The 60,948-nt window shown below is 46.1% G+C and overlaps 1 protein-coding gene across 3 annotated transcripts; it reads right to left on the bottom strand.

Annotated features, from left to right (window-relative positions):
* Positions 1 to 3,336: 3,336 nt before the first annotated feature.
* Positions 3,337 to 30,999, bottom strand: TMEM25 (transmembrane protein 25). Of its 3 annotated transcripts, none has more exons than XM_088444498.1 (9): positions 30,935 to 30,999; positions 29,855 to 29,980; positions 25,922 to 26,155; positions 20,680 to 20,919; positions 20,425 to 20,553; positions 19,674 to 19,701; positions 13,296 to 13,396; positions 12,514 to 12,582; positions 3,337 to 3,629 (listed from the first exon to the last, which is right to left on the bottom strand). In XM_088444498.1, exons 2-9 carry the CDS (start codon positions 29,898 to 29,900, stop codon positions 3,556 to 3,558), a joined length of 921 nt encoding a protein of 306 aa, XP_088300624.1. In that variant the 5' UTR covers positions 29,901 to 29,980; positions 30,935 to 30,999; the 3' UTR covers positions 3,337 to 3,555. The 3 variants fall into 3 exon arrangements, with proteins under 3 accessions (XP_088300624.1, XP_088300626.1, XP_088300625.1); XM_088444500.1 differs by having other exon boundaries at positions 20,680 to 20,856; XM_088444499.1 differs by lacking the exon at positions 30,935 to 30,999 and adding an exon at positions 30,273 to 30,361.
* Positions 31,000 to 60,948: the final 29,949 nt, after the last annotated feature.

Below are 60,948 nucleotides of genomic sequence, written 5' to 3'. Positions count from 1 at the left end.
TGTCAATGTCCCAATATTTATGCACCTGACTGTATGTTACAGTGCAGCACCCGGCTTCTGTCACTGAGGGGGAGTCATCACTTTGGTGTCAATAAACAGACGTCAAACTATATAAATATCAGCGATTTTAAAAATCCTCAGAACGATACATTTACTCTTTAACTCTCGCTATATATTATCATGTGGGAAGGACCAAGCATAATTGGTTTTGGTATGGGATGGTGACAAATCAATACCTTGTAACCAGAATCCATTTAATACAGTACATTAAATTTAACATTAATTCTGAAATGTAAAAATACACCAATTTTTAAGATTTCACTATGTGGAGAAAAGAGAGAAGAGAGAAACCAAATAATGGAAAAATATATAATCTGTTGATGCAACAGGCACATCTACTTCAATATTCTAAATTTCTACAAAATAACTGCACAAAAGTCCTGATTCAGAGATGCACGCTATTGCACAACCATTGGGACTTTGGCCCTCATTCAGAGCCGTACGCTCTGAGCATAGCGCACGCTCTGAATGAGGGCCGTCCTCCATAATTATGGAGCGTCCTCCTGGACGCTCGTATAGCTGTGGGTCACCACCCACAGCCTATACGAGAGTGCAGTTTGATGGCCGCGATGGTCTTGACCATCGCCACTGCGAGCCGGAGCCTGCGGTTGAGTTTTTCAACCGCAAGGCCCGGAGTGATTTTGGCTCTATCAGAGCCAAAATCACTCCCACTGACATCACTAGTGATGTCAGTGGGCCGGCTTCTGACGGTAGGCGTTCCCTCGGGAACGCCCCCGTCTGGGAGGCACGCCCCTGGCACGCCCACCAAAGGGGGCGTGCTGTCAATCAACATCGACAGCACGCCCCCTTTGATCAGACACAACGAGTGAAGGAAAGTCCTTCGCTCGTCGCGTCTGGCGCATGCGCACGACGGAGCTCCCGCCGTCGTGCGCATGCGCAGTGCACAACATCGACCCACTTGCTAGCGGACAGCCGCTTGCGAGTGGGTCTGAATCAGGCCCTTTGTCCGCAGTGGCTGTGCAATAATATGCTAATGCTGCAAAAGGTGTATTGTGTAAAATAGTCGCCTCCTGCCGGCTCATGTGATCTGCAGCTGCGTCCAGAGACGCAGCATCGGAGCGCTCTGCGTGAACATTGGTCATCTGGCTCATGCAGGCCAGCGTTTCCACACAGCTGAAACCAGTGAAGCAGCCTACAAGGACGCAGCCACTGGCTTCAGCATGCCCAGAAAATGATGACGACATTATCCCGTTTTCTGGAACGCTGCCTGATGCAACCCCTGCTCTGTCCCCAAACAGCCGCAGCCTGTCAGTCAGGCTGCAGCATCCGGGCACTGAGAGCTCGCAGAAGGAGATCTGCACATGGGCAGTACAGATCCTGTACATACGTAGATCTTCAAACATTGGAGTTGTACACAAATCATGAGGCTGGTGGGCCCCACTAGGGGGAAGTTGGGTTAGAGTTAAGCACTAGGGTGAGGGTTAAGGAGAGAATACTCACCACACCCGGTGCTCCGCCAGATGTCTGCACAGGAACTGCGGCACGCAGAAGCCACCACTGGAGACGCCGTTGCTGCCAGGAGTAGGAAAATCACTGCTAGACCACCAGGGACGGTCTGTCAACATTCTATTATCTAGCAGTGTCCAATGCTGACCTTATATACCACACCCTTTTAATGAGTTGCTCTATTTAAGAAATGCTGATCTACATTATGCTCTTGAAGTGTAAGAAATGGAAGTTATACCAGCGAGTGAATACTGTAACAGACCCAGCTTGTAGCTTATTTGGTATTCAGCCATGAACAGTAGAGTTTGTCAGCTGATTGGGATGCTTTATTAATTAGGAATTTTGCTGCAGGTTTTTCTCGCCTCTATGTAAGTGATGATATTGTTTTTAACATTTATTAATTAATTTTACTTACCAGAATTACTTTACTTTGCGTTCTAGATCATGGTTGTTCTTCTGAGATTTTCTATGTCGGTACCAAGTTGCATTGGCTTGTACTGTGATTGAGTGGTGTTACTTTCTGGATTTTCTTTTTAATTTTCCCTTTGAATTTATGTCATTTATATAATGTTAGATACTGCTTATAGGCCTCGCTAACATATTGTATCAGTCTTCATCCCATTACATCACTTTCTCTCTCCAATGTCATACGGTCAGTATTATCTACTTGTGATGACCATTTCAAAATACAACAGATTGGGACTTGAGGCAAAGTGACAGGAGTTTAAATGGACGTGTCTTCAGAGAGCAAGTGCATGGAGGACAGCCAACCCCTAAGGGTGCTCTTTTGCTGTACAGCGGATAAAGATAAATATTGCATTTACTCTCCATCCTGCCCTCTCAATTCTACCAATGACCAACTCATTTTATCACTGGTTTCCAGTCTCGTCTTCAGCATTACTTCTAGGCTGCTCCTCACCTCTGGAATGTATTCCTATGCTCTATTACACTTTCCTTCAGACTCCCAGCTTTCAAATGGGCCCTTAAAACTAAGGAGCTCATTCAGCCCCGCTCGCAAGATGCGTTCGCTCGCAGGCAAAATGGGGCCGGATATTTATATTAAGCGATCACACTGCGTCGTGTAAGGACGCCCTCTATGTCTTAGCGAGCTACGGCAATGAGCGCTCGCTAGTGTTTAAAGACGCCCCTTTCCACTCACAAAATACGTAATCTCTGGGACTTGTAGGATTAATCGGTAACATTGAGAGCCATCGGAGCTGCTCGCAGCCCCTGAGGTTGCCTTTCCCCGCCGCAAGCACTGCGATCAGTGCGGCCTGAAATACATGCAGGTCATGTGTACATTGACGCTACGTTGCTAATTATGCACGCCCTTTAAACTGCGTTTTGGCGGCCTGACACGCCTGCGTTCGCTCATCCAGTCCCCCGTTCACTAGCACCTTCCCCTGTTACCACCCACAAAGGGCACTATCTGTCACTCAGAGCAGCGATCCGATAGTGGCTTACGAGCAACCAAAATTAGATCGCAACGATTGGCTTGTGCACGCGCCCTGCGAATTATATGCATGCGCAGGTGGGCAAAAATCGCTCAGAGCGAGCGAGCGCAACTTAGCGACCGTGTCTGAATCAGGTCCTAAGTGTTTTCACTCTAGCCTTCCATTCCTCCCCCCAACTCTGAAGCCTCTGCCCTTCCCTACTCTGCCCTATTCTCCCTTTTGTGACCACACACATCCGCTCTTGGGTACAAGCTCTTAGATAATTGCACATTATAATTATGCATTTATTGTATGTAAAGTTGTGGAATCAGTTTCTATATATGCTACTTGCTGGTTCTTCTATCCCTTTGTGCAGTGCTTGGGATCCCTTTGTCCGATGCTACGGAACCCTTGTAGCCTCTTATAAATAAAATATAATAATAAAATTAGCTATAATTAAGTAAAGACTATTTTGATGTTACTGTGCCTTTAACATTGACTAACAGATGCAATGCATTGTTCAGTTATTTGCCAAAGACCCAACATAGGAGAGTTTAGCTACTTGATGAATACATTCTGCTAATGGCACAGGCGGTCACAGCCAGATCTCATCGCTGCTCACACTCGATGCTCTATAGATGTAGCCCACAAGTGGAAATCGATCAAGCCCTGGAGAAAAAAAAGACACTGGTGTCAGAGTATTAAAGCTAAAACTTATAGTATACTATTCATATATTGGGGCCGATTCACAGTTGGGAGCAATGCGAAAAAAACAAAACAAAACTCAAAACGATGCTCCAGACACCTAACCAAAGTGTTCAGCAGATCAACCAACTTCTTTCCAACTTGTGTTGTCACAGAAGTAGGCAGACAGTGTCTTGTGCATGTTTTAAATAAATATTTGTAAACTGAGGGCTTTTGTAATAAATGATTAAAATAAAAATGTGTGCCCAATACACCCCCAATTCCGGAGCTTGGTGCATATCGTGATCGCGGTCAAGCCTCAGAAAACAGCATTTTCAGAGGTTTGACCACATTTTTAGTGTTGATGCATCATGCCCTAAATGTTTGCTCTCCCATTTGCTATAAATGTCTGTTATTATTTCACTTGATATCAGCTGCATTTCCTGACCTCCACTGAATGCCTGACCTTCACTGAACACTGCTAATGGAGATCAGTGTAACAGAGCCAATAAGAAGGCTTGGAACACCTCCAATGCCCAAAACAATTACTCATGCATTCCCTGAAGTATAAAAGACAGAAGCAGCACTATGGGATGATCTATACTCCTCTATTACTGTCTTTTTTTTTTAGTTACAATTTAAACCTTTTAGTGCCATCAACATGGAATTTACAATGATGGGTGTCCTACAATTATAAGGAGGTTATTGTCCTAAAACCTACAGTGGCTAAATACTGATGGGCTGGGTTCTGCAGATCACAGTGCACCATGCAGAATAATAGTACCTGGTCATCACAACAAACAACAGAATCTCTGTGATCTACTGCAAGAAAGATATGTATTGGGTCTACTGTAGTAACAACCATTATATTCAAATAGCACCCCCAATGGTTGACGCATGTGTTATATTTATACTGTATGTTCTAAGCTATGGACATGAAAGCCTATAGTGATGGCTGTACCTAGGGGTGAGAGAGCCTGAAGGTGGTGTTTTCTATATACAACGCATATGTTGGGATTAAGAAAAAGCAATTGTTAAATTGTTTAGTGAAATGTGGAAATGCAACAGAAGGATTACTTTAGCACTACTATTTTTGTATCTGATTTACATATATGTGTTGGTAGTAACCCCAGGTCAGAAGAAAGCTCCACAATGTACAACACAGTGCAAATGGTCAGGCATTCTCTTACAGTGTACTGGCTTAGCTTAGATAGTGATTCTCTACCTACATTATTATTGTTGTTATTATTATTATTATTATTATTATTGTTATCTTTTATTTATATGGTGGCACAAGGATTATGTAGTGACATACATATAAATACAACATACCTTATGATTACATAGTACAAGGTGAATCATTTAGAGGGTTACAAACAGTTTCATAAATTAACACATATACATAATTACACCATGGAAGTTACATAATTATGTAGCACAAAAGAAGAGAGGGTCCTGTTTTCTAGAGCTTATGGTCTAAAGTGGAAATGGATGGACACAAAGAAGGAGAGGGGAGCAGGGCAATGGGATGCAGATGTGAGAGAGTGAGGAGCAGGACTGGTAGGCTGGAGTGAGGCAGGGAGAAAGTCTGATTGCACATGGGAGGGCATTCCAGAAGCTGGGCATAGCGTGGAAGAAATCCTGAATGTGGGAGTGGGAAGAGCTGATCATGGAGGGGGTCGTCATTGGCAGAGTGGAGTTGCCGGGAGGGAATGTGTGTGGAGATGAGCTTGTAGGGGATGGAAGGAAAGTGGTTGAGCGATTTGAAGATACGTAAAAGGAAATAGAATTTTATGCTATAGGATAGGAAGCAAGTGCAGGGACTGACAGACAGTGGCAACAGAGGTGTTAGTGGGGTAAGCCAGAGAGGATTAATTTAAAATAATGAAAGCAGGAGATGATAAGAGCATGGATTATAGTTTTAGTGGCTTCCAGAGTAAGAAAGAGCCTGATCCTGGAAATATTATGGAAAATACGGCAGCACTGGGAGAGACTGACGGATCGCGGCCATTTTTCTCTGCGAAAAAGGTGAGTGTCAGCTGTGCCGCAACTAGGCATAGGCACGGAGGAGAACCATCTCCTGGGAGAGTCATGTGTATGCTGAGGGGAAACCTATTTCAGACGGATCTCTTGCACCCGGCATGGAGTATGTTTCATTGTGAATAATAATGTTGATGGGTGCTCTAGCACATAGGGGGCTGGGGGCAGTGTAGTGGTAGAAATCCGTAAGACTGATAATATAGTACGTGGCCGGCATATGGAAGTTGGCAGAGTTGCATATGACTCAGAATCAAGCCCTGAATGCAGGGAACAAATGAGAGGGTGGACTCAACAAAGATAGAGGACTTGGGAGGAGTAGGAGATAAAGGTATTTCAACTGATTGGAGAGGAGGCTGGGAAGTGGGGCAAGACAATGTACAATCCGACCAAAACCAGGAGGTTTTAGTCGCATTGTTCACAAAGTTGGGTAATGGATGATAGCAGGCAAGGACCAGCGATGAGCGTGCACACTGTGTCCTTGCTGTCCCCGATTGTCTACTGAACATGCCCGTCAACCTGACGACGCTCGTCAGGTTCGGCATGGTCAGGGATAGGAGGTCGGGCTCCTTCACTGAATGACGTTCAGTGCGGTGCCCACACCTCGGCAACCTGAAGGTCTGAACACTAGTCATTCAGACTTTCAGGTCGCCTAATGGATAGGCACCTTTAGGGATGTTAAACTTTAAGAAGCTCTGGGTCACCCAAGAGGACATGGCCGACATCTTGGTTGAGGGCAATGTCCATGGAGTGGAAAAGCTGGAGACCGGATTGGAATGGATCAAGGAGGGAATGGATCAAGAGGAAGGAGATAAAGCATTTATATATGACCAGCTGAAGGGGCTTGGAGGCATAGGGGAGGAGAGAAATAGGGTGGTAGAATCAAGGGAGGGTTTCTAGAGAATAGGGGAGGCAAAGGCATGTTTCTAGGAAGGTATCAAAGAGGAGTAAGAATGGGGAAGTACAGGATAAGTGTAAAGGAGGCTGGCACATGCCTTCTTGTAGGGAGTAGGTAGAATTGTATGCGGAATGGGGAAAAGAGGGCTAAGTATTGGGGGTACGATACTGACTAAATTGTGCGGCTAATATAAAAAATTAGACTGTTTACTGGCCTTAGGCTGTATGTGGTTGAATTACTACATATCTGAGTGCATGGCTACATATGATTGGCAAAGGATTGGTGGGCATGGCTGTTTATAGTGGGATTAAGCTGATAGTCATCTGGCTGGTCTGCTGACCACATAAAGTAACAATATCTATTTACATACTATGTACACTGTATTGAAATTACTAATTTAGTAAATAAACGCTTTTATTGTAACTTGATTTCCTCTGGTATCCAGTTAGCCCCAATATTTTTTCGGGGGTGAAAAAACGGGTTTTTTTTGCCGATAATCCCTGTTCTTTGCCGAATTTTTTTCACCCTATCCTATTTGCTTCAGTTGAACAAATAGGATCCATGATAAGTTCACAGAGCTATGTGTTTTCGTCACTGCGCTGGCGAAAAAAGACTTTTTCCCACTGCAAAGCATCTTTTCTTTATATAAGAAAGAAAAAGTACTTACACAAAAAACAAATGTAATTTAGAGATGAGCGGGTTCGGTTTTCAGAGATCCGAACCCACCCAAATTTTGTAGATCCAAGTCTGATCCAACGCGACATTGTATCATTGATGTAACCACAAGATTAACATCAATTAATCTTGCGGCTACGATGTAGCGGTTCCCACAATAGACGTCTATGGGGATTTCTCACCATAGACGTCTATGGGACACACAGGCTGGCCGCATTCAGCTAATCAGGGAGCTGCTCCGACGGAGATGCTCCCTGATTGGCTGGCGGCCCCTTCAGTGACGGGGCACACGTGTGCCCCGGTCATTTACGCGGAGCAAAGGTATGTGTACACACATACCTTTGCTCGGTCCGTATGGTTCGGTTTTTTTGCGTTTTTTTATTTTAACCCCTGGATTGCCTACCTGGAGAAGAGGACATGATCGACGCATAGGAGAGGTGAGTATGGATTTTGTTTTTCAGGTACACCCCTATGGATTACTTCGGATACTAGGTGAGTATGTGTGAGTGTGAGTGTGCATGTATGTTTAATTAAAATTATACTTTCACGGTGTATGTTTTTTTATTTACGTATTTCTTTAGTTGTGGAACTACAAGTGCCAGCGGGCCCGTAATGCCCCGCATGCTGGTATTTGTGGTTCTCCAAATACCAGCATGCAGGGGAGGCTTGCTGGTACTTGTGGTTCTACAAATAAAGACAATATAGAAAATGTAATTTTACACTTTACACTATCAACCCGGCACCCACCGCCCTAGGGTGCCGGGGATAGCCCCGGGCTATCAGTCTAGGCCTGGGGTGCCCTGGAGAGGGGTACCCCTTTATTGGGGGGGTACCCAACTCCCCAGGTATCCCCGGCCTGGACTGACTAGCGGTCAGGGGTAATGCTTTGGCCGGGGAAACCGGTGAAAGGTTTTCCCTGGCTGTGGCATTATCCCCCCGCTAGACAGAGTTCGGTGCTGGTTCTGGAATTTTCAGGGGACCCCTACTCGTTTTGTCCCCTGATTTTCCAGAACCAGGACCAGCTCAACAAAGCCCTGTGCTGGTTCTTAATATACAGGGGCCCCCTACGCATTTTGGCCCCTGTATTTTTAGAACCAGAACAGGCTTTATAAAGCCCGGGGCTGGTTATTCTTTTGGGGAGGGGGTGCACTTTTCTTTTTTTTTTTTTTTACACACACACACAGAAGCCATCACGGATCTCACTGATCTGTGATGGCTTCTCTAAAACTCGCACCTTTTAATGCTAAAAGATGTCAGTTTACATAGTCCTAAACTCACCTGCACTCGCAAATGCAGTAGCCTCGAGCTGAAAAGTTCGCAGGCTATTGAATTTGCGAGTTTCAGTACAAACTCGCACTTTTTAAAAGTGCGAGAAAGTGCGAGTTTGTACAGTTACTAAAACTGACACCCTATTACATTTGGCCCATTGTCTTTTTTTTTCAAATAATTGTCTGTGTGTCTGTGCGTGTTATGCTTTGCCGAACAAGATCTAGCAAGTTGGCAACGCAACCTAGTGCTGCCCGACTCCAGTCATCATCAATCTGTGCTCTGGGCCCAAGTTGTGGACCGGCAAAAAAAAAAACAACAGTGTATTTTTTTATAAAAAAAATTTCTGTGTGCGCACGACTGCACGTGTGTGAATTTTGTAACCGCACCTTGGCTACACTATTGGTGCTTGTGACACTGCTTCAAGACCACAGAAAATATGGAGGGCTGTCACATGACAGGAGAGCAAGGCCAAGAACCACATGTTGTAGCTGCCGCCAGCAGTGCAAGGCCATCATCTTCCTCGCCCTCTATGAAGGCCCATGCCCCAGGGCTTAAGTCACGCCATCGATATGGTAAAGCTACTTTTACTAAAGTTAAGAAAAAAAAATTGAAAGGGAATTTGCCTTTAGATAAATAAAAAATTGGCAATATGCCATTCACTCCACGAAGTGGCAAGGAAAGGATAAGGCCTTGGCCTTTCTTTATGAAGACTGCTGGTTCTGATTCTGATAGCCCTTCGGAAAAATCAACTGTGTGCCCTGAGAAATCGAAATCACAAATCCCAGAGGAGAGTGCAAGTGTGTCCGTGGTTGCCATGTGTGAGCCAGACCTAAATACTACTGTACTGGAGGATCCTCCAAGTTCCAACATTTGTGTGCCCTCTGTAAATGTGGGGAAGGGCAGTCAACATCTTGCAGACGTAGTCAGTGAGGCTGCTTCTGTGGAACTGCACATGGAGGAGGAGGATATTTTGGTAGTTGAAGGTGCTAAGGATGATGAAGATGTTGGTGATGAGGATGTTGATGCCGAGGATGTCCTTTGTGTAAGTAAGGCAACAGCTGTTGCCCATGGATTGAAAAAGCCAAAGCCCACTGTTGTCATGCTGGGACAAAAGACAAAAAATCCACTTCTCACATGTGGAATTATTTCCACCCCAATCCGGACTACAGTTGTCAAGCCATATGTGACCGTTGCAAAGCAAGAGTGAGTAGAGGGAGGGACCTAAACCACCTAGGAACCTCCTCCTTGTTACGTCACTTGGAGCGCATTCATCAAATATCAAAGTGTATTTCGCCAAGTTCCAAAACTCAAAAGTAACAAGTCCAGTGTCACCGACCTGGTCCCTCTCTGTGGGATCCAAGCACCTTCGATCTCCAACACCTGCATCATCATCCACATCCTCATTCGTGATCGGAAGTAATTTAAAAAACAATTGACTATTAAATAGTCCTTTGATAGAGGAAGTAAGTATTACAGCTGTCACACAGTTTCACAGCGGATCACTGACGCCATGATGGCTGTGCTAGTATTAGATTGTGAAATAATAAAAAATGACAATGATAGTGTGGAGGAAGTGCAAAAGGAGGATGAGGGGGAAATTTGTGTCCTATCTGACGCTAATGTGGATGTTGATGATAAGGATGTGGTTAGCGTAAATCAACCACCAGTGGCAGCAGTTCTTGCTAATGATAAAAAGAAAGCCAGAAAAGCAACGTCTTGGGTGTGGAATTATTTTAATCTACATTCTGATAACAGTTGTGAAGGCATCTGTTCCATTTGTAAAGCCAAAGTTACCAGAGGAAGGGATGTTAACCATCTAGGCACCTCCTCCCTGTTACGTAATTTGCAGCGAGTTCAATTTGTTTAATAAAATTATAATTTGTAATAACAAGCAGTCCAATATCAGCTACCAGCAGTTTGGACCAGCACATGCAATCTCCACCACCAACACCCTCATCATCAGCCTCCTCCTTAATAATTGAAGGTAATCCTTCCAAAAAATGTTTTGTGGGGGCCCAAACAAACCAAGGAGTTCAGCCACGAAAGTGTCAGTTCTAGTGGCTTGGGGGCCCATCAAAGTTAATTTGAGGTAAATTCCCCGAAAACGCCTGTTTTAGGGGGTTTACCTCAAATACTAAGTATCCCCCGGATGTATGAAGGAGGGACCGCAGCAGGTATCTCCGATACCTGCTGTGATCCCTCCATTGACGCCGGCAGCCACCTCCCCCATAGGTTTCTATGGGGATGCGATGCTGCCAAATGCATCAATATTGGGAATGCAAAGCATTCCCGATATTGGTCCCAGCAGCTAGCGCCATCTGAAGATAGTGTTAGCCGCTGTAGTCTATGGGGACTTACCGCATGTCAGCCTGTGGAGGGATCTCCCAGATCCCTCCGCCGGCAATGGGCGCCGCTCATGTGCAGTCCACGGGACTGCGCATGCGCAGCAGCCCCGCATGCACTCCGGCCACATGGCAGGAAAGGGCTCCTTGCGGAGCCCGTCTCCCTGCATGTGCCGGTACATACATTCAGCCGGTATGATCGCATTTTACAATGCGATCATGGGCGGTACTGGATGCCCTGATCGCATTGCAAAATGCGATCATCAATAAATGGTCCCCTTGGTTTGTTAAACTGTGCATGTCCTTTTTAATATCCCACATAAGAGTGGGTGGGAGGGACAATTCCATCTTGCGCCTCTTTCCTTTACATTTGGCACAATTTGGGGCATTGCCGACTGACATTATTATAGTTTATTAAACTGCCATCCTGTCAGCCACTGCTGTGTGGCAATGTTTCATAGATGTCTGATATTTTTTTAAACTGCCGTGCGTTTGTGCCACTGCTCTGTTGCTTACTTTAGCCAGCCAGCTCGCTGCAACCTTTGGCCTGTATTGGTGAAAAATAGTCAAATCAATATTGTGAGCTGTGAGGTGGTTAAAAATGCCTAGAAATGCCTGAAAATTATTGTTATTAAGGTTAATAATAATGTAGGAACAAAAACTGGCCCAAATTATGTGGTTTTAGCTGTTTATATAATTTTTTGGAAAAAATACAGATCCAAAACCAAAACCTAAAAACAAAACACCAAGGAAAAAAAATCCAAAACCAGATTCAGATCCAAAACCTGGGGAGATCCAGATCCAAAACCAAAACACGGGGGTCGGCGCACATCTCTAATGTACTTACAATAAGGGCCTTGAAGTAGGCTGACTGTAATTAAAACAACATAATTTTAATGTGTTTGTGAGGGTACTATAATAAATATTCATCGTTTATATTTTTAACAAGATGGCAACACCCTTTCTTATCCATGTATGTATGTAGTTTTGTCCATTGTACTGTTGCATAAATATGTTTGTGAACTGTAATATGCCTCTTGGCTGTTGCATCTATATTACTGGGTTCCTGCAAGTGAGCTGAATACAGGGAAGATCTATGGGCAGGCCCTGGTAGGTGAGAAAGACATAGATGAAGGACACAGCTGACCAAGAATAACTATTCCTTTTGGACTGGTCCAAGACTGTATCTATGTGTATATCAAAGCCTGAGCAGACTTTAACATTCTTTGTGGACAAACCAAACACAGGAGAACATTGAGCTCAGTCTCTACCACATGGCAGAGGGTGGCTCGGAAGCTGGTATTGTATTGCACACCTGGGACAAAGACACTGGTGAGATATAGGAGTATGTAATTTGCAGTGTTATGTCACATTTTACTATTATTGTGCGCATTGTGTTTATATATAATAAAAGGGTGTGAATTTGACCCACTAGTTGTCTAGGTGATGTATTTAACCCATGTGTAATTTACCCAGAGTGCTAGGGCTAAGCATAACACTAACTGACTGGTGGACCAGTAACTGGCAGGGTGAAAAGAGTTACACATTATCCACACAAGATTTCAGTAAACTTTTGATTTGTTGTTTTATTATATGTTCAACATTTATTTATAGTAATGTATATGTATATACTTGATATTTTACTTACCTGTATCATTCAACCCCCCACACGGCACAGACACGTCCTCTTGTGTGTTGTATTCTGAGTCACCTGGCCCTGTGTTAGATACAAAAGAAATAAAATAAGCACAGAGGGCCTGAATCAGCATTGCGCGTACGAAGGACCCAGTCTGCGAATGTGCACAACAGGTCCTGCGTGATCGCATGCAGACCCTTCTATGCCTCTGCCTGATTAACAGGCAGAGGTAATTTAAGGGGCGGTGTGGGGGCGGGGGCGGCAGGCGTTCCCGGAAACGGGAGCGTGTTGGCCCTGTTTTCCAGAAGTGGCAAAGCCAGGGACTGCGTCTACAGATGCAGTTTCCAAGCCTCGCAAGCCTAAGTAAGCCTCAGCTTACTCAGCTGGCCGGCGGCCCGGCGCTGTCCACCATCGCAACGATCCTCAGTCGCAGTGCTGGGAGCGCAAATGCAGCAGAGGGTGTCATATACCTCCTGCTACATTTGCGTATTAGCAAGGACAGAATTGTTAAGCTGCCTGCGTGCATACATCATATCTATAGCCTGCGTGCATACATCATATCTATAGCCTGCGTGCAGCTTTGCAATTCCGTCCAAAACTGAATCACCCCCAGTGTTAACCAGTGTTTTTCAATGCACTCTTTCTACCATTAGGCCAATGTCAGAACCATTTGTGATATTCATATTCAATGGTTTATTGGTGAGAGAGCACTAAGAAACATTATTATATAACAGATACATCCAGAAGGGTGGAATAAGTGGAATGAATCATGAAGTAAAGAAACAATTATCTACCTCTTGCCTGTGGTCGGAGGTCATTGAGTTGCAGATTAGATGGCAGGGACATGTGCTCCCGGGGCAGACTGCTGTTATTCAGTTTCATGTTATTGGAGATGCTGTGGACATAGATAAAGACACCTGGAGATTCTAAAACATACATTGCTGCAAATATATAAGGGCACAAAGTGTAAAGGTGCCCATCCACTAGCAGATATGAAATCGACTGCACGATTACGACATTGTAATCGTGCAGTCGTTTGTCAGTCTGTGATGAGCCTGCACTGAACGAGCAGGCTCATCAATCTTCTGTAAACATGCTCAATCTGATGTTATCGTCAGGTTGTCCAATATGTTTGCACGATGATAGATGTCTAAACGACCAGCGGGCACGCCCATCACTGGTCGTTTTAGACATTTTTGCAAAGGATTTGCAAACGATTGAACGATAACGATCGTTCAATCGCTCAACTTAATCGTCTAGTGGATGGGCACCTTAAAAGGCACGATGCCTTAAGCACAACAGCATCATATCATACATCTACTAAGCTAACATCTTTATTTCTACTGATAACACAATAAAATCGCTTCCCCACACCACATCTGTATCCAAATGATGTTACATAGATCTAAGAAACCTCTATAGATTATACACACAGTACAATGCATGAGACACTGCAAACACCATAATACCTGCATTTCTAATCAGCCAGTCCTAGCATTGTCTCATGATTCTTCACATAATCCAATATAACATACTTCTATTAGCAAACACTGAGTGGCCAAATTATTATGACCACCAAGTGATTTTATGCAACGTAGCTATTCTGCAGATAATGCTGACATAGGATGTCTGACTCTGTACAAGAATGGAAAGGTGAAGGTATGCAGAGACTAATGAAGTGCATCACTTATGAAATAATGGTAAACAATTAGATCTGACAGACTTTCAACGTGGAATGATTGTTGGTGCTCGCAGCAGCAGCGGGGTGAACATTATCAAAACGGCTGCACTGGTGAATTGTTTGACGGCGGCCCGTATTAAAGTTAATGTGCACACAGAGTGGACAAGCAGACAAAAAACTGGGTCTGTGGTTGTAAACACCTCCTGGATGCTGGCGCGGAACGAAGAGAGGTTCGGAGTGTGGGCAGGTTTGTTCACTCCCACAGAGAGGCAGCAGTGCATCAGATTACAGGCAAACTGAATAAGGGAACAATTCAGATGGGATATAGTCAAGATTTTGACAATGACCATGTTGACATTCATAATATCGATACCACAATGTCAGGTTATTCTGTCGATATTGTTGAAATGTTGACAGGCAGTGTGTCAACATTGTCAGAATGTCAACAGATGAAATATCGCCATCGTCAGAATGTCAACATTAGGGCTAGGCTGTGGGAGGAGGTTAGGCTGCGATGAGTAGGGTGGCGGGTACGGGAGGTTAGGCTGCGGGAGGAGGTTAGGCTGTGGGAGAAAGTTAGGCTGCTGGAGGAGGTTAGGCTGAGGAAGAAGTTAGGCTGCGGGAGGAGGTTAGGCTGTGGGAAGAAGTTAGGCTGTGGGAGGAGGTTAGGCTGCGACGAGTAGGGTGGCGGGTACGGGAGAAAGTTAGGCTGCGGGAGAATCATAGGCTGCTGGACGAGGTTAGGCTGCGGGAGGTTAGGTTGCGGGAGAAGGTTTGGCTGTGGCAAGAGGTTAATTTGCGGGAAGGAGTTAGGCTGCGGGAGTAGGTTAGTCTGCGGCAAGTAGGGTGGCGGGTACGGGAGGTTAGGATGTGGGAGAAGGTTAGGCTGCAGGAGTGTCAAGTCCAGACACTGGGTATCCTCAGTTAGAGGTCTAAGAGACGGGGGGTTAGGGTGAGCAGGATGCAGCAAATGGGGTGGCTGTATATATGTCTTCCTCATAGGCCAAGCTAAGGTGTTGGCGAGACATGACCTGAGACGCGGAGTCTAACCCACCTGGTGGTCTTCACCAGTGACTCCTCCAATTGGGATTTGGGTTTTGCCGCACCAAGTGAGCAGGTCACAGCCCTCAGGCCAGGTACCTGGGAATACCAAGGAGATCAACACTGAAGAAGAGACTAGAAAGCTTCACTGGAGAAGAACACTGAAGAATGGATTCTGCAAATGTGATTTGGTGATTAAGAGGAGGAGATGCGTACACTGGCTGGCACTGTAAATAGTACTGGAGATTGTACGCAGTTTTGTACTGTGGGTAATATGGAGGATCTGTACACAGGTATGCACCGTGGGTAGTACGGAGGATCTGGACGCAGGTGTGCATCTTTGGGCAGTACAGAGGATCCAGATTGCAGGTTTGCGCAATGAGCAGTACAGAGGCGCTGTATGCTCTGTAGAATATACTGGAGACTCTTCTTTGAATTTCAGTTCACTGATAGAGGATACTAGAGAATGTCACAGGGAATCAGTACACCGACTGTAGGAATCACTAGAGAAAATCACTGGAGATCCAGGCGCAGATTTCCTTTGAGAGAGAATACAGGAGTCAATCACTAGGAACGAGCACTGGGGGTCATTCAGACCCGCTCGTGAGCGGCAGTACGCTCGCAAGCGGGTCGATGTTCCCCCACTGCGCATGCGCACGACGGAGGGAGCTCCGTCGCATGCATGCGCGAGACCCGGCGAGCGACGGGCTCTCCATCGCTCCAGGTCTCACAACAAAGTGGGCGTGCTGTCGATGTTGATTGACAGCACGCCCCCTTTGGTGGGCGTGCCTGCCAGACGGAGGCGTTCCCATGGGAACGCCTACCGTCTCAAGCCGGCCCCACTGACATCACTAGTGATGTCAGTGGGAGTGATTTTGCCTCTGATAGAGCCAAAATCATTCCAGGGCTTGCGGCAGCGAGACCCTACCGCAGGGTCTCCGTCGCAAGCCAGATGGTCGCGATGGTCAAGACCATCGCGACCATCATCATGGACGCTCGCTATAGCTGTGGGTGGTAACCCACAGCTATGCGAGCGCTCATGAGGACGCTCCAAAAAAAGGTAGGAGGGCCCTGATTCAGAGCGAGCGCTCTGGTCAGAGCGTTCAGCTCTGAATCAGGCCCACAGTCAGGAGCCTGGGACGCTGTCACAGCAAACAGTCACTGTAGTAGCGAAGTTGTACAGGTAACTTCCTGTTCCTGGAGTCCAGCTATATACCCTTAGGTAGTTGATCATTGGAGAAAGGAATCAGCTAAGTGACCACTGGACTACCATTGGGGGAAGGTCCAAACAGTTGATATAGACAACATGGCTGCGCCCATGACCGCAGCCACGAGAAACTCCGCAATTGAGCATCGCATAGAAGTCTTAGCAGAACCCAGGAAGAATAGTCAGCGCACCACCCACCGCTGCACCTGGCGTCTGACCGTCTGAAAGATCAGGGGAAGCCAGTGCCGCGGTGAGTTGTGGCCGATCCCAGGCTGCATCCTGACAGGGAGGTGGTTGTGCTGCGGGAGGAGGTTAGGCGAGTAGTGAGGCGGGGAGGGATACACATGTTAGAGGAGAAATACTCACCCGAATGCCGGAGGATCGGAGCTCTGACCCCTGGAAGTCACAGTCAAATGACCGCCGCGACCTGGAAGGGCCACCAGGGACGACATGTTGACATTCTAACATGTCAACATTTCATCTTTGTTTATATAAAGAATGTAGACAACGTTGATATAATTACCATATGGACATTCTCATGTCGACATGACGAATGTCGACATATCATACCCAACCATTCAGTTGGCCTCTCATTGAACAATATGCTGCACATTTCATTGATTGCCTCTGCCAGATTGAAGAGTGGCGACTATGCAAGAAGTGTCCATGTGTTTGTGCTGTTGTCTCTATATCCTCACCCTACCATCTGCATGGTGTAATTGAAAATGTGACTTGTCAGACCACATGACGGATTTCCAATCATTTACATGTCCAATTCCTGTGTTCCTGAGCAAACTGGAGGCATTTCCCCCGTTTGCAGCTGATATCAATGGCGTACGGACAGGCCTTCTGCTTCTGTAGCCCATATTATGTAATGTGCGGCATACTGTTGTTGAGAGGTCATCTCAATCTGTCCCTGATTCAGATTATCTGTAATTTGATGCACTGTTGCCCATTTGTGGGACTGAACAAGTTTTCCCACTCGCCGTTCCGCTGCAGCATCTAGTAGACGTATACGACCATAGGCCTTGCGCTCAGATCCGTGTTTATGTTGGCTGGACGACTCTGTGTGCACAACCGCCGCCATCAAACAATTGACTAGTGAAGTCCGTCAGATTGCGTTGTTTACTCATTATTTCATCAGTGATACACTTCATTAGTCTCTGCATACCTTCGCCTTTCTGTTCTCCTATTCAGGCATCCTAGGTCAGCATGATCTGCAGAATAGCTACCTTACATAAAATTACCTGGTAGTCATTATAAAGCTGTAACAAAACTCCATCTACATACATCTCCTCTGGCCCTGCCCCAATGATCGAACTGTAACCCACACTCGTAAGCCACCCATATTAAATCCAGCATTGGAGAGTGACATTTGTGTGCACCCAGTATGGTTTTGTTAGAATGAGAAGGAACAGTGGACGTTTTAGATATAAAAGATTAACCACTGTGGCAGTATCACCAGAGATGGTGCTGGTGAGCAGCAGATTCTGTGTTTGGCAGGAGAGATCCGCACACACAGAGTACAAAAGCATTGTGGGAAGATGTGTAATGGTGGCCGTATGACCAGAGCCCAGGTGAGGCTGCTGGTGAACACAGCCAGACAGTCCAGGTGGGGCTGCAGTGTGAGTGAAGCAGACCAGGTGGTCAGGATCATACCTGCAAGGAGGCAGGCAGATCCATATACCTCTGATACTGTCCTTGTGAGAGGCGGCAGCCAACAAGCTGAGAAAGCTATACCAGGCCAGGAGGCCAGTGTCCAGTCCTGCATGCGGCAGGAAGGACCACAAATCTCAGAGACTGGGAGAGACTTTCATGCAGATTAGCTGCTTCTATAGAGAGGGTTCAAGAAGTGAGCTCTTGCCCTAAGAAAGGGCTAGGTTGTTTATTATTTTATTTCTGTTTCCTGATGTCCATGCTCAAGTAAAAGCACCATTTTCATTTGTTTTACTGGAATGCAATGTGTGGACTCTAATTCTGCATGTAATCACTGCACCACTAACACCATCTAATCACTGCACCACTAACACCATCTAATCACTGCACCACTAACACCATCTAATCACTGCACCACTAACACCATCTAATCACTGCACCACTAACACCATCTAATCACTGCACCACTAACACCATCTAATCACTGCACCACTAACACCATCTAATCACTGCACCACTAACACCATCTAATAACTGCACCACTAACACCAATCTACCAGGCTAATTACCCAAAGTTATCACACCATCCAACTAACTATTAACTATATCATGGCAGCTGCTCTCACAGACAGAGGACTGGGGTAGTGCAATTGCATAGACGTTGATGAATAAGAATACGAGCATAAACAAAATACCTAGCGTTAATCAAGCAGGAGTTTCAAATATCAGTGCAGCAGTGAAAAAAGAGGTAATTGTCAACCTCACTAGCAGAAACAAAAAGGTGAACAAACTGCGCTCTAATATTTATGTAGGGATATATGGTGAACACATATATATATGGATGTAGAATAAGTTTTATTACACCTTGAAATGAATCACAATGAGCATGCCATATAGAAAAAGCAACAAGGTGTTGAACACATACACATCAACATACACATCAACATACACATCAACATATATTTACTGGTTTCTGTTTCTGGGACACGGTTGACTCCTCAGTTCCCAGCTTGTAGTGTGTATCAAGGCGACACTTAGGAGGAATTTCACCCTCGCCTAAAGCCTAGAAGAATTTTCTCTATTCACAGACTTCATATACAGTGCTTCTACTGGGAATTACAGCTACTAACAGGACCCTTTGGAGGATTAGTACTGATGTTTTATTGTCTATTGCCTTACAGAGCCTGGCGGTATAATGATATGGGGCTAAATGTGATAGGCTGCAAGCCGGCGCCTCTGCGGGAATACATGTGAGTATGCCTGTATTTTTAAAGCAGCAAGCATGTTAAAGGCTAAACCGGAGGTAAACTTCTTGGAATTTCAATAAAAGAACATGTTGCTTTTAGAACTACAGTATATGATGTTCTTTATCACACATCTTTGTAATTTCCAGGTGTCAGATTTCTGCACCCGCCGACACGTTATATCTGCTAACCGCTCCCTGTGTTTGTGGTGTGATGGTAATGTAATGCATCATCTCACCTACTGTGGGAATGTTACCAATGTACTTGCACTAAAAAGCCAGTGACCAAATTGGATAAAAGTCTATTTGTGGGAAGTACATAAGATATTAACTAATCTCCTCACCTTAGGGTCAGTCGGTTCTCCACACCATCTAAAAAAAGGAAGAAAGGCTCTGTAAGTTTATTAAGAGGTACCATCTCATCCCGTCCCAACATCATATCACACGCTTCCTTGTATCTGTGGGCCTGATTCAGCCTGGATCGCAGCTGCGATTACGCACGCAGTCTCACTGCGAAGGTAAGCTAATCCACTGCGATCGCTTTGCCGTTGCAGCACAACATTAAGAACGCCAACCTTACCTTATACACATCTGTAATACTTAGCAAGACTGTGAAACCATCGGTAACATCGAGTACAATCAGAGCCTCATGCACACTTGCACAAGGTCAGACCTTACTCGATAATTGCTAACCTTCCGGTACGCAGTGAGTACACAAGCTGCGTACACCATCGCAGTGGATAATTTATGCACACCCTTGCAATGACGTTCAAACGCACTGGCACGTCTGTGTTTTGTCGACCAACCCCCATCACCTCCCACAAACGGCACTTCCTGTCAATCTCTCTGCGATGGGTCTGCGTAGTCATTGCGATCGCAGTCCCGATCGCAGTGACTAGTTCGCGCACTGTGATGCATATGCATGCGCAGAACGCAACATTCGGCCGATAGTGTGCGTAATCGCAGTTGCAATCCAACCTGAATCAGGCCCTGCATCCTATCCAATGTTACACTTGCTTTTCTCGCCTTTTACCTGAACCCCTCGGAATAGTCCCATTTCCTGACATGAGCAGGCTCCTATCAGCTGTCACTCACATTTCTTTTTCTTCCTTTTCAACACAAGGCACCAGACCAGGATATTAACCAGAAGAATTCCAGCAGCCAGGGCTGAACCGGCGACAATAAGAACCAACAGAGGGATCTCTATACGGGTTGAAAGGAGACCTACAATTTAATGCAAAGTAGGAATAAGATTACTATTTACAATAATGAAGAGACACCTACAGTTATGTAAAACATATTATATGATGTAAGTATTACAGGCGGTAGATTATGATTTATGTAACTCACCCATTGCTGTCACTGGAGTTTGTCTGACTTCACTTTGTTCGGTGCTGATTTTTACTCTCAGACTGCCATTGCCCTCCACATTGCGCGTGTCCAACAGAAGCAAACGAGAAGAGTTGACAAACTGTTGTCCATCTTGGTCTCGTATGGTGAAGCTGGAGGGAGGCCGAGTTTGGATCACTAGGAGAAGTAGGAGGGATAGTCCAGAGACATGAGGTTTTCTAACCGGAGAATCAGGTGGGACTGTATAGTGGGAAATGTAAGGTTGTATTCATCATAAACATATTCTTTGCTATGAAGCAATATGTTCTCACAATTCAGTTTCATTCTACATAAACTTATAGGAAAGTACTTTTCTTCTCAGTCATACTGAAGAACAGAAACACACAATGGCCATGTGTAAGACAAGCTCACATTATACATTTGATCACACCTGCTCACACCATGACACAGAGGTGGCAAGAAAATGTGCGATGTTGGGGTACAGTAACTCTCTGTGATGTGCGCAGCCGCACATTGTAAATGCATGTTTCTAAGACTTGAAATGTCCCCAAAATAAGTGTAGATTACCATACAACTGTGCAACGGCCAACCGATGTAACTATACATGGCATGTTGCACGATCAGGCATACGATGGCGAAATATATCGTTACATGCTGCATGTAACAGCACCGCGTCGTTCATTGCATTGTCTCATCTCACATGCTGGACTGCAAATGAGACATTGCGATAAACGACCATCTGAAACGACGGATCAAATGTACGCACCATACGATGTATCATTCCGATATATGTCGGAACGATATATCGTATAGTGTGTACCAAGCTTTACATTTTTAAAGGCACAAAATGGGGAAATATAATAATGACAGTAAATAACAGGTTTAAGACAGCTGTAGGACAAATGGATGCCACGGAATACTAAATCCATACATATAATATCAAGCATTTGACACAGTATTAGTATTTTGCTGAAATATTCAAACATAACTTTGTGTTCCTATATGTGACACTTATTTATTAGTTTGACATGAGTTTGTTGTTGTTTGATTTACTGTGCACTTATGTAATGTCATTTGTTTCAATTAAGGTGAAAATGATTAGTGAAACTTTTCTGAAATATGATTTTACTATTCATTTGACTAATAATGAAATCATCCACTATCTTCTAAATAAAAATGGTCACATATTTTCCCTATCTGACCGACAGCAGCTTTGAATACATTATAATTACATTCATCTTATTTAGTATAATGTGTAACCTGAAAAGTAAAATGAAAAAGAACCACCTGCAGTTGTGATATGTGGATGTAAAAGAGTTATTCAAAACAAAACCACTCGCTCTGCATAAAAGTGATTAAAACTAACTAATTCTCTAATGGGACACTGCATGCGCGTTGCCAAAAGGGAGCATGTTCATGCAATGATGGGGAATATCCCGTCCATCGGTAGTACACCACACAACCTTATTGACCATCACTAAAGTAACCCCAGAAATGCTGCACCTCTTCCGGCAGTAACTGGAACTTACCTCCCGACAGTCCTATGCAGTCAGGACAATGGGCCTGATTCAGACCCGCTCGCAAGCTGGTCGATGGTTCTCGACTCGCTCCGGGGCTCGCTACAAACGGGGCGGCTGTCAATGTTGATCAACAGCTCGCCCCGTTTTGTAGGCAGGGTGGGGGGTGGCTGGACAAACGGAGGTGTTCCTGAAGGAACGCCTGCTATTTGTGGGCGGCACTACTGACATCACACGTGATGTCAGTAGTGAGCTTCCGGTTCTATTGGAGCCGGAAGCTCACTGGGGTTTGCGGCAGACGAGACCCTACCACAAGGGTCTCGTCGCAAGCCCAATGGTCGCGACCATCACCTGGCCACATCTCAAAAGCACAGCTTAGCAAGTGGCCAGGAGACCGGCTTTTAAAGAAAAAAACGTCCGCCCTCATTCAGAGCGAGCGCCTCTGAATGAGGTCCAATGTTCCTTCAATTTGGAACTGTTTGGACAGTTGGGAGGTACAGTATGCTAGTGCAAGAAAAACAAACAAAAGTTTGTGGAGTGGAAATGGTATCATGCACTCAAAACTATCTCACTTCAATTATCTTGCTCATAATATGAGATCTTTTTGCCCTGATCAAAAAACGTAAGCACATTGATGCAACTACTCCATACTTTGCAAGGAACACCCTTATTCTGCCCAACTGCACATGTAAGTTTCTGCTCCTAGGCAAATGCTGCTATCTTGCTTTGTAAACTATGAATGTGGGCAATAATCTAGGTCAGTGTTGGCTAACCTTGACACTCCAGCTGTTGTGGAACTATATATCCCAGCATGCCCTGCCACAGTTTTAGCATGCCCTAATAGCAAAACTGTAGCAGTGCATGCTGGGTTATGTAGTTCCATAACAGCTGGAGTGTCAAGGTTAGCCAACACTGATCTAGGTGAACCTGCTGAAATCGAGACACTTCAGTACCAAGGAGAGCTTTACACTGCACTTGAGCTGTTTTGCACTTGATAACTTACTTATGCTGACTGATTTGTGCTTTTGAAATATGTTCCTGGCATGAGCTTAAATACATTTATAAACTTTGGTTCTTGCTAATACTCCAATCTTCGGTCTGATTCTGTACACTCATTGGCGTATCTATGATGGGTGCAGGACGTGCTTTGTACATGGCCTCTGGGTCCAGTGGGGCCCCACACCTCACACTCATTCAATATATTTAACTTACTGCCACAGATGAAGAAATCTCTGGGAGAATGGCAGTGGTGTCTTTTTCCCGGAGGTATGCGCATGTACATAAATTATCTGTAAGTCTATATTACACATACTCCGGCGCAAAGGGTCGGCTTGGTGACTGCACATGGGCGCAATCCTCTAATAAGACGCCCCTCACTACACTCCTTAAAGTTAAGCATTTTGCCTGTGTACACGACCTGGGAGTGACCAATTAACGGTAAGCACAGGGGCCGCTATAGCGAGGAGTTCAGTAGCCTGTTTATTTTTTATCAGTTAAACTTACTGTATAATATTTCATACTGTGATACAAGTAAATTTAACTTTGCACATGGATACCGGTATACTAAATAAAATGGGCTAAACAAAATAAAGTGTGCTTAGTTAAGGACCTCACCTCCCAGCTTCTATCATTATCTATATTATTATCAATATTGCTCTAATCGGGATGTAGTCAGAGGGTCTCATTCAGACCCGCTCGCGAGCGCAGGACGCTCCGTCGGAGGGAGCTCCGTCGTACGCATGCGCGAGACCCGAATAACGACGGCCAAGCCGTCGTTATGGGTCTCGCACCATAGGGGGCGTGCTGTCGATGGTGACTGACAGCACGCCCCCTTTGGTGGGCGTGGCTGCCAGACGGAGGCGTTCCCATGGGAACGCCTACCGTCTGGGTCCGGCCCCACTGATATCACTAGTGATGTCAGTGGGAGTGATTTTGGCTCTGATAGAGCCAAAATCATTCCAGGGCTTGCGGCAGCGAGACCCTACCGCAGGGTCTTGTCGCAAGCCTGATGGTCGCGATGGTCCTATGCGAGCGGCCAAGAGGCCGCTCCATTTTCAGGTAGAAGGGCCCTGATTCAGAGCGAGCGCTCTGGTCAGAGCGTCCAGCTCTGAATCAGGCCCAGAGTCCCGACGGTCAGAAAGCCAAAGGTCACAATACTAACAGTGGCATCCCAATGGTCAGAATCCCGACACAAAGTATTAGGGTTAGGCTTAGGTTTAGTGGGTTAAGATTAGGCACTAGGGGGAGGGATAGGCAGTAGGAGCAGGGGGTTAGGGTTAGACTGCGGGAAGGGAGGGTTAGGCTGCGGGAGGGGTGGGTTAGGGTTAGGCTGCGGAAGGGTTGTGTTAGGGTTAGGCTGCGGAAGGGGTGGGTTAGGGATAGGGTGCGGGAGGGGTGGGTTAGGCTATGGAAGGGGTGGGATAGGGTTAGGCTGCGGGAGCGGGGGTTAGGGTTAGACTGCGGGAAGGGAGGGTTAGGGTTATGCTGCGGAAGGGGTGGGTTAGGGTTGGCTGTGGGAGGGGTGGGTTAGGCTGCGGGAGGGGTGGGATAGGGTTAGGCTGCGTAAGGGGTAAGTTAGGGTTAGACTGTGGGAAGGGAGGGTTAGGGTGCGGGAGCGGGGAGTTAGGGTTGGACTGCGGGAAGGGAAGGTTAGAGTTAGGCTGCGGAAGGGATAGGTTAGGGTTAGGCTGCGGAAAGGGTGGGTTAGGCTGCAGGAGCGGAGGGTTAGGGTTAGACTGCAGGAAGTGAGGGTTAGGCTGCAGAAGGGTTGTGTTAGGGTTAGGCTGTGGAACGGGTAGGTTAGGGTTAGGCTGTTGGAGGGGTGGGTTAGGGTTAGACTGCGGGAGGGGTGAGTTAGGGTTAGGCTGTGGAAGGGGTGGGTTAGGGTTAGGCTGCGGAAGGGGTGGGTTAGGCTGCAGGAGCGGGGGGTTAGGGTTAGGCTGCGGGAAGGGAGGGTTAGGGTTAGGCCTTGGAAGAGGTGGCTTAGGGTTAGGCTGTGGGAGCAGGTGGTTAGGGTTAGACTGCGGGAAGGGAGGGTTAGGCTGCAGAAGGAGTGGGTTAGTGTTAGGCTGCGTGAGGGGTGGGTTAGGGTTAGGCTGTGTGAGGGGTTAGTTAGGGTAAGGGTTAGAATGCCTCAATCTGTCAGAATTTTGACTGTCGGGATGCTGCTGTCGTTATTCTGACCTTCGCCATCCTGACCGTTGGGATCCTGTACCCAATCCCTCTAATCAGTACAGTACCTTAATGAGACAGACAGTGACAAGCAGGCCAATCGCCTCATGCATTTGACAAGCTGTGACAAACTCCTAGGGAGGAGGTATGCAGACCAAGCAACAAGACAGCTGACCCAATGCCAAAAACAACATGCTTTGCTCCAGTACTTCCCAGGTAACCTAGTATTGCTGAATTAATGAAATGACGATACTTTGGGCAGAGCACTTTATTAACTGGTTGGGGTGATGTTGGAAGGTGTGGGTATGTAAGGAGGAAGGTGATTTGTGAAGAACAGGTGGCATTGCTGCATTTCTTGACAGACGCAAAACTAACGAGTAACACTGGTAAATTACAGACCAGGGATTCTCATTGTGCACCACATGTAATACCCCACTCTTTTCTTTTGTGTTGATGCAAAACTAACACGCACAGAAAACTAATGTGACAGGTTTGCAGTTCACGCAAAACCAATGTTTGTAGTGTGTACAGAATCAGAATATACACACACTCACAATGTATGTTCAGCAACTCTTCTCCTCTGTTTTCTGTCTTGTTGCAGTTTTCCCCAATAATTTCTTCAAGTGACAAAGTACTAGAGCTGCCAGAAGCCACTGGTAGCAGAAATGGGGGCTCTCTACCAAGCCCTACGTCCTGCTTTATACCATTCAAGTACCAGCTGAGAGTGGAGCTGCTAGCTTCACAGAATGTCCCACGAGACTCATCCTTGTAAACTGGGTTCCCAAGTCCTGGAATGTACAAACATAAGAGAAAACTTAAGGAATAGAAAATAAATGCTATTACCTCTCAAAATATAATAAGGTTTACTTAAATGACCAACAAAGAACATCTCTTCTATAATACACTAAACTGCCAATTCATTAAGTAAAACTACCCTTCCTAATGGATTGGTGCATGATATGGGGCACCTACTGTCTACCCACCCACTAACTGATGGAGAGTGTAGCCTGAGCTAACCAGAGATGACTCTGGGACCAGGTTAGTGGTCACCAGAAGATACTTTGGCTTATAACCGCCCACTTACTGTGGATGTCTGTTACTATTTTCACATCCAGGCAAAAATCTAAACAAACAACATTTACATTCATATAACACAATCACCAAAGAACTAGAGCACTTTTATGAAAGGGTTAACAATGGCATTGTGGTACAGTAACACAACAGAGAGGAACATAATACTACACATATAATCCCTTGGGACAACCCTTCCTAGGCATAATCTGGTGCTTTATGCTCTGCGGACCCGTCCTGTTGGCACAGAAATAGTCCTGACCTAGTATCACCCTGCTTTCAGCAGGCACATTCTGTCTCTGGGCTCACATGGAAGATTACTGATTCTTTTAAAGGCATATTCAATTAGTCGTAGGATTTCACCCGCAGCTAATTGACAGGCAAAAGTCCCGCGACACGGGGTTTAGCTATTCAATTAAATAACTATTTCCCCACGTCACTAGACCGGGACTCCAGCGCGAGAACTGCGGAATCAGTGTGTAATACCTAAGGATGGACATCGGAAGCTCACCATCATATGATGACAGTGCTTCCACCATTGAATCTTTTGATACGATGGTAACTAACCATCGCATCGAAAGTATTTAATGGTGAAAACTATTCATATGAATAGTAAAGGGGCGGGGTTAGGGGAGGGGCTCAGACACAAAGCAACAAGAAAGAAAAAAAAAAAGTTCAGGCAGGCAGAGCTGACTGAGGACTAGGAGGAGAATGAGACACACTGGCACTACCATGCTGCTGCTGCTGCTGTGGGCACTTTAAGCAACAAGAGAGTGAAGTGTAAAAAACATGTATAAAATATTCTTATAACCACAGAAAACTAACCTCTTACATCACCAGCAGAGACATCACTCCCCATCTCTGCTGTGAAAACGTTGTTAGCTGTCCTTTTGTGTGTGTCTGTGAGTGACAGCTGCGGCAGGGCCAGGGCTGCACACTGATTGGCTCTCACTGTCTCAGAGAGCCAAGCAGAGCTAGCAGAGAGGGGCGGGAGGGCCAGGTCTCAGGCAGTGAGAGGCAGCCTCCAACGATCCCAGCAACATGAGCCAGTAAGGTAATCAGAGGCAGAGACACAGCACACAGCAGCCAGGGGAGGCAGAGCTTTTAATAGTTAAAGAAAGGAAGCCACCATCGCAACACCATTGAATGATTACCATTCAATGGCAGCAAACATCGGAATGCTGCCATCGTAAGAAAAACATCGATGGTAGGCAAACATCAACCATCGATGTCCATCCCTAGTAATACCCCCTCGCGCGAGGCCGAATAGGTCGGCCTCACGCTGATTTTACATCGCACCTACATGAGGTGCGAGGTAAAGTCAAACAGCGGGGACTCGCGCGTGGGGTCTCAGGGACACCCACGTGTGGAATCCCCACTAATTGAATCCCGTCCAGTGCGACAATTAGCCGCGGGTTTAAATTAACCCCTTAGAGTCCTTCTTCTGATCTTTTACAACCCAGATGGCAATAGCCCCCATCAAGTGCTGCCTGCACCAATTGAAGGTCCCCGGCCACCCTTTTTACCAAGTTATCAAGAACTTTAAGTCTGTGGGAACTGTTCTTCTATTCCAGTTCTGGTCCCCACACGGCAGCTTCTATATACAGTAAGGGTCTCTCTCCTTTGGCTTTTATGACTTGAGAATCTAGTCTCTAGGGGGGTTAGATACAGTAGGGACTGATGTTCTTCATATGGAACCTCTTCTGGCTCTACAACGTCTGGTCATTAGTTGCTCACACAATGGTTCTCAACAAAGGGGCATAATCATGGGCCTTGCTGATAGATGTAATTTTCCAGGTTTCCTAGGCTCTAGGCTGACATATACTAACAGTGAACTGTGGTGTGAAATCATACCTTTGGTAACTATGAGATAGGGTGTGCACTAATTAGTACTGTACCGAGTATAAGCTGACTCCTGTAGGTGGGGAAATGCCTTTTAGCCAGTTTAGTATCCAAGGCGGAGTGGTTTCAATACAGCTTTTGGTAATATTCATAAGTCAGATTAGTTAATGTAGGGGCTGCCACTTGGCCTCTCCCTTACCTTACGTAGCAGAAGGCCCCCTGTGTTGTTAGGCTCTAGGCAGTCTAGATCTAGGTGTAGGACACAGGTTCTCAAACTCGGTCCTCAGGACCTCAAATAGTGCATGTTTTCCAGGTCTCCTCACAGAATCGCAAGTGAAATAATTGTCTCCACCTGCAGTTAGGTTTAAGGATCCAGGGGTCCTTAAACCTAACCCTTTCCCCCCTACGGCTAGACGCTAACAACCGTCTTACCTTAGTTCGGTATGTCGGGTGTTGGTATTTTGTAGTGGGGCTAATGATAGGTGTCGGGATTTCAACACCTATCTTTAATCCCCTGTCGGGCTATCAGTGTCGGGATAGCGCCCGCTGGTATCCTGATTGCATTCCGTTAAGCATATATGCAGAACATCTGCTGCTACCAACAGCACAACTATACGCTGCTCCTGCCACCCTTAGGCAGTCCACAGTATTACGCCACTGCTTCCACAGTCTTCTCAGCAGCTTCCTGCTAATTCTCAGGGACATCTCATGCAGCACTTCCAACTGTTAACCTACCAGTATAGAGACCTGGACACTTTGGCCATACTGTCTCACCATTGTAACAGTTGCCACAGCTAGCTCCTAGGGTCCAGTCCTGAATCCCAATCCTCCAAGTACCATGATAACCATGTTTTATTCAGTAAGAAATAAAATTGTAGCCAATAAGGTCTATACCTTTATGTAATGAGTTTACCAATCTATAAATTACTTTACTGCAAAAATATTGTTCCATGATGTGAAGTTAGGAAGGTCCTAGAAGCAGCTGAGCGGGCGACTACGCATTTGTCATGGTCACACTGTGGATGCGCCAAGGTACCTTGGCGATGCTGCTCGCCTAACGCGATGGGACAGGATCGCTTGAACAAGATAACGGTGAGTGGAGGCAAAAAACACGGTGTATCCCGTCCGGTTTAGGGCCGTGTCATAGCCTGCGCCTTTGATCCCGTACGCAGATGAGGTGGTTCCGACGGCTCAGTTGAGGCAGCCATTCTGCATGCCCATAAAGCTTCTCCTATGGCCGATTATGGAATGGTCTGCGGCTGCGTATTTGTACGCTCTTTCTTGCATCTGCGAAGCCGCTGGTGGGCATCTCAATACATTTCCAGCCGGCTACAGCTTCAGCATATTTTCGCACAGCAGCGCGTGTAGGATCACAGCAGTGAATACGTTAGTATACATCTCAATCAGGCCCAAAGTAAAGTCTGTTATGGTTTATTTGTCATATGAGATTAGATTATCACAAACACATTTGGAAGAGGATGTACTTACATTATCACATGACATACATATTTACAAAGATCACCTTTATGCTCAAACAACTTGTATTGTTTCACATTCATTTATAAGTCACCCACCTCTCTGAAACAATGGCTGGAACAGCAGAACTGAAAGCCACAACATTTTGAAGGGATAATCAGAGCTTCCTCATTCCTGTGGGGGAAAACATTTGTGCTGGCAGCGGTCCCACATAGAACGTAAAGCTGAGGAGCAGAACAATATTATCAGGAAAACAAGCCACCTAAGTATCCTCTATATTCCTAAGTATGTTCCTTAAGCCTTTAAGTTAAACAAAATTGAGAAAAAAGACAAATTTAAATGGAACTAAACCAAAAGATTTAGGGGCATATTTAATACACCCCAGCTTTTTCATGCGGTTATGATAAAATATATCGGCCAAAATCACAAATCATTTCTTATTCTTGCAGTGCTGGGATAAAGGTTGCAAGAAAAACCCTGTCCTAGCGATGAGTTAGAAGCAAATTGATACCGTACCACTGGACCTGGCAGGCTGGTGGGAAGGGATCTCCACTTCTGCAATAGAAAATGGAGTAACTCTACTTTGGTATCCACCTACACAGATTCTAGGAATGATTACTTTTTATGGATTTCCAGCAAAATTACTGATAAATATGCCCCTTGAATGCTTTCTGTGCCAGAACTTTATGAAAACGTTCTCATTAGCAGGGACATTTTCAAGTTTTTAATATATTGTATATGACTTGAAACTAGGGAGTGGCCTGGGTGTGGAAACTAGGGAGTGGCCTGCCACCTGGACCACCCATTAGCGCACCTGCTCTTAATACCCCTAAACACAGTAGATTGCCCCTATACGGGTCATGCTGGCATGGCACAGCACATGCCCCTTGATCATCTTGATGGCACCTGGAAGAGTTTGTCAGTTTGTCTTGGTGCAGATTGGGCTCAGGCAGCTGGATTACCGGTGAGGCGGTTGCCCCCAAGACCCCCATACACATGGGTCTTACTCACAACCAGAGCTGCTCAGATGGATAAAGGAAGACCCAGTGACGGATGGCTCATCTGTTCACATCAGTAACCCCATCGCCACTGCACATAAAAGAACAGGGTGTGCAATCTAGGGCCCATTTGCCTTGCACGCTGAAACAGAGTAAGACTTTCTCTGGTTTTAATAATACCTTTAGCTCCTTCGCGGAGTGGGGACCATTCTCTAGATACACAGCTAGACTGCGGAGGACGAGACTCACTTGTCCCCCACAGCAAGGGTCTGCAGGTCTGCCTCATTTGAAATATTTTACTCCGTAGTCAAGTATATGCAAGTAAGGCCGGTTCAGAATCACACGCATGGCGCCGAGACGTGGGTATTAAGTACCGGGACCTGGTGCAGTCTGGGGGAATGGGGTTACAGGGGAGGTGTATCCACCCACCCCCCAGGTGACACAGCCATGCCTCCAACACACATCTTCAATTAATGCCCAGACTGGGCATAGCCAAGGCCCCACTAGTTGCTGATTAATTGAGCCCGAACGATCTGTTGACGGACCTTGTTGTGCGCATCTATTTCACATTTTCACTTGCAAATATGTGGTGTAACTAGGCAGCAACTGCATGTGGGCACACACGGTAAGCATTCTGAGGGTGTGTCGTGGGCATGTGGGTGACATTGCAGGCTACTCAGTGAGGAGCATATGTGGAGATCTGCATTTATTCCTGAGCACGCAAAGTAGCTGTATCTTCAGTCATCTTGCCTGCAACTATTACTCAGGCCACAATCTAAAGGATCCAAAGCAATTATTATGGTTGAAACTTTGAATCAAAACTGAATTTTAATGAAACAAAAAACACGGCGGGCTAAAGGGGTTATTGTTAAATGGGACCTAGGTATCCTATATCACTGGTACCTACTCCCGAACAAAATATACCCCAATCCCTCTCTTCTTTGTTGGTGAAATTGCAAAATGACGGACACATTTATTCATATTTGCTAGCGCTGACCTGTCCTGCAGGCATTCTGGTGTGAGGCCCACTTTCTAATTACAACATTGACTGGTATTAATGTCCCTTCCCACCTAAAATATTTCCTCTTAACCCTGCTCAGTACAGAGATCACCGGGAAGATGGCGCAGACCCCATGTTTCTGTACACAAGCGCATGAGCAGTAGACTCTGGCACAGTGCCACAGAGAGAGGAGGGGAACTGCACGGAGGCTGCTCCAATAGGTCATTCACAGGCAGTGATTTACTGGTGCTCGCAGTAAGATGATAACATCACTAGAGCGGTCTGCTTACACCTAGTCTGGGGCGCTGAGCAGCAGCCTAGTTCTCTAAGAGGTAATGGGGAAGGGAAGGGTAGAAAAACAGTGGTCTGTGTACAAGGGTCTAACCAGCATACATTCCAAGTAGATTTCTCGGGACATTCATACTGGTTTGCAGGGATGTTGGGAGTTATTCACCAACATATGGGTTACTCTACATAAAATGCAGAACAGGGACCACCATCCCAATTTCAACTTTTTGCCTTGGCACCACACTGTTCTCTTCAGTGTGCACCCCCTGGTATGGTATAGCTCTGTGCACCACATCCAAGATGGCATCAAAGTGCCACATTCAGCTTGGCTGTCTCACCAGTTTGAAAGCAGCTTTGGCAGAGCACTCAGATTTTGCATCTGCTCATGCTGCTGACTTTTAGATCCTTCGCCAGCTTGAAGTGACAGGCAAAGTTGTCATAAAGTTGTGTGTGTAGCTATGTCTACATACACAAGGTGCTACCATAGCTAACACAGGAGGACATAAGAATCAGCTTGCATCTAAGCAGTTTGTGTGGTCAAACCTCTGAAAATGAAGTTTTCAGAGGTTTGGCTGCTTACCGCATATGCACTAAGCATAGAAGGCGTTACCCAACAGAAGCCTATGGGCTTCTATTTGCAATTCCCCCTGAGAGCGATCCAATAAGATCCCTCCCAGCACCCACTGCGGCACGTGGGGAGAGAGACACGGCAGCGGGTAGGGAGGGAGGGAGATACATGGCATATGGAGGGATAGACACAGGTAAGGAGTTTGGGAGAGGAAGACATGGGACGTGACAGACGGGATAAGACAGGGGAAGGGAGAGAGAAGTATAGTGGGGGTAAGAAAGAGAAAAATAAAAACATCTATAGGCAAGCATCAGCTAGTGATCCGACAGATCCATAATACTAGTTATAAGAATAGATGGTGAAAATGGAATTCAGTATAAAGTCAACTTTGAAAAACAGCAACACTTCCAGTAAGGTGACAGCTGGCAGCAATGCTATATGTACGTGTAAATAGGTGCTATACTCCTGTCTTTAGTCACAGAACAACTTTCAGGGCAACACATAACTGAACTATAAATATTACTAAATTCATGGGGAGCACAGCTAGCTCAGGTGACTGATTTCTGTGCACATATCGCAACTATGGCATAAAATAACTCCTCATTTACATAGCTAGCAATTTAACTGACCCTAAAATATGTCACAATATATAGCCTTACATAACAATATTATATAAAACTTACAAAGAAATAAAGTAGAACGAATATTTGTATATACTGATATACTTCAGGGGCACACAAGACGCCCCCAAAAATTCAAAAAGGCTGCACTTAATTTAAAACAATGCATTTAATATACAAGTCATATCTGTAGTAATAGCATAGAAGAAGGCATTTTATACAAGTAACAGGCTATAACAAACACATCTGACAATAACACCAGAAGGGGACGGGGTGCAGGTGAATGCTTGGAAGGCCACATGCAGCCTTTAGGGACACCTATAGCCCATCACAAGGTGAGCGCTTGGTCTTACATCAACCTGATTGGCAGACTAGTTCTGTCTACTCCAAAAAGTCACTCAGAGGTTATTATAAGAGCTCTTAGGGATTATAAAGTGCCAACTTACTTTTTTTTTTGGCATGAAGTCCTGATAAATTTCTAATAACCATGAGTCACACAAGGTAAGATACTGAGAATAGCAAGGTTATCTGTCTATGGGGTCTATTCATAAAGATTGTTCACAGTTTGTTCAGGTTTATGGTTCTTATTACCACCATATCACAATTATCTGTATACTATGATGTATGTACTGCAGTATTACAAAACACAAAGCTAGGGGTTCCCTTACTTTCTACAAATCCAATATTTACTGCCAGGCTAAGGTAGTGCACTCACCTGCACTGCATTCAATGCCAGCGTGCAAATGTTACTGTGATCACCTCACTCACAGGAGTCCTCTGGCAGTGGAGGATTACAAGCCATTGGTGATGTACCTGCAGCATCAGCAGCTTCTCTGGCCTGATCAGCCACTGCAGTAATATTCCAAGTGGCACGCATCCAGATAACACACCGCACCATTACCTCATGGCCAGCAGAGGGCGCATGTCACAAAGTATTGCTCTGTTATTGTTATGGTCCTTGCAGGAGCACATGGAAATGAATATACTGTATGTACACGTTTATTCTGTCTTACATGTTATTACTTGATTTTGGAACAAATCAAATAAGAAAACTTTCTGCAATAAGTCTGCTTACAGTCACTTTTTGTAGTCACATTTTTTTCTTAATTGACTACTATTTCATTAATTTTACTTGCACATAACAAAACACATACGAGGCTGAAGTTGGCTTCTTATTCGGCCAGCTTCTTATTCACTTCTTATTCACTTCTTATTCAAGCTCCAGCTTCTTATTCACTTCTTATTCATTTTCCAGCTTCTTATTCAGAAAATGTTACATTAAAATATTTAAATAAAATTAGATCACTAAACTAACGCTATGTAAACAAAGAATTATGTCCCTTACACAGTCTACAATTATTATTTTCCTGGAACAATAAGGATTTGGGCATGAAAAGGGCAGTAAAGCGGGCACAGGCACTATATTTTGTCATTTTGAATAAGAAGCTGTAGTTGTGCAGGGGTTAACTAGCTTTGGTCATCAAATGTTACACTTGAAACCCACAGAGGGTGGTCTGGTACATATCACCCACTTGTCATTTGCCTTGACCAACAAGGATTTGGCATGAATAGGGCAGTAAAGCGGGCACAGGCACCAGATTATCTCATTTTGAATAAGAAGCTGTAGTTGTGCAGGGGTTAACAGCTTCGGTCATCAAATGTTACACTTGAAACCCACAGAGGGTGGTCTGGTACATATCACCCACTTGTCATTTGCCTTGACCAACAAGGATTTTGGCATTAATAGGGCAGTAAACGGGCACAGGCTCCAGAATTTGTAGTTTTGAATAAGAAGCTGTAGTTGTGCAGGGGTTAACTAGCTTCGGTCATCAAATGTTACACTTGAAACCCACAGAGGGTGGTCTGGTACATATGACCCACTTGTCATTTGCCTTGACCAACAAGGATTTTGGCATGAATAGGGCAGTAAAGCGGGCGCAGGCACCAGATTATCTCATTTTGAATAAGAAGCTGTAGTTGTGCAGGGGTTAACTAGCTTCGGTCATCAAATGTTACACTTGAAACCCACAGAGGGTGGTCTGGTACATATGACCCACTTGTCATTTGTCTTGACCAACAAGGATTTTGGCATGAATAGGGCAGTAAACGGGCACAGGCTCCAGAATTTGTAATTTTGAATAAGAAGCTGTAGTTGTGCAGGGGTTAACTAGCTTCGGTCGTCAAATGTTACACTTGAAACCCACAGAGGGTGGTCTGGTACATATGACCCACTTGTCATTTGCCTTGACCGACAAGGATTTTGGCATGAATAGGGCAGTAAAGCGGGCACAGGCACCAGATTATCTCATTTTGAATAAGAAGCTGTAGTTGTGCAGGGGTTAATTAGCTTCGGTCATCAAATGTTACACTTGAAACCCACAGAGGGTGGTCTGGTACATATGACCCACTTGTCATTTGTCTTGACCAACAAGGATTTTGGCATGAATAGGGCAGTAAACGGGCACAGGCTCCAGAATTTGTAATTTTGAATAAGAAGCTGTAGTTGTGCAGGGGTTAACTAGCTTCGGTCATCAAATGTTACACTTGAAACCCACAGAGGGTGGTCTGGTACATATGACCCACTTGTCATTTGCCTTGACCAACAAGGATTTTGGCATGAATAGGGCAGTAAAGCGGGCACAGGCACCAGATTATCTCATTTTGAATAAGAAGCTGTAGTTGTGCAGGGGTTAACTAGCTTCGGTCATCAAATGTTACACTTGAAATCCACAGAGGGTGGTCTGGTACATATGACCCACTTGTCATTTGCCTTGACCAACAAGGATTTTGGCATTAATAGGGCAGTAAACGGGCACAGGCTCCAGAATTTGTCATTTTGAATAAGAAGGTGTAGTTGTGCAGGGGTTAACTAGCTTCGGTCATTAAATGTTACACTTGAAACCCACAGAGGGTGGTCTGGTACATATGACCCTCTTGTCATTTGCCTTGACCAACAAGGATTTTGGCATGAATAGGGCAGTAAAGCGGGCACAGGCACCAGATTATCTCATTTTGAATAAGAAGCTGTAGTTGTGCAGGGGTTAACTAGCTTCGGTCATCAAATGTTACACTTGAAACCCTTAGAGGGTGGTCTGGTACATATCACCCACTTGTCATTTGCCTTGATCAACAAGGATTTTGACATGAATAGGGCAGTAAAGCGGGCACAGGCACCAGATTATCTCATTTTGAATAAGAAGCTGTAGTTGTGCAGGGGTTAACTAGCTTCGGTCATCAAATGTTACACTTGAAACCCACAGAGGGTGGTCAGGTACTTATGACATACTTGTCATTTGCGTTAACCAGCAAGGATTTTGGCATAAATAGGGCAGTAATGTGGGCACATGCACCAGATTTCTTAATTTTGAATAATTACCTGTAGTTTTTCAAGGGTTAAATAGCGTTGGTCAACAAATTTGACAATTGGGGTCTTTCTCTACATTAGTAAAAACCCCACACCTCTGAGCATGGTCTCTTATTGGAATACAGGAAAAAAAATCTGTGTGGGGTTCACCTTTTATACCGATAACCAGCCCTAGGCTGGTTATAGGGAGGAGGGGGTAACACTATAGCAGGGAGACACACTTAGTGTGGTGCCCTCCTGCCATCACATTATCCAGCACTAGGCTGGTTATAGGGAGGAGGGGGGTAACACTATAGCAGGGAGACACACTTAGCATGGTGCCCTCCTGCCATCACATTATCCAGCACTAGGCTGGTTATAGGGAGGAAGGGGTAACACAATAGCAGGGAGACACACTTAGCATGGTGTCCTCCTGCCATCACATTATCCAGCACTAGTCTGGTTATAGGGAGGAAGGGGTAACACTATAGCAGTTAGATACACTTAGCGTGGTGCCCTCCTGCCATCACATTAACCAGCCCCAGACTATTCAGCACGTTTCTGGAATCTCTCGGAAAGCTGGTACACCGGCAGTGGCGTAATAAGGGGGTGCGTGTGGGGCACCTTGCCCTGGGCACCATCTGACAGGCCAAGCAGAGGGGGGAGCTGATGTCCAGGGCGATGTCCAGTGCTCAGTGGCGTAACTAGGGCAGGGCCGCCACGGCCGGTGACGCCCCTGCACCGCCGGTCACGGTACTGGCCCATCCTAGTTAAACAGTGTAGTGCCGACCACAGTGAGAAGCTCATTCAGAGTCGGTCGCTGCTGGCGGCCGCTCACTCTGCATGTGGGCAGGTGTTTTTTTTTTTAATCTCCGGCCGCTCGCAAAGCTGTGGGTGACCATCCACAGCTTGTGCGAGCAGGCTAGAGACAGTCATAATTATCGCGACCATCGGGCTTGCGACGAGACCCTGGGGTAGGGTCTAGCTGCCGCAAGCCCAAGTGTACTTCCTGCTCTAATAGAGCAGGAAGTCCACTACTGACATCACTAGTGATGTCAGCAACCCCTCCTAAAAACGCCAGACGTTCCTAAGGGAACACATGCTGTCAATCAACATCGACAGCCGTCCCGTCTTGTTGTGAGCCCCGTAGCGACTGACCCTCAGTCGCTCACCTGGTCGCGCACATGCACCTGCTTTACGCGGCGCATACTCAAACATCGAGCCGCTTGCGAGCACCGTGCGCTCGCGACTGGCTCTGAGTGAGCTCCTGAGTGCGGTCAGCATTTACTCAGGACCGGCGCTAGGCTTCCCTGCGCCCAGCACTGTCCTGTGCTGCACGCCTTCCAGCTCCTGTAGTGGGTTATGGGAGAGATGTCATGACATCTCTCCCATAATGCAGAGTGCGCCAGCCCGGGAGGACTGCGGTGGTGCGGACGGCGGCGTGAGCAGGAGCGGGGATTCAAGTTAGGTTTTTTTTTTTACTTGTGTGTTTGTCTAATGGGGGTACTGCATCAGGGGGGGAGGTGACCTCTACTAGGGACTACTACTAACGTATGGAGGTAACTACTATTGGGGGCACTGCATCGGGGGGGCTCTACTGGGGACTACTACTGGATAGGGGGATCACTACTGGTGGCCTGCATAAGTGGGACCACTACTGCGATCTGCATAAGGGGAACCACTACTGGGGGCACCGTATAAGGGGAACTAATGGCGGGCTGCATAAGAAGGACTACGACAGGGGGAACTGTGTAAGGGGCACTGCATATGGGGGATCACTACTGGGGGCACCGTATAAGGGGAACTAATGCGTGACTGCATAAGGGGGACCACTACTAGGGGTACTGTATAAGGGTCACTACTAAGGGCCTGCATAAGAGGGATCACTACTGGGGACATTGTATACTAGGGGTACTGTATAAGGGGTACTACTGGGGGCCTGCATAAGAGGGACCACTACTGGGGGCACTGCATAGGGGGGACTGTATAAGGGGCACTGCATTAAGGTGCATATGGAATGGAAAGGAATGTTCAGAGTGACGAGATAGGGATGTGTGTCATGTTGACACGCCCCATTTTTAAGTGTCCGCACCCATTTTTTGTCACACGCACATAGGGGAGGGTCCATTTTTAAACTTGTACTGGGCTCCATATACCCCAGTTAAGCCGCTGCCAGTGCTGTGACCAAATGCTTGATCCCAGCGCCTTAGTCCTGCAGTCCGGTGAGATGTATCACCAGCAGATCACATAAGTGTCCGATGCTGGGACAGTATGTCTGTTTTCAGTGCTGGTCAAGGCCCAGTAGCGGCTGACATGTGGCGCCAGCTAATAGCTGAGTGCAGCTCATGGACCGCCGGCCATTGAAGAGGGGTGACAATTTGAATTTGAGCCAATCACAGTGGTGACAATTTTGACAATCTGAGCCAATCACGGCGTGCATCGCCAGCCAATAGAAATCGGCCACAGTGAGCCATTCGTTGTAAGCCGCATCATGGCTGGCTACGCCCGTGGCGTCTAGCGTCACATGTCTCTGGGAGGAAGAGTCAATTTGGCGGAAATGGATGAAGAGCTCCAGCGGCCGTGGAAGAGTCCAGAAGACACCGGGCTCAAAAGAGAAGAGCTCCAGCGGCTGCAGAAGACGCTAGGAGACACCGGGCTCAATAGAGAAGAGCTCTGGCAGCGCCACTACTGGCCAGAATGGGCCAGCAACAGAAGAATGCGGCTGAGGACCGGAGAGTACTGCGGTGGTTGGGAAGTAAAAGAGCAAATGAAGATCCTCACTGCATCCTCTCCCACCCGACAGGTAGACCCTCTTTGAGGCCTTACCATCATTAACCCCTCCCTAGACCATCAGATTGTTAGGCAGTAGGCACGTAGGGGTCATGAGGCCTTAAGCCTGTGGCACAAATAGGCGGGCATTAGGTCCGTGCTCCTAAGTCTATAATTGACCCTGGGCAATCGGCCCATGTCACATAAATAAGCGAGGTGCCAACTTCTCATCTTGCCCTGGGTGCCAAACACCATAGTTCTGCCCCTGGACCTTGGTCACTGCTACCTGGGTGAAGACTGCTGTGGCAGTGGGAGTTTGCCAGCTCAAGGTGAAGACTACAGGAAGCACTGAGATTGTGGGAGTTGGCCCACCTCGGGTGAAGAACACATAGTAATTGTGGATGAACTAGGCTTAGTTCAGCCAAAGACTACTGGACTGGTAAATCTAATTGCATTGTATTTTCATTCAATTGCATGCTATTTTAATTGTCAGGCATCAGGCCCGTGGCCACTGTGGGCGTTAAGCCCTAATCAGCAGGGACGGCCTTTGTTAGGCGGACAATAAGCCTGAGCCAGAGAGGGCACTAGTCCCACAAGGTATAAGGGGCATTAGGCCCTATAGGGTTAATTTGGGATCCACATCATTAACCCATTGTTAGGTGGGCAATAGGCCCTACATAGTGTCATTGATCCCCTAGAAGGCAGGCACTAGGCCTGAGGCAGCAGAAGATGATTAAGCCCTGTAGTACTGTTCTGATTTGATAAGAATGTATTGAGGTTTGTAACCTTGTTACCTCGTCATCTCAGCTACTGCAATCAGACCTCCATTAAAAGGTAGGCTGTAGTAAGGTACCTGTGTGTGATTATTGTAATGTTTTGTAACTGCATTATTCCCTTGTCCTGTAACAATTATTGCATTATTGGTGTAGATGCATTGTTGGGGAGCATAGGGGTAGTATGGTGATATGGAGTGCACTACATCCAGCCTGTATTGCTGTTGGCAGGGTGCTGATGTATGTATGAGTAGTCAAGTTGGTGTAGATGTTGGGGAGCATAGGGGTAGCATGGTGATATGGAGTGCACTACATCCAGCCTGTATTGCTGTTGGCAGGATGCTGGTGTATGTATGAGTAGTCAAGTTGGTGTGTGTGGTCAGAGGCGTCACCTACGTTGGTGTCACATGGTGCGGATGCTCTGAGTCCTCCTGCGTGCCATAGGCGTGCGCTCCCAGAAGGGGCGTGGCTTCGCAGGAAGGGGCGTGACCTCGCCTGTGAAGCGACACCCCTTATGTGAGCCGATCTTGGGTGCGTTACCGCCTCCCGTTCTCGTCACACAGTGGGCTTCCCCAGTCCTCCTGCAGCTGGTGGGGCAGCCCACAGTCTCTCCCTGCCTCTCTCCGTGTCCTGGCATCACGGTGACACCATCCGACCATGGTGACGCCAAAATAGCAAAGCAGCTCTGCTATTTTGGTGTCAAACCCTTCGGATGGTGTCACCCAGTGCGGCCCGCCCCCATTTGTGGTTCTAGGGGCGGGCTAACAGGGCAGTCGCCCAGAGCGCCGGCCCCTAGAGGGCGCCACTGATTCCCCAGGAGGGCAAAAATAAAAATCCCATAAGAAAAAAAAAAAACCCAGCGCCAGTCCCCCCCCGCGTTGATATTTGTTATCAGCGGGCACCCGGCTCCCTCTCTGCAGCGGCAGTCGAAGCTCACTCCAGAGCTCCGGCTCCCGCATAGAGCACTATGGGAGGGACGTCCTGACGTCATGAAGTCTCTCTCATAGAACCGTGGAACCGAAGTTCACTCCTGAGCTCCGGCTCCAGCAGAGAGCACTATGGGAGGGACGTCATGACATCTCTCCCATAGATCCGTGGTGGAGCCGCGGTCGGACCAGACGGCAGCGGACGCAGGAGCGGGGCCTAAGGTAAGTATTGTGTTTGTATTTTTTTTTTTTCAGAAGGGAGACATGGGGCATTACTACTGGGGGCATGTCTATAAGGGGGCATTACTACTGGGGGCATGTCTATAAGGGGGCATTACTACTGGGGGCATTACTACTGGGGGCATGTCTATAAGGGGGCATTACTACTGGGGGCACTACTATAGGGGGCACTAATGGGGGCATTACAACTGTGGGCACTACTATAGGGGGCATTCCTAATGTGGGCACTACTATAGGGGGCATTATTACTGGGGGCACTACTAATGTGGGCACTACTATAGGGAGCACCACTATTGGGGGCATTACCAATGGAGGCACTACTATAGGGTACTTTACCAATGGGGCATTAACACTGTGGGTACTACTGAGGGCACTGCATGGGGGGCACCAATACTGGGGCCATAGCGTAAGAGACACCACTGCTGTGAGCATTCTATAAGGGGCACCACTACTGTGGGCATTGTATTAGGGGCACTACTACTCAGTACTGTGGACCTTGTGTATAAGGGGCACTAATTTGAGCATTGTGTAAAAGGGGCACCACTGTGTGTCATAACATGAATAAGGGACTAATGTGTGGCGTAATTTGAATTGGGGATACTGTATTATAGAGGGCATTAATGTGTGTGGCACAATGTATTATACAGGGCATTACTGCGTGTGACGACATATATTATACAGGGCATTACTGCGTGTGGCATAATGTGTTATACAAATTCTTACTGCATGTGGCATAATGTGTTAAACAGGGCATTACTGCATGTGGCATAATGTGTTATACAGGGCATTACTGCATGTGGCATAATGTGTTTATAAAGGGCATTACTGTGTAAGGCGCATTACTGCACATGGCAATTAATCGCCACAAGGGGAGAGCTTGAGGGGAAGCCCAGCACCTTCGTAAGTGCTGGGCACGCCCTACAGTGTGATGAATTGGGGGTGTTCCGCAAGGACACACCCCCTTTCCGGAAGTGCGTGCGCTTTCAGCTAAGCTCCACAATGTCTAGAACCGGCCCTGCCGCACCCCCCTTGTGATGCCAGTGTGTGTGGTAAACACTAAAGAAAGAAGTCAGTATAGTGAAGCCATGTAGGTGGCTGTTCGTTTGTGTTTATGTGCAGGTACCGAGATCCGGATCATTTGTCCATTGCCCAAATTATTTATGCCAAAATCCTTATTGGTCAAGGGAAATGGCAAGTGGGTCATGTGTACCTGATCCCCCTCTGTGGGTTCCAAGAGTCAAATTTGTTGACCAAAGATATTTACCCCCTGCACAACTACAGCTACTTAGTCAAAATGACAAAATATGGTGCCTGTGCCCGCTTTACTGCCCTATTCATGCCAAAATCCTTGTTGGTCAAGGCAAATGACAAGTGGATCATATGTACCAGACCACCCTCTGTGGGTTTCAAGTGTAACATTTGATGACCGAAGCTAGTTAACCCCTGCACAACTACAGCTTCTTATTCAAAATTACAAATTCTGGAGCCTGTGCCCGCTTTACTGCCCTATTCATGCCAAAATCCTTGTTGGTCAAGACAAATGACAAGTGGGTCATATCTACCAGACCACCCTCTGTGGGTTTCAAGTGTAACATTTGATGACCGAAGCTAGTTAACCCCTGCACAACTACAGCTTCTTATTCAAAATGAGATAATCTGGTGCCTGTGCCGGCTTTACTGCCCTTTTCATGCCCAAATCCTTATTGTGCCAGGAAAATAATAATTGTAGACTGTGTAAGGGACATAATTCTTTGTTTACATAGCGTTAGTTTAGTGATCTAACTTTATTTAAATATTTTAATGTAACATTTTCTGAATAAGAAGCTGGAAAATGAATAAGAAGTGAATAAGAAGTGAATAAGAAGCTGAAAAATGAATAAGAAGTGAATAAGAAGCTGTAAAATGAATAAGAAGTGAATAAGAAGCTGGAAAATGAATAAGAAGTGAATAAGAAGCTGTAAAATGAATAAGAAGTGAATAAGAAGCTGGAGCTTGAATAAGAAGTGAATAAGAAGTGAATAAGAAATGAATAAGAAGTGAATAAGAAATGAATAAGAAGTGAATAAGAAATGAATAAGAAGTGAATAAGAAGTGAATAAGAAATTAAGAAGTGAATAAGAAGTGAATAAGAAATGAATAAGAAGTGAATAAGAAATGAATAAGAAGTGAATAAGAAGTGAATAAGAAATGAATAAGAAGTGAATAAGAAGTGAATAAGAAATGAATAAGAAGTGAATAAGAAGTGAATAAGAAGCTGGAAAATGAATAAGAAGTGAATAAGAAGCTGGAGCTTGAATAAGAAGTGAATAAGAAGCTGGAAAATGAATAAGAAGTGAATAAGAAGCTGGAAAATGAATAAGAAGTGAATAAGAAGCTGGAGCTTGAATAAGAAATGAATAAGAAGTGAATAAGAAATGAATAAGAAGCCAACTTCAGCCTCGTAAAACACATACAATACATTAAACACAAAATTCATAAAATCATTCCATTATTTTTCTAGCCTCTACACGTATATCTTTATAGCATGCTTAAACCTACTATAATTAATCATTAACTGGTGTGCCACTTATACAATATGAAAACATACAAACTCAAATCTTTTTTTTTATTTATTATGGTATCCCATTTGATATTCAAGTGTAAATCCAGTATTGGTCAATCAAATATGAAAACATTATTTTGTATCCTCTATAAACCAACAAACAGTGTTTGATGTTTTTTCCGCATCTAGAGATCAGATATCAGCCTTCTATTTGTGATTTGAATTAGATTAATTACTTTATGTTGTCCCTGTCCTGATAATGGTTTATCATATGTGGGAAGGTATCTATTGAATGTAGTGGCTAAGATTTTAGTATATAGTTTTTTCACTGTTTAGGAGGTAGATAGGTCTATGACTGGCGCATTCCTGTGGTCCTGTCCATCTTTGTGACGTCTCACATGGCAATGGACCCCAGCTTTGCAGCTGAGACACCCACCACTGCATGCAAAATGTTCACACTTCAATGCACCGAATGTACACTGAATATATATAGCTAATGCTGTGCAAAGTATGTTTACTGTAAATATGTACATCTTAACAGAGCTGTAACTAGGCATTTTGGTGCCCTGTGCCAGAAAAAGCATTGGTGTGCCCCCCCATATCTTAAATAGGGACATCATACGCCCAAAAAAGGGGGTCACATTACACCGCACAGTAGTGTCCCTTATTCATGTTAAGCCACACAGTAGAGCTCTTTATACACATTATACCACACAGTAGTGCCCTTACACATTATGCCACACAGTAGTACCCCATGCCCATTAGACCCCTCAGATATTATGCCACACCATAATGCCCCTTACACATTATTCCACACACTAGTAGTGGCCTTATACACATTATGCCACAGTAATGCCCCTAACCCATTATGCCACCCAGTAATGCCCTTAACACATTACAACACAAATAATCCCCCTCCATATTCCTCTATTAGTAAATCATGATTACATTCATTCCAGCCCTAGTTCCCAGTGTCACTTCCAGCTCAAGCTCCCAGTGGCACTATTAGCCCCAGCTCCAGTGGCACTTCCAGCCCCAGCCCTAAACCTTAGTCACTTACCTTCCTCTGGTTACCCACCCGCCAGTCAGCGTCTCTTCTGCAGACACTGTGGGAGACGGAGCTCAGACTGAAGACAGTCATCGGCACTGCCCGCTCCAATATATATTAATAGTGGTGCATCCGGCAGTGAAGGAGCTGGGTGCACCGCTACTAATATGCATTGTAGAGGGCACTAGGCAGTGGAGGCACTTATAGTTCATGGTGGTGGTAGTGGCCTGTTCCTCCCACAGGGCACCTGTGCTCTGTGCGGCGGCAACGGCTGTACCACCCTAGTTACGGCCCTGCATCTTAAATAATGTTATATATAATGGGTGGCATTGCCACGCTGGAATAATTAATGTCCAGCTGTTCAGCAATGAATGAAGGGTCTGAAGTCATGGGACTGTGCACCAGTTGTAGACATGCATTTTTAATGTTTTTGATTTATAAAGCATTACCATTTAGAGTTTCAACAGGTGAGAATCCACATTTGTTCCCAAGCGGCTGCATCAATGACTGAATTGTAGATATTCCAAGTTGTCAGACTTCTGTCAATGGAGTTCAAATCCATTTTTGGAAGGCACGGTTTCCTGAAGATACTGCAGATCATATGTAATTGTAAATATATATAAAAAACATCCAGATTGATTCACATGCAAGATTTGTGAACTAATCTTAATTAATTTAAAGTATGTTGAAATTGCATTGAAAGGGCAGTAGAGCCTCATCTATATCAGCTTGACCAACTTGATGTGTATTTCTTCTGAGAACATCTGTATGCAGTGTGCACACTTCATACCTTCATTTTAGAATACTATCCCTTTCAGTACATTTTATTATAGGTAACAAATATCTACTTGCTTTTAAGATAAAAAAAGGGAGGGGTGGAGCGCTCATATATAACGACAGGAATTCAACAGTGATTTATTGGCAGCTGACACAAGGGGATATCTGCTTAAAATTCCCCTATAGAAGAACAAAAATGTAAGAAACACTAGTGTCTGCGCCTATAAACACCTCACCATATAAACAAACCAGAAAAGTAATATAAATTAATTTTATTTCAATAACAATAGACCTGTTAGAACTGCAGCTCCTCAGGACATAAATTAAAACAATGCAGTGATATAATAAACCACTTTTGATACTGAATAAAATAAAAAAATGAATAACAAATAAAATGAACCAGTTCCTGGGTGGATGACAAAAGTTCCTCTGAATATAGAAATCTGGGTATGATGATTCAATAAAGATGGCAAACAATTGTCCCAGAGGTATGGGTTATCCGCATCTCCTTGGACCCAATAAAAGGGGGACTACTCACTGCTGATAAATTCAAGTTCCAAGTAAGCCAGTAGGATGGACATATGATGATTAATGGGAACCCGGTCAGCAGAAAATTCCACAGTGGCAATGATGGGCAAATAGAAATTCAGCCTACCCGTTACAAGAGTCTCCAGACTTCGGGCTGGTATGCACCGTCTCAGAAAATCGATCCCACGGACAAGATGATGTCCGCCGCCTGCAGACAACAGAGGGCAAGGAGCGGTAATGTGAACTTCCACACTCGGGATCAGCTGAAACAGGTAAGCGGTGATGTGATGTAAGCTCCAACACCCGGGATCAGCTGAAAACAGGTAAGCGGTGGTGACAGCGGGGAAATGCCACAGAGTGGAGAATAAGAGCTGCAAGGTCCGCAATGGTCTGTGACCGGGATAAACACTCCAGTGTGTGCAGTCTCCTGTAGCGGCAATGGTCCGTCTGAATTACGGAGCAGCAGTTCAGAAAATCTGTGGCATTTCCCCGCTGTCACCACCGCTTACCTGTTTTCAGCTGATCTTGGGTGTTGGAGCTTACATCACATCAACAGTGGTTTATTATATCACTGCATTGTTTTAATTTATGTCCTGAGGAGCTGCAGTTCTAACAGGTCTATTGTTATTGAAATAAATTCATTTATATTACTTTTCTGGTTTGTTTATATGGTCAGGTGTTTATAGGCGCAGACACTAGTGTTTCTTACATTTTTGCTTTTAAGATGCCTGTATTCCTGTATTATCCTCCTCGGATAACAGCAAACGCAGATCTGTACTCTTGACATCCTGAATGAACCCGGTGTCTCCTAGCCCGCTCACAGTTTTCTGATCCGTCTTAAGACCAGCTAAAGCAGGAATGCGGGTGAAACTAGGATATTTGATGAGTGGTCTGCTCATGGAACAGGTATGGACTATAGTTGACAAGCTTGGACGTCCGTGGCAAACACAAACACACAAGGTGGAACTCTGGACTGGAGTCTGCACAAGGATACAGAACTGGAGAGGACGTGGAACCGTTCACACGGAACTCAACCCCAGCTCCAAAAAGAGGAGCGAAACATTGGAACCCACTACTGGGATCTCATACTAACACAACCGGAGAAACTCAGAGATGTATAGTACCAAACCTGGAGTCTAGAAACTCAGAGCTATGAACCTGTGTCAGAATGAAGGAATGCAAGGCGAACAACCACAAGGATTGAAAGACCCTGAAATCCACACCGATTCACAGGCCTGGCACTGGAACCAGGATCCGGAACTCAGAAACTAGAAGTGGAGATATGGCACCCTGGACACCCGACTGAACCAGCTGGGCGACCCTGGAAGCCGCAGCCTACCTCAGCCCTAGAACCAGACCATGACACTCAGGAACAGCCCCAGTATAAAAATTGGGAACAGGAGAAACCAAACCCCGGTACCAACCTATGGTTAGCACCCAGAGGGACGGAGCAAGATATACTGATGCTGGAGAACCTCCTGTAAGAACTGCAACAAATGGGAACAGCGGGTGTGGGCCAGGAAGGCAGGATAGCATCAGACAGCTAAGGACTGCAGACACAGGATTGCAGAAGTCCGCTCAGCAAGATACAGATGACAGGTGTCAAAATCGTAGATGGTCAGAGACAGAGGGCAAAATTTACTAAGCGTCGGGTTCTAAACACCGGCGGTTTTGGTGGCAGTGTGACGGCTGGTTTTAAACCCCAGGGTTTAGTGGCGGTTTGGCAGCGGTTTCTAAATGACAGTCCTGTTCTATTCTATTCTAAAATTTGTTTTGACAGTGGTTTTGACCTTAGTAAATCTGCGGATAGCAAAACCACCGCCGGGGTTTAGAACCTGCCGCTTAGTAAATTTTGCACAGAAGCACAATAACAAAAACAGGAACAGCACAGGAATGACTGAACTCTGGGAACCAGGAACTATCTCAGAAAGATGTTGCTCCAGCAATGTGAAGGGGTTTAAATAGGCAGCAGTGGTAGTCCATAGGCTGCCATGATCATGTGACCACTGCAGCAGCACAGGGATTGGACTGGGGAGTCACACGGGAAATTCCAGCATAGCCACACCAATGCAGCAGTTTTGTTTGTTACACATGTGCTGTGGAGACAGGGTGCAACTAGGTATTTGCAAATTCCCCTATGTACCACCCAATGGTGAAAAATGTATATAACACATGTCACTTTGACAAGGAGGATGGGCCCTATAGCAGCTGAACCCCTTGCAGCTATGGATGTTACGCCCATGTGTGGAGAGCCGAGTTGCTGCTGGGACACTGGATATGTGCTGAGCGCAATGATTTGACAACACCGGGTACGGTAAGTGGGACTAAAACCCCAGTTTGTGACACTCACCCTCTGCTTGCTACCAAAGTGGAGCGGATCCATAGTAAACAGTCAGTGGTAATTAGCCATTACCATCCACCAGATGCTGAAGCAGTGTGACCACACACATACCCAAAAGTAAGAAGTCCCTGTTGCTAGTGGAGGAATCTGTTGGTGGTAGTGAGTAGTGACTATAGTGACTAAACTTCTAATGTGTTAGCAGGAGTCAGTAACAGTTACTGGTGCTAAAAAGGAATCCCTATATCCCACTGGTAGGCCAAACCGATCACAAAGATTAACTTACATAGATGGCAGAATTACACCATTCGGTCTCACCAAGATTCTCACTTCTAGCTTGGTCTTAAGGCACCCATACACGGAGCAATATAGCAGCCGATACGACGGATTGGAACGATATCACTGCTATATCGTTCTTTGTGTTGGTATGATATTGTCCAGTGCGTTCTCCAGTGGGATCTCACATCGCTCTTCCAGATCTTTCTGCATGTTCAGTTGAACTGGGGGAGCGATGTACGATTGCATGCAGCGCTATGCGACTGGGTGTTGCCGGCATATCGGGCGGTCGGCCACCCGATCGCTCCGTGTGTGGGGACCACCAGATATGTCAGCGATCGGTTGGGCCGTCGCATCGCAAGGTGCATATCGCACCGTGTATATGGGCCTTTAGGGAAATTATACAAATTAGTAAATTTAGTATGTTTACAATTTCTGTCTAATCACCTTGGGGTCATATAACAGGGGACCTTTTTTGCAGGACTAAATAGCTAAGATCTTCTAGTGTGTTGTCTTAGATCCTGGCCTGGAGACCAAGGTGTATATTTACTAAAGTGCAGGTTTTTAGAAGTGGAGATCTTGTCTATAGCAATCAATCAGATTCTAGCTATTCTTCTAGAAGGTGCTAGATAACTAAGTAAAATGTGATTGGTTGCTACGGACTACATCTCCAATTCTGCACTTTAGTAAATATACCCCCAAGAACCTGTCAGTCTTTTCTGCTTTCTTGTAAAATGTCTGGTTTAACCACTTTATATATTTAGGGGTCTGCTCGGAGATTCAGTTACATCTGAACACTGCTAAGTAGACTTAGGGCTAAATTTACTATGCTGCGGTTTTGGTGTCATATAGAAATCGCCAGAAATCGCTGTCAATTGACGGCGGTTTCTATTTCTAACTGACAGCATTTGCTAAAGGAAGGTTTTGATGTCTAAACTGAAACTCCCGTCAATCCCCGGCGATTTCTAATTGATAACCTGCCGTGGTGTGTTCTATTTGGCAGTGGTTTCTATTCTATGTCACTGTGGTCTCTGTTGAAACCACAGAAGATTAGAATCTATTCTATTCATATTCATTTAATAGTGCTTTTATAGAAAGAACATTCACCTGACATCATAGAAACAGACCAATATGAAATAGAAGCTATTCTATTGATAGTCATTCATTTGTACTACTCTATTTGTTATAGAAAGCAGCTAACTATTTTTATCATAGAAGCAGATGACAGTGGATTAGACGCTATTATATTCCTGTTCATTTAATGGTGCTTTTGCAGAAATAGTATTCACCTGACATCATAAAAAACAGACAGCTGGCTCCTCTCACTTTGTGAGTCTGAGCAGAGGGCTTGATTCAGAGCCGGACGCTATTTGCCTTTGCTCGTTCAGAAAAAGGGGCCGGCTATTTAAATTGAGCGCTCGCTCTTTGCGGTCTGTTGACGCCTCTATGTCTGAGCGAGCAAACGAAACATGCGCTCGCTATTTTGTAAAGACGCCCCCTGGCCGCTCGCATCCTACGTCATCTCCACTATTTATTAGATTAATCGAGTACATCGAAAGGCATCTGAACTGCTCGCAGTGCTTGTGGTAGGATTTTCCTACCGCAATCATGCGAACAGTTCAGGCTAAGAAACAACCAAGTGACGTGGTCGATGACGCTGCTTTGTTATAATTATGCACACCCTTAAAACGCCCGTTTTGACCTTTTGGCACGCCTGCGTTCAGATCACCACTCCCCGTTTTCAAGCACCTTCCCCTGTTACCACCCACAAACGCCTCATCCTGTCACTCAAATTAGCAGGCCCTCGCTATTTTGCGAGCGCTCGATTTCCGACCGCAATGACTGGTTGGCGCATGCGCATTACGACCCATACGCATGCGCAGATGTGCGAACATCGCTCGGAGCGAACGAGCGGCCGCTTACGAGCGGCTCTGAATCAGGCCCAGAGTGTAAGTGGAGAAGGAGAAAGTTGTAGGAAAGTATAAGGAGAGATATAAGGCTCTATTTATTAACATTATTTTTACTAAAATAATGTGGAAAAGGGAGTTTTCACACCCTTTTCACATTATTTTTGTATCACCTACATTTACTAAAGGGCAATTGGAGTAGAATTCATAAAATTCCACTCCAACCCCTAAGTATCACTTATTTTTAGTAAGCAGATCGCATTTCCCATAATTGTAATGGGAAATGTGATCTGGCCAAGGTTACTAAAAATAAAATGTGATAAAATACCGGGGAAAGCCCTGTGATAATAACGCCACCTGGAGGTGGCGTTATCCAGGGTTTCCCCCAGTTATCGGACTCCTGCTCTGCTCTAACGTTCAGAGCAGAGCCCAGAGCCGGCCCCAGTAATCAGCTGTGTGGTCTAAACAGACCACATGCTGATTCACAGTAAAGAAAAAAAAAAGTTAATAAAACCAACTTACCTGAGTCCAGGGACCGGAGTTCGGGGCTCCGGTGATGTCCTCCCTCCGGTCAGCTGGTCTCCCATGCTGCACTGGGGCCCGGTCGTCACCTGACAGTGTCCCAGTGCAGTATGGGATGTCAGCTGACCGGAGCGACAGAGGACATCACCGGAGGCCCTATAACTGCAGGTAAGTGTAATTAAGGGATGTTGGGTCTACTATCACGGGGAGCGGGGCTTAGCGGCGGGACTTGGCGACAGGGGGGGTAGCAGCAGCGGCCGGTCGGCGCATGTGCGGGGTACTTGTCATGGTATTTTTGGCGAAAATACCGTGATAAGTGTGCGGAGGGGATTCGCAGGGACAGAGCTTTCTCGCAAGCTCTGTTGCTGCAAGGGATTTGTAGTAAATCCCTGTGATATTGCCTGAATTCGCAATGCGAATTCAGTCGGTAATATCACACTATAATCTGCATTACAAATGTGGATTGTAGTAAATAGAGCCCATAAATTGATTACTAATTGTGATTTTTTTTTTATAAGTTGGTTTGTTTCTTGGGGCTCTATTTATTAACATTATTTTTACTAAAATAAAGTGAAAAAGTTACTACGGGGCAATTGGAGTAGAATTCGTAAAATTCTACTCCAAGCCCTAATTATCACTTATTTTTAGTAAGCAGATCGCATTTCCCATAACTGTAATGGGAAATGTGATCTGGCCAAAGTTACTAAAAATAAATTGTGAAAAAATACCGGGGGAAGCCCTGTGATAATAATGCCACCTGGAGGTGGCGTTATCCAGGGCCTCCCCTGGTTACCGGACTCCTGCTCTGCTCTAACGGGCAGAGCAGAGCCTGGAGCCGGCCCCAGTGATCAGCTATGTGGTCTAAACAGACCACACACTGATCACTGCTAAAAAAAAATAGTAAAAAAACAAACAAACAACTTACCTGAGTCCAGGGACCGGTGATCGGGGCTCCCGTGATGTCCTCCCTCCGGTCAGCTGGTCTCCCAGCCTGCACTGGTGCCCGGTCGTCACCTGACTGAGTCCCAGTGCAGTATGGGATGTCAGCTGACCGGAGCCACAGAGGACATCACCGGAGCACCGATGACTGCAGGTAAGTGTAATTAAGGGAGGAGGCGTCGCGGGAGATCACGGGGGCGGGGCTTAGCACCGGGGGCGGGCTTAGCAATGGTCGGTCGGCACTTGTCACTGTATTTTTTGCGAAAATACCGTGAGAAGTGTGCGGAGGGGATTCGCAGGGACAGAGCTTTATCGCAAGCTCTGTCCCTGCAAGGGATTTGTAGTAAATCCCTGTGATATTGCCTGAATTCACAATGCGAATTCAGTCGGTAATATCACACTACAATCTGCATTACAAATGTGGATTGTAGTAAATAGAGCCCTTGGTCTGTATTTGTCAATTTCACCTGTGTTTTCCATATAGTGATTTTTTTTAAAGTCCTGTGTGTGATTTTTTTCTGTGTGTGAGTGCAGTGTGATGGTGTGTTTGTGTTTTTTATTTTGTTTTATATGTTTATTTGTTTTTGTAGTATATCTGTTAAAGACTAGTCATGTCTAGTGAGAAACATCATAATCTAGACCATTTGGATGATATTCCTGTAAAAAATTGCTATTAAAATCAATTAATTTACCTGCGGTTTCAGCAAACACGCCTGTCTAAGGATAGTCAATTTTTTCGGCAAGGTTTGCTGCCAGTTTTATGGTGTTTTTGAAAACCCTTGATTGATAAATCAGGGGTTTCTATTCTATTCTATCCTTTCTATGGTCTAAAATATTGATGGTGCTTTGGTATTCAATTCTGTTCTATTTTGTTCTAAAGTGTGCTTTGACGGCGGTTTAGCAGAGGTTTCGGCATTAGTAAATCTGCGGATAGCAAAACTGCCTCCAAACCGCCGGGGTTTAGAACCCGCCACTTAGTAAATTTTGTCCTTAAGCTTGTTGTTTACTTTTCCTGTGAGCCGAGGACATGTCGATCAGCTGGCCCTAAGCACCAGTTTCTCAGTCTCCACTGAGGAAGTCACAAGAGTGCTCACTGAGGGCCTGATTCAGACCCGCTCGCAAGCAGGTCGATGGTGGCCCAGTGCGCATGCGCACGACGGAGACGGCTCCGTCGTGCGCATGCGCGAGACCCGTATAGCGACGGGCAAACCGTCGCTCCGGGTCTCGTACCAAAGGGGGCGTGCTGTCGATGTTGAGTGACAGCACGCCCCCTTTGGTGGGCGGGCCGGGGGAGTGGCTGCCCAAACGGAGGCGTTCCCATGTGAACGCCTCCATTTGGGGCCGGCCCCACTGACATGACGAGTGATGTCAGTGGGAGAGATTTTGGCTCTTTGCCGCAAGCCCGAGAGATTTCGGCTCTCAATGAGACCCTACCACAAGGGTCTCGTTGCAAGCCCGATGGTCGCGATGGTCTTGACCATCGCGACCATCTTCCTGGCCGCTCGCTATAGCTGTGAGTGGTCACCCACAGCTTTGCGAGCGGCCAGGTGGCCGTTCTAAAAAACAAGGCGGCCGGCCCTGATTCAGAGCGAGCGGCTCTGATTCAGGGCCTGAGTTCAAAGTAGTAAAAAGTGTGTGGAAATTGCATACTATGGATAGTATCATGGAGGATCATTTAGAGGTAAAGGAGCAGGAAGCAAAGCTAATTATATCTACCAATGTTGGAACATGGTCAGACCACATGGGATGAATCAGTACCACTTGTAAATTCATATTGAGGCAGTGACTGTGCAGAATGATGTCAATCCTAGGGAAGGAGCTATGGACAGTTGAGTAAAATGTATATTCTCTAGTTAAGGACTCCATAATTCTCCATGTCTCATATAGAAGTTGTAGTCTAAGGTGTGCCATTGCTTTTCATATTTCTGTGTAACAGTCTAAAAGAGCTCAGTAACACCTGCATGTTTTGCTATTTCAGTGGTAAACCTGCACTTTCCGGCATTGCTGCTATTACAGACATAGTTTATACCAGCAGGAAGCAGCAAGTCACAGCAGCCACCAAATACCTGCCAGCCAGGATCAGCGGTCCGTGATTGAGCTTGTCACTCAACTTAATCCACAGCAGTCGCTCTGAATATTCTATGCAAGTGTAATTTGGATTTTTGGGCAGTAGGCCTGTGCACATTAAGTGCACATTTAGTCAGTGGGGGGCTGTCTGGTCCCCACTGTAAAACCCTAATTTGCGGCTGTGGACCAGTGTCTCCCTTTTACTGTCTATCTTTTTTCTGGGTGGACAGTGGGCCTTGCACTCCAGTGCAAGGTCGAGTCTTCATCTGGTGTGTGAGTATACATAGGTGAAACTTGAGATCTGAGGCCAAAAGTGCCAGTGATGATCTTCACTTAAACCCGAATCCCTATTTCCATTGGGAGCACTTCTCGATTCGGTAGGGCGTGTCACTGACTTGAGGAGGGATGGCCCTCATCCTGTCTTTCTCCTAGGACTCCTGGAAAGAATCTGTGTCAGTCTGCGTACCAGGACCATCTGTTGACCATCGGCCGGGAGATGAGAGGGTTTGACGCAAGGTGAACCACAGGACTGCAGGCAACACCACTCACTTCATGCCCTTACAATGTGGCTGAAGCTCAACTGATTGTTATTATTTTGTACGATTTTCCACATTTTGATAAATTACTTGAATGAACTTGCTGCAAATGACATAACAGAGAAGTGGTAACTAGATGGTTAACGTCCCTACCTCTACTTACTTTGGTACTACAAATGCTACCAATTCCCTCAATAGTAGACAAGCTGGGCACAGAAGCAGTTCTCCAAAGCTGTGCAATGGCCGCTTTCTTGGCTACAAGAATGTGGCCCATAATATACCTATCACCAGATGACATATCACCAGGATAATAATGAAAAAGGGCAAGCAATGGATCAGGAGATACCGACACCGCAGGGACTTATCTAATCAAGGCAAAAACTGCCACACAGATGCGAGGAGCGGACAATCTCAAAATACATGGACAATCCCCACCACCACCACCACCACCTGTCCACAATATCTGTTACAATATTTAGATATAAAGGACCACATTTTATGTTGTTTGTCTGGGGTGAGGTGAGGGGTGATATATGTATCACTTTATAGAACATTTTAAATTTTTTATAAAGCTGGACACCTGAAAGCAAGTGCGGAATATGATTGCCCATGTATCCTCAGTCAATGTCTGAGAGAAATCATCTTCCCATTTTAGTTGGGTAGATAGTTTCCCTTCTTACTATCAAGCAGTTGTAAACAGTACCACCAAGTGATGCCACCTCTGTGATTAGTAGAAGTGAACTTTGCCAAGACATACATGGGAAAGACAGGCTTTCTAAGTATCGGAGGAGAAATACTCTGTAGCCAATGCCACAGTTATATTTATTATAGAAATCCAAAACAAGGATGGCATAGACAGACTGTAAATGGTAGAAAGGACGCAAACCGTTATGGGACATCTTTCCCCAAAGTGGATAAGCCATTTCCAGTCCAAGTATTAAACTGTAAGTCATGTATCAAATGAGCTATCCCTGCCAATGAGAGGGCTGGAGAAGGTAACTGTATGTCCTCTGGGGATTTCACTAACATATGCCATGCTACTATGGTAGCCAACACCGCCATAGACGAGGTAAAATCGGTAGGTCTGCTAGATACAGGGAGCCATAACAGGTTGTGGAGGTAACTGCAAAGCAATCTCAAGCCTGACTCAACAAACATGCTATGTGATACCTCACTAGGGAGGGGAATACCAACTCTCCCTCCAACCTAGGTAGGGGCATGGTACTTCTAGCAAGCCTACGTTTGCTGCATTTCCACACTTATTTAGAGATCACGGAGTAAAACTTATTGCACATGTTATTAGGTAGCTTTTTAGAGATGGTGCAAAATAAATATAATATTGGTATCAGGACCATTTTAATCACAGAGAGACTGCCTAGCCACAAGACTTCTTAGAACATCCAGTCCTTTGTGAGGTTCTCAAACATCCTAGGAAGGTGATCATAATTACAGGCAAGTAGTTCACATAAAGAGATACCCCCAAATAGCTAAGACTGTGTTTGCCAGACATATTTATAAGTATTCCGGAGGTTGGATACAAATTGGGGGGCTATATATAGAAAGTTAGTGAAATTGTGCCTGTTTTAGAGGTGACTCATCTAGGCTCAGAGCGAGAAGGTGCATGTGAGGTTACAGAGGATGACTGACTGTGTTGGCCCCGGCTTTTGCATAAGGCATTCTAGTCCATGAAATAGCAACAGTAGGACCATTGCTGGCAAATAAAGGCCATGCTCCTCTGAGCATTTCCTTGCCACTGATTGTGGTGTATAGCATGTTTTTTGTCAGTAAATTTTCCCTTCATAGTTAGAAGTGATGTTTTTCTTTAAGATTGTGAAACACTGTTTCATTTTGAGGTGCCCTTTTTAAACTTTCTTTCTCTTTGGTCTCCTTTAGTAGATGTTGAAGAAGTACTGAAGACGTACTGTCATGGCAGCACTACTAATGGGTTGCTCTTGCTCTTCTATCGATCCATGATCAATTTTATTTTTTAAACCAGGACAGGAGTAAAGCTACCACCACACCAAGCGAACGTACAATGAGGGTGTCACACTCCAGACTCAAAAAACGACCTTTTTACCTCTCCGGTGTCTGTCCCAGCTAGCGCTGAGGTCCACTCGCACTGTGCATCACTCCCGGATAGCACAGAGGTTTGCTAGCGCTGCACATCACTCCTGGCTGGTTCTGAGGTCTGTCTGTGCTGTACCTGCCGAGTCCGCTCACGGTTCTGTCTCTGAGTGTGGAGATGGTTCCCCGCAGCCCCTTGCTCACAGCATGTCTCAGCATGATGATACACAGGCTGCGACTCCTCCACAGAGCACAGCATCCAATCTCTGGGGATCCTCCCCTATAAATTCCATTTCCTGACTGGCTCCCATTGCCAGTACCACGTCGCTTCTGCTGAAGTTACAGCTCTGTGCTGAGCTCCCAGGTACTATGTATCTGAACAGTTCCAGTCCGTGTCATCCCAGTTCGAAGTCTGGTTAACACAAGTCTCCAATTCCATCTAGTTCTCCAGTCTGTTTTTTTCTACTGAGAATTGCTTCTACCTTCCTCCATCGGTTCCAGACGATATCTCCAAACTTCGGTCCCATCTGATATCTCCAAACTTCGGTCCCATCTGATATTTTCAACAATCAGTCCCATCCGATATCTCCAAACATAGGTCTCATCCGATATCGCCAAACATCGGTCCCATTCAATATCTCCAAACATCGGTCCCATCCCCTCTCTCCAAACATCGGTCTCAAACCAAACCTACTCTTCTATTCAGCATCATCGGTCTCAAACCGACCCTACTCATCAATTCAGCATCATTGATCTCAAACCGATCCTGCTCATCAATCCAGCATCATTGGTTCCAATACCATTCTACTCAGTACCATCAACTCTAATTCTATTCTATTCAGATCATCCTCAGGTCTTGGAGGTAGTGCAGATAGATAGTAGTGAGTATGGATGGGTCAGGGGTTAGTGCAGATAGGTAGTGGTGAGTATGCAGGGGTCAGGAGGCTAATGCATATAGGTAGTGGGGAATCAGTATGTGTTACCACCGGTTCAAACCCCGACAGCGGAAGCCCGGCGCAGGGGGGGGGGGAAGATCCCGAAGCTACAAAAGTTAAGTACTAACTAACCCTAGTCTGCCTCCTAACCCTAACCCTCCTTTAGGGGTGCCTAACCCTCCTTTAGGGGTGCCTAACCCTAACCTCCCCCCTAAGTGTCTAACCCTAACCCCCCTAAGTGCCTAAACCTAACCCCGCAGCCTAACCCTAAGTCTCCCGGGGGGGTGCCTAACCCTAACCCCCCTTTCCCTAGCCTAACCCTAAGTCCCCCCGGGAGCCCCTAACCTAATCCAGTCATTAGTGCCTTGTCGGGATTGACAGTCGGGAAGCCGGCGGTCGGCATTGCGACCTTCGGCTTCCTGACTGCATCCCAGTAGTGGTGAGTATGGAGGGGTCTTGGAGGTAGTGCAGATAGGTAGTGGTGAGTATGGAGGGATCAGGGGGTAATGCAGATAGGTAGCAGTGAGTATGAATAGGTCAGGGGGTAGTGCAGAATGGTAGTCGTGAGTATGGATGGGTCAGGGGGTAGTGCAGATAGGTAGTGGTGAGTATTTTCCATGGTTAGGAGGGTAGTGGAGATAGGTAGTAGTGAGTATGGAGGGGTCAGGGGTAGTGCAGATAGGTAGTGGTGAGTATGCAGGGGTCAGGAGGGTAGTGGAGATAGGTAGTCGTGAGTATGGAGGGGTCGGGGTAGTGCAGAATGGTAGTGGTGAGTATGGAGGGGTCAGTGGGTAGTGCAGAGTGGTAGTGGTGAGTATGAAGGGGTCGGGTATAGTGCAGATAGGTAGTGGTGAGTATGGAGGGGTTCGGGGGGTAGTGCAGATAGGTAGTGGTGAGTATTTTCCATGGTTAGGAGGGTAGTGGAGATAGGTAGTGGTGAGTATGGATGGATCAGGGGGTAGTGGAGATAGGTAGTGGTGAGTATGGAGGGGTCAGTGGGTAGTGCAGAGTGGTAGTGGTGAGTATGAAGGGGTCGGGTATAGTGCAGATAGGTAGTGGTGAGTATGGAGGGATCAGGGGGTAGTGCAGATAGGTAGTGGTGAGTATGAAGGGGTCAGTGGGTAGTGCAGATAGGTAGTGGTGAGTATTTTCCATGGTTAGGAGGGTAGTGGAGATAGGTAGTGGTGAGTATGGATGGATCAGGGGGTAGTGGAGATAGGTAGTGGTGAGTATGGAGGGGTCAGTGGGTAGTGCAGAGTGGTAGTGGTGAGTATGAAGGGGTCGGGTATAGTGCAGATAGGTAGTGGTGAGTATGGAGGGGTCAGGGGGGAGTGCAGATAGGTAGTGGCGAGTATGGATGGATCAGGGGGTAGTGCAGGTAGGTAGTGGTGAGTATGGAGGTGTCAGGGAGGTAGTGCAGATAGGTAATGGTATGGACGGGTCAGGGGGGTAGTGCAGATGTTGAGTATGGATAGGTCAGGAGGGTAGTGCAGATAGGTAGTGGTTTGTATGCAAGGGTCAGGAGAGTAATGGAGATAGGTAGTGGCGAGTACGGAGGGATCAAGGAGGTAGTGGTAAGTATGGAGGGGTCAGGGAGTAGTAGTGAGCCTCTCAGTAACCTTTGCAATACTGTTCAGTTGTGTCTAAATGAGACCACTACACATGTACTAACATTATGCCACACTGTAGTGCCCCCCACATTATGCCACAGTGTAGTGCATCTACATTATACCACAGTATAGTGCCCCCCACATTATGTCACACTGTAATGCCCACATTATGCCACCTGTAGAGCCCCTACATTATGCTACCTGTAGAGCCCACACATTATACCACCTGTAGTGCCCACACATTATACCACCTGTAGGTACCCCCACATGCCACCTGTAGAGCCCACACATTATGCCACACTGTAGTCCCCACACATGCCACCTGTAGAGCCCCCACATTATGCCACCTGTAGTGCCCACACATGCCACCTGTAGTGCCCTCACATTATACCACCTGTAGGCAGTTCCCACACATTATCCCACCTGTAGTGCCCCCACATTATGCCACCTGTAGAGCCCCCACATCAGAGCAGTAGGGAGTATGGTGCGGCCGGGGACCTCCGCACAGGGCGGAATCCTCCAGGGTAACTGGCCACACACTTCCCGGCTCCAGAGGTCTGCAGGAAGAGACCTCCTGCAGTGGTGCGCTGCGCACCAAGAACGCCAGTGAAGGTTCCCGCCTACCCTCCACCCCCTGGATGGAATGGTAAGCGCTCAGGGGGAGGAGAAAGAGGGGCGGCAGTGCTGCAAAGGGCGCTCTGCCATCCAGATACGGCACTGCCCCGCATTATGCCATCTGTAGTGCCCACACAGTGTACTCACCAGCAGCATACTAAGGCAGCAGTCACAGCCTCACAATGATTCATACCCATGAGGCTGCACTGCTGCTGGGTCAGAGGAGCATGTGATGGGCTCCTCCAGTCAGAGCTCAGCACATGCTCCTCTGACCCCACTGCAGAGACTACTGGGAGTTATTAGCCAGTAGTGCACTGCAGTGTCTGACTGCACTGTGCTCCAGTCCCCTGTGTGTGGCTGCCGGCTGGTTCAGTCACAGCCTTGATGACTGCCAAGCAAGCAACTGCACCTGCCATAGTAAAGGCGCTGTAGGCCATGCCCCCACTTTGGCCGGCGTAGGACTGCGTGTGCTAGTGTTGGGGCCCCCTTTGTGTGTGGGGGCCCCGGGACAACCGCCCTTGTCGCCCCATCCCTTAATCCGGCCCTGACCTTAATACCTCATAGTCTTGTGTATACATCGGTAATATCAAACCACATCGGCCCCTCACGCACAATTACAGTAGCTCTGACCTGTCGTAGAAATTGCAAATCTCGTCGCACGCGGTGAGTACTCAAGCTGCGTAGGCAATCGCAGTGGGTAATCTATGCACGCCCATGCAACGGTGTTCCAACGGACAGGCATGCATGCGTTTCTGCAACCACTCCCCCGTCACCACCCCCAAACGCTCACGGCCTGTCACTCACTCTGCGATGGATTCCTGTCTACGTGTGTAATTGCTGTGTGATTGCTGTGCACGCACAGTGCGGTGCATAAGCATGCACAATAGCTAACAATCGCTTAATCTGAGTACACGTTTGCGATCCGTGCTGAATCATGCCCATAATTTGCATTTAACCAGCTTT

Source organism: Taudactylus pleione, unplaced genomic scaffold (assembly GCF_031769625.1).
Source record: "Taudactylus pleione unplaced genomic scaffold, aTauple2 ptg000366l, whole genome shotgun sequence".
In the NCBI taxonomy this organism is placed as follows: domain Eukaryota; kingdom Metazoa; phylum Chordata; class Amphibia; order Anura; family Myobatrachidae; genus Taudactylus; species Taudactylus pleione.
Note: the sequence above shows the minus strand (reverse complement) of the source record. Positions and strands in the feature narration are given on the sequence as shown.

Coding starts and splice junctions, on each gene's coding strand:
- TMEM25 (XM_088444498.1), bottom strand. CDS start 29,900: ATGTTGTGGCTTTCAGTTCTGCTGTTCCAGCCATTGTTTCAGAGAG. Junction 19,702..20,424: donor GAAAAGGAAGAAAAAGAAAT/GTGAGTGACAGC, acceptor TCCTTTTTTTAG/ATGGTGTGGAGAACCGACTG. Junction 3,630..12,513: donor TGGGGGGTTGAATGATACAG/GTAAGTAAAATA, acceptor TTTTTTCTCCAG/GGCTTGATCGATTTCCACTT.